Here is a 72089-nt window from a genome sequence, read left to right on the forward strand (position 1 = left end):
AGCTGCCTTTTTTTCCCCCCCCCCCCTCCTCTGGGTGGACAACCAACAAAATTCTATGTTGTTCCATTATTTTTTACTTTAAGTTCCTGTGAACTGTCTCTGGTTTAAAACAAAACAAAAGAGAAAAAAAGGCAAGAAAAAAAAGTTAAAAAGTTCAGTAGACATTCAGCAAGGTTGGTCCAAAAATTATGCCTTTGTGTAACTACCAAGGTTAAGGTCATTTGATCATGAAATCTGCACTGATGTACTTGTCACTGCTTATACATTTGTGGGGTGCCATAAGCTTCAGTGCATCTTATGAGACACATGCAGTACCGTGTTTGGTGTGTTCAGGTGAGTGGAGGTGGAGAAAGATTGAGAGCAAGCACACACCTGGAATCTTGCATAAACAGATGTTGAAGGCCTAAACAGGAGGATCAGGGCTTAAGTTTACATCAGACTTGACAAATATTTTCTGCCCAAGTAGGTCAATGCAATTCGGGTTAAGTCAGTAGTTGTAGCTGTTTACATTCATTTGGCTTAACATTAATCCTGTAGTCTGTTCCTTGTTCCATTGCTGTATTACAAAGAACCTTGAAGTATGCTTTGTGGAGTGCATTACACTGGAGAGCTGACTGTAGTTGGTTTTGTATTCGTTTCTGTTTAACTTGAAAAGCTTCTTGAAATGATCCACTGAGCAGTAGGTTAGGAGTGAATGTTTTTGAGTGAGACGAGTCTAGACTTCTAAAACGTGCAGTGTTTCCAGTAGAGTTTTCCTTAATGCACCAAGTAGTGTGTTACTGTATCCTGAAAACAACCATTTCCCTTCTTCCTAAACTGTTTGGAGTGACAAAATAAATAGCTGTGGAAGAGAAGGCAGTTCAAGTAGCAGCTAATTTTCCAAAGCACTTAAACTTTTTATTGCTGTTAGTAGCAGTTTAGCAGCAAGGCATATGTATAAAAGTTTTAAAAAAATCTTTTGAAAGACTTCATTTTGAAATACCTCTGTGTCCCACAGTTTGTTCTGATTTTTTTTAGTCACCTACTATTACCTCCAGCACACAGTTCATATTTTGGTTTTCTCCAGCTTTTGCCTGGTGAAGCTAACGTTAGAATTTCTCTTTTTCTTTCAGATTGTAAGCAATCATTCTGTTTATTCAAAAGGTCCTGCTGAAATCTTACACTCGGCTCTGCAGTTTGGAATTGAATTTCCTCTTGTGTTGCACTGTTAAAATACTTGGGAGAAAAGGGGAAGCTAAACTAAAAATGGAGTCCTTTTGTTGTAGGAGTTGCTGGGTGGGACAAGGACGGGCAAAACATGATCTCTAGTTCCTTACGGCTGCAGGAGTGCCATGAATTGAGTCTAAACAGAAGTAGGTCTAATGCTTGGTTGGTGACCCAGGAACTTTAAACATCTGCTGATCAGAGTGGTGTTGCTGACTTCTGCCACAAGTAAAATGCAACCGTTAAGTGTTTCAGGCCACTGTGTACATTTGTGGTTAATTCCCTCCTATTGCCAGTAACAGAATATTCCTTTTGGGGGAAATTTAACAGCTGACTCCTATGTCTATATTAATGAGTAGCTCAGTGCTTTATTGTTGTCTCTTCCCTCTCCTCCCCTCCTGGGTAAGGGCGAAGGTTCACCAAGCAATTTTGTATGCCATCTCTGAGTCTAAAGTAGTGTATCACAGTCTTGATTCAGTGTGGTGTTGCGTGCTCCAAGCTGATATCTTTGTGAAAATAGTTCTGAGGAGGAGACTTGCATTAGTTCTGAGGAACAGACTTGAAATATGGCTGATCCCATTTATTATATTATCTATTTTACATCCTTTTAAACAAAGTAAGACTCAAGTTTGTAAGCTCAAATAACTTGCATTTTTAAGGAGTCATCTATGTAGAGTCAGGATGTGTCAGTATTACAAGATACTAAATTTGTAAGATACTTGACATTGCGTGGATTTAGAAAAGGTGAGGTTTTATCTGTCAAAATTAACTGGATACCTTTCTAGCATGGTATTTAATCTGTATTTAAGAGAATGCACAAGTCCTTAGTGACCTAAGGAGTTAACTTGAAGTGCAACTCTATTTGTAAAAATTCTGAAACATGCAAAACTTGGGTCTCTTTGAAAGCTGGCAAAAAAAAAAAAAGCTTGGCAAACCTCGTATCTGGTTACTAACTTCTCAGATAAGAATTTTGCATGTCTTAAAATAGTCAAGAACTAAAATGCACTCAGATTGTCAGCGTTCTTAGATGCATATAGCCAAAGAACACCTGTTAAATTAATGTGACAATATTAAAATTATTTACGATAAATTCCAGTAAAATTGGTTACAAGTTAGGTCAGAAACAGGTCGGAGGTGTTGTGACAGTAGTGTAAATTTTTACAGAAATTCCAAGGTGTGTTGATGCTTCATTTTTATTGTGAATGTAAGAAACTTCAAGATAAAGAGTTCCAACTTATAAAAATAAATTCATGAATAGTATGGAATGAGCAACCGAATTTTTCTTTAATTGTAGTTGGTTTTAATCAGTGAGTGAACTTTTTTTTTATTCAAGACTATTGAAATTTTAACTCTTAAACTACAATTTCTGTTGGCCTTTGTGTTGCAAAGATTCCTAAAGCTAAAGGGAATTGTTGCATTTTGTTAATGTTATGCCCCCTTCCCCTTTCTTCTGAAATTTCTCTACCTCTTGGTCTAATGGGCATCAGAACGCTGCTTGCGCTCTTTGTGAACAGTATGTGTTTCAATTTAGGTATCTGTGAGCTTCACGGGATGCTTTCTGTAAGCTTTGTAGCTACATAGAAAGTTTTATCATCGTATGCTCTGCTTTTTATCTTGGTCCGGGGTCCGCTGTCACAGGGAAATTTTGACTACCTTGCCCTTTTTTTCCAGCTGTGCTAAAACAGTTTGTGAGGTGGTTTCTTTTGTGTGTTTAAAATAGTAGAAAATAAATCTGACTTCACATGTTTATTGCCTCTGTTAGAAGCAAGTAATTTTACTCTCGTAAGGAAAAAGCGTACAAACATAAAAGCATTGGAGGGAAGTAAAATATCACAAGCCACTTCTGCATCACAAGAGATCACTTTTCATGAAAAGATCTATTTTTTTTTAACTTCCTAGGGTGTTTCTTGGTTTTTTTAACAAAAATAACTTTCCATTTGAGTAGCATTTTTGCTTACCTGTAGCTGTAGAGGCCAGAGTTGATTAAAAAAAGCAAATGAAAAGCAAGGTATCTAAAAAGCAAACAATATCACTGTGTCTACTAATGTCACTCTTTTCAGCTGGGGCAGTGTATCGAGAACAAGATGCAACCTTCACCCACACTTCCAACTAGCAACACTGTTCTGCTGCATAAGTGTCCCATTCTTGAGAGGAGGCTTCCTTTTTTTTTTTTTCCTCCTCTACTTCCCACAATGTCATGCTGTGTACCAGACCATTTCTGTTCTTGCCTTTTGAGATTCTGTGTGATAACCGTTCACGAAGATGAAACACTTGGTGGGTGTCATCAGTAGAAAATCTTACGATACTACTGTAAATTTAGCTGTCAGATAATACCAAGAATATAAAATTACAAAATACCTGAAGAAATTCATTCTGTTTTAGTGTAGTGACTGTATTGAAATTAGCAAATGTTATTTACGGGAAACGAATTTTATGTGAACCTAGTAAATACATTTTTTTGATAGAAATGGTAAAGCTTTAGGTTGGAATAGTCTTTTTCCATCCAAACAGTTTGTGTATTTGCCTGCTCACCAGTTAAGCGTAGCTAGTTGGTGAAGTTCTCCATCTGCTGGTACGAGGTGGTGAATGCACACTGCAGGTAGGGCTGGAACTGGTATTTCTGTTCCTTAAATGTAGCAGCTGCATTAGTCTTCAAGAAACTTAGTTCTTAAATTTACTTTTTAGTTAAAATTATTTCCAAACGTGTCTCAAGACAATCATGAATTTACGACGAAGGGCTGGCAAAACCTGTTGTTTTAGTTATGGTAGATTATTTAACTTCATAACTATTGTTTGATTCAGCAGTTCAGTGAACTTTTAGGTTTGAGGCAAGTGCAGACAAGCGAGCAGAGCTGGAATATTTTTACAGATTATTTTTTACTTAAAAAAAAAACCACCCAACCTTCCCTCAAGTTCCACATTTCCTGTCTAATTTGTCCCTTATTTTTTTCGCAAATAGAAAGGGACATTACACACACAGGCCTATTTACTCTGCTGGTGGAACAGTAGAATGTTGAGAAGTGCAGTTTTTCCTGCTTCCACCAAAGATTTTCCTGCTGGTTCATAATTGTGCCTGCTGACTTTTTACCTCCTTCCACTCCAGGATGTCAGTGAGAATTGGTTTTGCTTCAGGCAGAAGAATACAGCTGGAGTGGTGAACAGCCATCATTTCACCAATGATTTTATGAGGGCTCTAGCAGCCCTGAGTGTTCTGCTCCTCCCCCTGTCCCTTACTTTTTAAAGTATGTTTGTAGTTAAGGAGAAGCATTGTGACTGTATCTGTGTGCTTGAAGTTTTAAACCTAGCTGTATATCTTAGCACTGGTACTATATAGTTATTCATCTTTATTACTGACTTGGTGTTCTATGTAAATTAATGCAAGGCAAGGATAAGGAAACACTTCCGTCAGAATTGCAAATGGAAATGAGGCTCCCTTTGTTGGAAGACTGTTTTGTGATGGCTGTCTAGACATGGGAGGGATAAGAACAGTACAACTTTGGTGTTGAGTACTGTAGAAACCTTTTCTTTTTAAAGCAAGAAGAAAATAGCAGGCCAAAACAAATTTCAAAGTCTAATCGTAGTTTTCCCTTATTTAGGATTATGTGCATCTTTATATATGCCCTTTCTGCTCAGAACTGATCTTTAATAGTTTTAGTACTGTTTTTGATTCTGAGCTTGGTGTTCAGAAAAGTGAATTTATTCATTGGACTACAGTCCAGCATCTGAGCCCATTTTTTTTGCATTCTCAAGGATGTGTCAGTGCTGTACTTCAGAATCATTGCAGTTGGCAGTTTAATCCTTCAGGAAAATGGTTCAAACTCTAAAAGTCTTTGTTTAATGTTGCAAGCGGGGGGAGAGGGGGGGACCCCACCAAATTTGAAGTTGCTTGTAGTTTTTCCGAAGTTTCCAGTTGGTTTTATGGAAGGGTTTATTAGTATTGTTTTGATAGAGTAGGAGTAGTACTGATTTGATAGATACTGTTAAACATGTGGAAAAAGATTCATTAGTGTTCTAAGAAGGTGGTTCTTTTACATTATTTAACCATAAAAATTGTGCTGTGGTGATCCCCACAATGTAAACTTAGTGTCGTGGTTTGGCCTGAAACTGGACACCAGCTTCATTCTGAAAACTTAAATGGCCTTGGGCATCTGAATTGTGTTTATGAAATCCTGACTTGCGAATTTGCACAAATAGACATACACAAAACAGGAATTTGCTGAATTGTGTTAGAATATTCTCAAAGGTTACATTCATATTTTTAAAAAGAATGCTTGGTGAAATACGCTGCTTTGAAGAGGCAGGTGGAATTTTTTTAAAAGGTGGTATTCAGCAATGCAATTAAAAAGTCAGGGATGAGTGTGTCTTTGATTTTTATTTGTTTGTTGACTAGGTTACTTAGAAGGTGCACCAAGATTCATGATGGTGCTTTTCTTCTTTGGCTGTCTAAGCTGGCTTTGTAATTAGTATTAACATCTAGCTCACTGTGGGTACTGTATTCATCTAGAAGTGGTGGATTAAACCTTTTTGTTTTCCTTTCTTCCAGTCTTTTGTTGGTATTTTATTGGTAATTCACACAACATTGAAAATGTTAACATCTGGATTTTATGGGTTTAGTGACTAATAATGTAATAACTGCAGATAAAATATGGATCTGAAGGAATTATTTTGAAGTGAATATGGTGTGTAGAATTAATGAAACCTGCTAGTCACTTAAGAGCTAGGAAGCGCTTGAAAACTTCTAGGTACTTAAGGATACTCCTCTAGTGAATATGGCAGGCATTAGGAGGAGCTCAGATACTCAGGGGGGTTTCCTGTGCTGAATCCAGAGCAGAGCAATGTGTGCCCTAGTGCATTAGTATTCTGGTTCAACTCAAAAGTGAACATCTGAGAAGCATCTCTTGGACATCACCACTCACCTGGCTTTTGTCTCCCACTATGGGGTGATTTCAGAGCATGTAAACCCAGCTCATTTCAAACGTAAGTTGGTACGTGCTCCCACTGCTGTTGGACATTCAGTTCTCATGATGGGACTAGAGCTGGTCCAAAGGCAGTTGCTGTCCTTCCCCACATACATGTAATATGGGTGATAGGTTCTTTGCTCTGTCGTGTTTGCAGTGTCTTGTGTAAAACACTGCATTACTTGCTAGTGTGGACAGCCCATGGTGACATACTAAAGCTAAGCTAAACATTGGATTGAGTTAAAATCTGAAGAGCAGAATTTTGATTAAATACTAGCTATCCTGACTCTTAATAGTTCTGCTTCGTGAAGTGATCCAATACTAGCAATATTTCATCACCCTCTTCATAGTTGTTCATTTGCTTCTCTTTTGAAACTCAAGTTATGTAAACATATCTTTTTTCCAGGACTCGGTTGTGATGTGCTTCTGAAAGAAGAACTGAGAATCCATTACATACTTACACTTTTGGGAAAACTCTCCTTCTAATGTATTTTGCAAACTAGTTGAATTATCATCATAGAAATTCAGCATGGGAGGAGCTGTGAGTGCTGGAGAAGACAATGATGACTTAATTGATAATTTGAAAGAAGCTCAGTACATTCGCACTGAGAGTGTGGAGCAAGCCTTCAGAGCAATTGATCGTGGTGATTATTATCTGGAAGGATACAGGGACAATGCTTATAAAGACTTGGCCTGGAAGCATGGAAATATACACTTGTCAGCACCTTGCATTTATTCTGAAGTCATGGAAGCACTGAAGCTTCAGCCTGGATTATCTTTTTTAAATCTGGGTAGTGGAACCGGATACTTGAGTACAATGGTGGGATTAATATTAGGTAACTTGAATGTTTTTATTTTAATATAGTGTTTCTGCATATTTTTAGAAGATTATACAAGCCCTGTAAAACTTCACTTTTACGTCTTTAAAAATGACAGTACTATACTTAACACTGGGTGTTCTGAGACATGTTAAAATATTGTATGTTATCTACAAGGTGTTCAGTGACGCTGCTGTTCAGTGACATTTCATGGAGTTTTGGAAGAGAAAATTGTTCCTGCTTGCCTTTCTGTAATCTAAAATTCTTATTTGAAAGAAAACAGTCCTTTTGCTGCTTAAAATGAAAAGGCATAGAGGAACAATTTTTGAGGACTAAAATTGTAGTCTGCGTTTGCACCATGTTTATGCCCTTTAGGTTACTATTTTGGTCTTCAGTTTATGGAAAGAAAAATCTAAATTTTAAAGGCTAACGACTCTTGAAATTTAGTTGAAAAACAAATCTATCAGCATGCAAGCAATTACGTTAAAATACATTTATTTATTCACTTTATTAGTGGGAAAGTTTTGGGATGTAGACTGATAAGACTGTTTAAGCACTGCAGGTCTGTGGTTTTTTTAAAACTGTTTTAACAGATTAGCACTGTGTTTTTTCTTCTGTTTTCAAATATATTTCCAGTATGGAAAAAAGATGGGATGAAATATTGCTGTCTACATTTAAATTTTAAAACTTACCTTAGAGAGAAAAATGTTTTAATTATCCTCCCTCCCCAATATTTAGAATACAGACCATGTGTATCAACAAATTTTTACAAACTAATTTCATTACATGAAATAACTTCATTTATTTCAGTATGTAGTTTTCATAGATACAATTTTATTGACTGTATTACATGGAGTTTTCATATTTCCTTGGTTGCTGAAACCTTGTTGTGACAGGTAGTACACAGATTTTGCATATATTTATATAGACAACTGAGGTGTGAAGAGTTGGTTTGTTAATTTTCAATTAGTTCAGTTACTTTGCCATCTACTCTTATTTATTAAAGAATAGAAATTATCACTAATAGTATACAACAAAAGTAATTTGTTGGCATCTCTGGCAGTGTTTTTTGTTCCAGTTAATACCAATAAATTCAACAGATTCTACTGTTCTCTTGTGGAAACAGGACTTATGTTCATTCACAGGTAAAAATTAAAAAAAAAAAAAAAAATCTACTCTATTAGAATGTTGCTTTGCCCTTTTCAAGAGTGTTTCTGTTTAAGTGAGTAGATATTTTTAATAAGATTGTAATATTTTATGTTCAGTGTTCTATCTCAGTATTAAAACAATTAGTATTGCTGCATTTTTTTCTCTAAATGTTTGCTCAGGTTAGTGAGTAATGGTATTCATTTATTCCTCTGCCTTGGGGAAAGTTTTGTTATTTCATTACTCTTTCTTAACTATGATCTTTAAAAAAGAAATTGTGGCTTATGTATATTGCACTTGTAGCTGTCTATGTATCTAACCCATTTGTGGTGTCTGTTGGTTGGCTGTTGAATGCTCCTGGATTTGACCTCTCCCTATCAAGCAGAATTCCTATCCTTCAGAATGTTGTATGTGGAGTTGAAGAAATTAAACAGGAAAAGACTTGTCTTCTGCGGAGGGTGAGATTGGCTGACAGCCCCTGAGGAGCACTGTTATGCTGCAGATGTTCCCACAGAGCCAGCTCAGGTGCTGATACTTCTCTAGCAGCCTGGAGCAGTGACTGCGCAGCTACTTACAGAAGCAGACTTTCTATGTTTCGGTAGTGCTGTAGCCAGTCTCCAAAGACTGCTTAGTGTTATAATGTGGTTTGAATGCTAGGCTGAGGCATGGAAGGTATAAATATAATTCGTGTGCTTGTATTTTCGTACTCTGCTCCATTTGATAAAATTACTTTTTACATATAATCTTTCTTTGTTATTTTTTTTTTAACCAGGGAGCAGCTGCTTTAACAAAGAAAAAGAAACAGATGCAGTTTTCTAACAAATAAACCATACATATTTTTAAAAGCTCACACCTTTTTTAAATGGATTTCAGTGTGCACTGCAGTTAATACCAGAGCGCCATGTTTTGTGTTTTTTACAGTAGTTGGGTATCTTTCAATTTGATAATGTAGTGAGTAGTATTTCTGCCATGTTGACAATCTCAAAATGACTAGATTAAATTATCACATAATTTGAAACACTGTAAGTATAGAAACATGCTAAAAAAACCAAACCCACCAATCCATAGAGATTAAATTAACTGTTGCTGATACCATTAAAATGTAAACGTAGTTCAGACTAAGTGGTAGACTTTGGAGAGTAGCAGAGAAGTTGGTTTCACGTTTTTAAAATGCTGACTCTTTGCTTAAATGTACAGCTGTGACTTTCCTGATGAAAGAAGAGAACATCTTTCTCATATTTCTGTTCAGTAGCATGATGTGGTGGTGTCTTGCATTCATAAATTTAATTTCAAGCTGTTGGAGCAACTGACATTTCCAGGTTTTTTCTTTGTTTTTCAAAATTGTGTATTGAAAGGAGTGTATGTTTGAATTTTGGGACAGATGATGTCAATGCATTTTTAATTTACTTCAAATTATGAGGGTAAAGGAATGGCAATTAATTTTTAATTAAAAAAAAAACATGCCTTGGATGCTGCTGCATGCTGTAGAACTGTAACTACACTGGTTAGAAGCTTCATAGCTTATTACCGTACAACGGAACATGAAATAATTAAACAGCTAGGAAGGGATTGCCTATGCTAATGCTTTTCTTAATGTGATAGATAATAAACCAAATTTACAGTAGATATGAATGTCAGCAGGAGGTACATGTTTTCACAAGTTCTAAGAAGATCCCCTGGATGATCTTCCTACCTCTTGCCTGCCATCAGAGAGGTCTTACAAGTGCTGTCTGTGGTAACCTATTGGACTGGTTTTATTTGACCTAGTAGAAAATGTTCTAGACTCTGTTAAGAATTGCAATTATTAATTATCTTAGTGGCATATACTGTTCTCATGTTATTGCAAGAAAAAAACCCCAAACCTTTCTCAGTAACCCTAGGTCTGTTTTGTTAATCAGTGTACTAGAAAAGACAGATTGAATTCTGTTTCATTGGAGTAACATCTTTGAGCAAAGTATTTAGGAGAGACTTAGAATGCAGTAGAGAATATAAATATAAGTTTTGTCTAATCTTACTGATGTTTACTTTCCTTCTTCCCCTTCCCTCTCCCTTTTCCAATTCTGTGCTCCAGTGACTAAAGTCCCTGGGCTATGAGTGCATGTTAAATATAGAATCCCTACAGTAAATGTGACTATCTGATTCGGATTCCTTCCTGATGTGGGTAATCCTCATAATACTGTCTCATAATTTCTTCTTGTTCCTGAAATACAGCATTAACACAGCACACAGATTGACTTGGAAATATAGTTGGATTTGATTGCAGGAAAGCAGTGTTGCAATCGTGATGCGATTGTAATGAGTGAACATAATGTGGTCATTTTCAGTTTTCTAAATAGAAATTAATTATTATATAAGTAAATCAGGAGCAGACTTCTGATTTTGGAACCTGCAAAATAAAAGAGCAAATGTGGCTAAGGGGTATAATATCCGATCTCTGTATTGTCAAAAGTGAAAATTTTGCCATCATAAAACTTTTCAAAATTTAAATACCAAAATATGGAGTAAATTATAATTTGCAATTATTGTATTACAACTAAATACTGTTGAAAAAAGTTGCTCAGACTGACTTAAGTGTAGGCAGATTAATTTTTTTCTGCATGCTTATGAAGAAAATTCATTCTATCAAATGGTTTCGCCACAGTTCTATCCCTGTTCTTTCATTTATCCTTTGGCCTTTTACCTTCCTCTTAAGCAGTGGTAAGGCAGGTGCAAAAAATAACTCTGTCTAGCAGTATTGGGAGACTTCTGTGATTTATGTAATGTTGGTACTTTCACAGATGAAAGGTATAATGCTGTTCCATGCGGTTGTGCTATGCTTGAAAAAAAACCAAACCAGAAACAAAAACCACCCTGCTGTTTTTATTTACAGGACCTTTTGGGATAAATCATGGAATAGAGCTTCATTCAGATGTGGTAGAATATGCCAAGGAAAAATTGGAGAGCTTCATAAAATATAGTGATAGCTTTGATAAGTAAGTATCTAATCTGTCTAGTTCACTTCGCAGCAACGTTTTTTTTTTTTTTTAAACTGAGTGCATCATTGGTTATGAGTTTAGGGAGAGGAGAAGAATGGCATCACACAACCAAAACATAAAATTTCCAGTTTGTGACAACTAGTTCTTGAGGTAAGTTAAGGCTTAAGAAAGCACGCTTTAGAAATGTGTGAGTATTCTTGCTGTGTAGTACTTAACAAAATTGATTTCCCTGCGTTTTGGCTGTGTGTACACATACACACACGTATGTATGTGCATGTACATGCATATATACATATGTACTTACGAGAATGACGTGATATACAGGTGTCTTTGCATGTATAGAGTAATTTGTATCCATTAAGTCAGTTTTTATGTATAATTGGACATCATCTTTCTGTACAGTATTTTTTCTAATCTACCACTGTTGATCTAGACAGTGGTAAATTTATCTGATTGTTTTCATGTTAATTACCTGAAGAGCTGGACTTCGGAGTATTCATCTGTGCTCATACATCACAGACTTCCGTTGATATACTTCAGGGTTACAGGGCCTTGAACCTTATTGGTTCTACCTACTCAATAATTTTGTATTATTAGTTTTAACATGGCCCATAAGAATCTGGATCTTGGGTGCCTCTGTCAAAGGGAAAACAAGGTTCTAGCTAGGGCTGTTCTCTGTAGAGACTTTTTTGCTTACAGGCATAAGTTCTCCAACAGTGATTGTAAGGTACTGTCTGGAAATGTAGAAGAGCTTTTGAATTGCGGGAGTAGCCTAAGAATTGCATGTTCTTTTCTCTTCCCCAGCGGGCAGCAGAGAAAATTCTTCTATCCATTTACCTTTGTTGTAATGTGCTTTATGAACTGCCATGCTCTTGGTTATGTTGGCTGGAGCTCAATCGACTTTATTCCATACCCCAAACTTTGGGAGCTCTGGTCTGACCACAGGCCTTCTCCCTTATGCTCCTAAGTAACGGAAGGCTCTTAATTAGAGTATAAAGTTAAGTTTAAAGTATCATCCTAGTGTTAACCTTCATGTGAATTCAATTCTGTACTTCTGATACTGGCTAGATTATTTTAATACTGTGTTTCCCCATTAGAATAAATTGTGTAAGAGAAAATACTTACGCTTCATTACTACTGTCTTAATTTTCATACAAGTACTTATGTTAGCTGAGGTTAATACATAAAGAAGCCAGAACAAATAATGGATTCAGTCTAGAACTTCATGATGTGCTTTATATAATCTGTCCTTAAAAAACGGGTGTGAAATGTGGTCACTCGTGATCATTACTAATACTACATTAGAGGTTCTATGAAGTTAGATGTACCTGCCAGTTAATCAATTCTTGCGCATACCTGTATTTGTGCGTTCCTGTAGGTCTGTGTCCTCGGAGAATCAAAAAGCTGGTTTTGATAGAAATGTCTTTTCAAACTGGTGATTCTTTTATGTACATAAATTCAGAGAAATTGAATGAAGGGGTAGCAAGGAAAGGCTATAATTTAAACAAAATATGATTAGAATGTTTACGTAAATGAATATCAGAACACTGGGGTTTATACTTCAAAACATGGAAGAAATGGAAAACACAGAAGTTGCTAAACTTGACATAAGTGAATGTCAGTGTTATATGTATATTGTGTTTGAAGGAAATAAGAGATCATATGTAGTAAATGATCAAAGTATTCTTAAAGGAGAAAAGGTATATTTTCTGCTAACTCAGCAAAGATCAGCTCTGGGGACAGTGTTATAAATGCTGTGTGTTATTTACAATAGTAGTTAAACTGATCTTTAGTTATACAGTGTTATTCCAGTGAGGGGGGGGAAAAAGCAGGTTGGTGAACGTGTGATCTAAGCTTTACCATTAATTTGTATATTATTATCTTGGCATATGCTGTTTAACAATCCACCTTTTCCTCACAACAATAAAATACTAAGCAATGGCTATAGAAGCACCTTCCTCATCAACCTAACAAGAATTATACTCCTATGAAAGTGCTTTTTGATAGAAATCTACTTGGTAATAGCTGCACTGCAGCTGCTATGGTACTGATCGGCTGTTTGGATTTTGTGTTTTGTGGGGGGATTTGTAACTTGTCTGCGTAGCTGATTCTGTCTAACTGCTTTCTTTGTCAGTAATCTGTTTTTTAATGCAGTTAATGAAGATGGTGTGTGGATTTTTCTGTGATGAGGTTCTTCTATATTCTTTTTTTAATAGAAGCGAATTTATACAGCATGTCTTGAATTTTAATCTGCCTCTCGAAGTGATGTGCTCTGGGTCAGTCAGTCTGGTTTTGATTCTTGTTTCCGTAACTTTTTCCTGCATCTTCATTTATAAGTGAAAGATACCTACCCCAAATTGTGCGGGCTGTGGCACCTGAACTTATGGTGCTTAGTATTTGGACGAAAGACCACCCAAGAAAAAGGTGTGCGGTGTCTGTCTACTGTTGAACACTGATGTATACTAAGCAGGCATCCTTATGCTTTGAAAGTAGATTATATGTGGCAGATTGGTATGAATGAAGTTAATTGACTGAGTGTACGTGTGTGTGATGGGGAAAAATACCTTACACTTGCCAGCAGCCTCTAATGAGGCATGCAGGGAACAGAAGGATCACAGAGACCACAATCCATTTTCCTGGAGTAATGGAGTTATGTGTATGGGGAATTCTGTAAAACTTCACATTGTCACTTCCTTGCATTCTTTCTTAACTGTGTAATGTTCTTCCGTCTGGTCTGAATATTTGAAGCAATCTCCTTTTTGAAACAAAAATCAGGGGTTTAACCTTATGGGTAGGCACTTGGAGAGCTTCAACCTAGATAGATCCTAAATATACTTTGTGGTGTTCCTTTGCTTGGAGCAGTAGGCCGTTGGCTTTGCGTGGAGCTGGATCGTGATGATTTAGGTGTGTTTTTGTCTGATAAAGCAAGATGGAATATTGCTTTGCCATTTTTACGGGGGAATGATCCAGTGTTGTGTGGTATAATACAACTTTTTTTCTTGAGTGCTGATAAGAACATTGTTGAAATGTAATTAAAACCTTGCTTTTGATTTTTTGATTGGGGTAGGTGCTTGACTAGAGACTGGAAGCAATGTGAAAATAGCATGTCCAGGATTTGAGACTCTCTGTGCCTAAAGAGAGGGTTGTCTACCTCTGGTAGCTGGGCTTCTCTCAGTTTTGGCCTCTGGAACTCTTCATCAGTGGAAAAGCTGTTCAGATACTTGCTTCCGAAAGACAAATAATTGCAGTAATCACTTGTATCCGTATCCATATCCCACCAATCTATAAAAATAGTTTTCCTCTAAATGGGGGTGGAGTTGTTCATCTGAGAAGTAAAATGCTGCCTTGATTTTACTTGACAACCTATGTTTGCCAGTAGAAGTAAAGGAGAAGTGCCGTCTGAAGGTGTCGTCATGGTTAAGGTGCAAAGACTTTAGGTATAGACTAAAGATCTCTGTCTGAGTCTGAAGTACGCATAAGGCTCTCTTTCATTCTTAAAACCTTCAGGGAATGCATGCCAATTAAGGGGAAAAAATCATTCCATGAGAAGGCTCTATCTAAAACACATATGTGCAAGTACCAGGCCCCGCTTCACTTGTTTATTGAAGGGGAATGTGTTGTCTTTTCTGCTCCCAGTCAACTTCTAGACCTAGAATATCCAGCTCGGAGAGAGAGCCACAGGGCAAGGCTAGGTTGCCCATCTTCTAGCACCCTATCAAAAACCAAACCTGGGTAAGCTGGTGAAGTCTCTGCTGTGAAAGAAAATCACCAACCCTTCTCAGGATCAAAAGAAACCACTTCAATGGTAAGTGACAAGAACCCTAGTACTACTTCTGGGATAACTGTTATGGGTGAAACTTCTTCCTGAAGTCCTGTAGTAGGTTGTGTTGGCATTGAAAAATAGTAAGCTTAATCTTCCAACAGAATATTTATTTGTCTTGATTGAAATTCAGGGCTCCTGCTAGGACTCTGAAGGCTCACTTTCTTTTCATTAAAGCAGATTTGAAACTGAAAGTTCCGTGTATACACACAAAGAAAATAAAGCTCCTTTCTGCCTGCGCAGCTGGTTAATGATTGCAGTAAAAATCTAATCAGGAAAAGCAAACTGCCTCCAAAAGTCACTGGTGGCTTTCTCAGTTTAAATCTTACTGATAACTTAGTCTTAAATTTAAATAAATGTCTTATTAGAGGGGAATTACTTGGAGCAGCTTGATGATACTGGATGGTATTTCAGAATTTTTGGAGAGTTTGAGTTGACTGACTAAAGGAAATGAGTGTGGATGGGAAAACAGCATATTAAATTCATAGTGAAATGAGTTTTCTTTCTGTAAGGGCTGTGAGCAGCAAGCTGCGATATGACTGTGGTTAGTAAATAAGGGGATAGGCAGAAGTGTACTGTTAGATGATACCCTGGTATGAATGTAGTAGTTGAGAGGTGTAAAATGTAGCTGGTGTGATGCTAGTTTTAAGAACTAACTAGTTTTTCTCTTAGCAAAAGACAGGTGTAAATAGTTTAAGTGGTTCCTCAGTATTGCCTTTTTTAAAGCATCTTGTAACATGTTTTACTGTTTCTTTCAAACACAAGCCTCTGGATGTTGAAAGTTGTTTTTCCTTCCAATTACCTTATTTTTCTTCCCAGTTTTATTGAACTTGTTACTTTTTAAAGATTCAAGTATGTATACCACTTTAAAAAAAAAAAAAAAAAGGAAGACAATTCATGCCTCCTACTTGCACCTAGTTTCATCTTCGAGACATCAGGATAACATCCTGCATTCATGAGGATTGTGTAGATAGAAGAGCTTAGCCCAAGAAGCATCCTGTACATCTTCAGAGTTGGAAGTAATTAAAGGGTAGGTTTTGTGGGTGGGTGTTACGGTAGGACCAATCAATGAACCCCCTTTAAAAAAACAAAACCAAACCAAAACAAAAAACACCACACCACAAAAACCAAAAACCCACAAAACCTAAAAACCTGCTATTAGGGTAGGTTATTGTAGTGTGTTCTCTTATGGTTTTTTAATTACTGTTTTGTTGTCACACAAATACTAGATTGGTGGATATGGATACAGGAGCAACAAAATTTAATCTTAGTTCTTTGCTATAAATGTTTTTTTAAAATGGATGTTAATTTTATTACAATAGTGATACTTCATTGTGTTGATATCTATGGGGAATCTTAACTTACAAGAACATGGGCAGTAACAGTCTATTACTTGATAAGTTTCTTAAGTTGCTGCAGCAAAGACAGAAATGCACTTGAAATTCTACAGGCTTTTTTTACATTTATCTGGAAGAAAAGTACTATGGCTGTGTTGAGGATGAACTTGAAACGCCCATCCTTGAGGGATAAATTACAAAAATGTAAAAGATGGAAGGGCAGAATCAGGTCAACAGATGTTTTCTGTGCTTGAAACTGCTGGATTGTCTTGGGCTATGGCTAGATGTGATCTGTGTATGCTTAATTTATCCTATGGCAAGTGCTCATTTAAAGAGAAATTTCCTGTTGCTGTGTAATCTATAATGGGAACTCTTTACTTTCTGTTCTGTTGGCTGTTGGTTCTCTTGTAATAAAGATACCAGATTCAACTGAAGAACCTATTGTGATTAAAACTTCACCAGATTGTTGCAGCAATTTATTTTTGCCTTTTTTGATATCTGATGTATAAAATAACCTAAGAGTTTTTTTCATCTTACCTATATAATTCTCTGTAAGACCACCGTGGCCATTTGCTAGAGGTGAAAAAATGGTAAATAACACTTGGCACTTCTGAGTTACATTTCAACTCAGTAACTAAAAAAAAAAAAAAAAAGTTAAATGAAATATTGCCTCATCTTGATAGGTAGTTTATGTGATTGTCAATACTGCATGTTAAAGCAATAGATCATTTATTTTCAGCAATGTCATTAATCTAATAAAAGATAGCTCATTGTAACACAGAATGAAATTTAATATCTGATCTGTTTTGATGTCCCAAAGACAATAGGAATAAAATCATCTTGTTGGGTATAGTGACAATTAGGACTAAAAGAATTTGGGTTTGATTAGGTCAAGTTCCATTGTTAAACGATGTCGTTGATACTACTTTCACACTGTAAGACTAACAAGCTTGTGATACTGTCGGCATTCTTAAAATTGCGTACTCCCTTGTATTTGCAGAACCTTTGTATTTAAGTTTTAGGTCATTTCTTGATCAAATGGAGTCTTTTATACTTCAGTAAAACTGAACTTCGCTTTTTTGAAATTTTTTTGGGCAAGTTAGTAACACAAGTTCTCTAAACTACACTTCAGTCTCTGTTGGAGAGTCATCACAAATCACTGGATTACATAAATACTATATATAAATAAGTGGTACATACATTTATTGGCTCTTTCTGGTTCAGAGGTGCATGTATCGTTTTGTGAAAATAGAATCAGCTGAAGATTCAGGCAGTGGGGAAGGAGTCTTGTTGCATTACTGGTAAGATTTACTTTATGTGGGACTGTGGAGCAGTAAGTTTGACTGCTGTACGGCTTAACCAGGTTTGAAAAGTCCATAGTGCTCTACTAAGTATGAACTCTGTATGCCTTTATTTCTGGTATTTTGTCAGTGTTCATAATACATGAAGCAGTTGGTTCTGTGGGCAGCATGAATGAAGAGGGTTGTCTTTTGAACTTGCATCTTGCCATGACTGGACACCATTTATAACCTTTTCTTCCTATTTTTCCTACCTAGTTTTATTTAGCTTTCTGGGTAACAGGAAGCTACATATGGCAGTTCTTGAACTGCCTATGTTCGAGCGGGCAGCCAGCATACCAGTGCAAGCCAGCAGGGTGTTAGCATTGCATGGTAAGGTGAGCTGAGTAGACCCCCTTGTTTTTCATCTGATAAGGACTAAAGAGATGTGTTCAGGAATTACATGTACCCTAGTCCATACCGTGTTCAGGTTTGCTGTGGGAAAACAGCCTGTCAGGAAACTCCTGCTCTTGACAAATTGGTTTGAAACTACCTGAAGCTGCGTTGGGGAAGAATGTATTTTTTGAAGTAAATGGACTAACAAATAACTGGCTGTTTTGGTCATATGCCTCATGCCTCTACAAAACTGTGCTAATAATGTGGAGCACAGTCCAGCCAATTTAAAGTGCCTATAGACAGAGTTGGTCTCTAGTGCTTAGCCCATCTCATTCTTACAGGTGTAATAAGTTGCTTTTATGTTTTCATTTGCGCTTTGTGTCCCTCTGGTTGCAAGCTCTGGAGCTAAATGAGAAATTCTCTTCAACTTTTACTATATTTGTAAAGACCACTGTGGATTTTCACCCACAGCTCAGGTCTAGAGTATTTTGCGTATGGGGAATGTTTTGTGGATTTTTGTTTTGTTGTGTATTTTTGCTTCCTTGGAGAGTTTGGTTGTTCCTGCTTGTTTTAAGAGAGTGTGACCAGTGGCTTCATGAGCTTAAGGGTGGTTTCTAGTAGCGGATGCAGTTTAGGAGTATCTGGTAGTAAGCTTGCCAGCTTTTAGAGGAACTTTGAGAAGATCAGAAGAAGTTGTGAAAGTTGCCAGGTTAGGCAGGCAGGCTGTCGTCTCTTTTTTTTTTTTTTTTAAATAACCAGAGACTGTCTCAAGAATTAAAACTGCATTTTAGAAAAGTACCATATTCTCTCTTTCCCCGCCTCCCCCACCCCATTTCTCTTGTACTTTTGAAGCCCACAAACCTTCAAATTAAATTGATGTGGTGATGCTTGACTTGAACTGTAGGCAACCTGAAATTAAAACTACAGCATGAGCTGCCTGATTGACCTTCAGTGAATGTAGAAAAATACATGATAGTCCAAGTGCTTATGAAATGAGATCGTTTCTTCAGCAAAGTGATCAGTGCCTTGGGTTTAATTTTCTTCCCAGCATTTAACCTTGCCTAATGTATTTCTAGATCTTTCTGTGTTAATCTGAAATTATTTCAACCACAGTTCAGGCTGGGCTAGCTGCCCAGTTGTGTGCAATAAGGAAGTCATTCCCCACTCCCCCTCCCTCTCCCTCTTTTTAATCTACCAGTGTTGTTTGTAGCTTTCAGTTTTTCCACTGGATTTAGATGAGGAAACAACATTACGGACTGTTGGCCCCATACAGCACATGAGAGCACTGTGCCGTAGTTGGTAAAGGATTCTGGGGTCTGTCTGTAACTAGCCAAAGAAGGAAGCATAGCATTATTTTCAAGATCAAGCATCCCATCTTGGCGGAAAAAAAATATACTTCAAGCAAAGACTTAAGTTTAATAGAATTCTGATTTGTATATGTCAGTGCTGTAGATAGGAAAGTCAGTTAAGTCTTATAGCCAGCATCCCCAAGCAGTGAAAGCTGCCAAGCTTCACTGTAACTGAAGAAATACTGATTTGAATGTTGTCAGGTGTTGTAGTGGGATTTGCTACTGCTAGCCAAGTAAAAAAATACTATTTTCCAGTGACAGTCAGCTGTAAAGTTCATAAAGTGGCTGCATGTATTTGAAGAATTCTTTAGAAAAATTAATTCCTTCCGGATGAAGTTTGAGATGTGCTGGATTGTGATACTGCTGGGTGAAGTTTATGAACTATTTCATGCAACACTAAGGTGTTAGGTTTTACTTAATATTTTTTTTAAATAAACCATAAATCCTTTCCACCAGCAACTGCATAACCTCTCTTCTTAATTTAAAGTGCTTGGGGAAAAGGTAGTTATTCGCTGAAGGAATTTTTACGAAAGGTACTATGGCGTTAACAGCTGAAACAGTAAGGTACTGCAGAGATTTGAAAAATGTCAGAAAATATCAGTGTAATGGAGAATATATGCAGCTTTGGCAATAAAGCTCTGTCCTGTGCATCTTTCCTTCAGTATCTACTGCAGTGATGAGTACTTGCAGTCTTTGCAGCTTCTGTTATAAACTTAGATCCACTTAAAAGCAGGTATATAACTTCCATTTGCTGATGAAAATTAGAACAGATGTTTCTGCGATAATTAACCCTTTTTTCTTTGTTGCTTTGTGTGTGGTCAAAAAAATGAAAGGCTTTTCCATTAAATTCCTTTTTTGGAGGAAAAGTGGGTTGGGCTCAAGGTGGAAAATTGGGAGGTAGAGAAAGATAAGTCTTTTAAAAGCCTAATTTTTGAAAAAATGGAGGGGGGCTATTAGGAAATGAACTGTTTCAGTATTTACTGAACAGTCTGGATATTGCACACTGTGATAAATACACTCTTTTAAAGGCACTTTTACTTTATGGCTTGTAAGGTATCTTTAGACAAATCTATTTGCTTTCAGTTAGGAAGTCTGGTGATGCTTTGAGGCCTTTTCTGTTTTGCGTAATACATAATTATAACGCTTGGTAATTTTTCTTCGGTGGTCCCTGATGTGGCAGGAAAAAAACCCAGGTTATTTTCAAAGTAGTATTGCCATAATACAGACTTCTGAAGTATGTATGCTCATCTTTTTTCATTACATAAGGGAAGATCTGAAAAATATTTTTCTGTCTTTATCTGGACTGGTTTTTCTTAAAAATCCTAATTTGAAATGTGTCCCCTCTTTGTCTTTTTTTTTTCCCCTTAGATTTGAGTTCTGTGAACCTGCCTTTGTGGTTGGTAATTGTTTGGAAATAGCTTCAGACAGTCATCAATATGACCGGATTTACTGTGGAGCTGGAGTCCAGAAAGACCATGAAAACTACATGAAAATTTTATTGAAAGTTGGAGGCATTTTAGTAATGCCTATAGAAGATCAGGTGACTTAGTGTCAATTTCCCCTTTTTTATCTTTTAGTATGAGAAATATATAACTTAAGGAATGCTTTTAAATGTATATTTGACTAAGTTAATATTCAACTAATGATACCTTGATTCAGTGCATTGCTGCAGTTAAGCAGATATTAGTCTTTTTAATGAAGTCTTGAACTTGTAGGAAAGCATCAATATCCTGCTTCCAACAAAGCCTTTGGTAAAACTGTGTCTTCAGTGAAACTAGAGCTCCAGTATTTTTAGTATATTATACCCATTTTAGAACTGCTTTGAAATCTCCCTGCCACACAGATGTTTTCAGGCGGTACTTAAAACCAAAGAAACCACCCTCTAAACCAAGAGAATTTATTTCAGAGAAATATGAAATAGCTGTGATTAGTGGGACATTGTAAGGGGAGGAAGAAGCTGAAGGAAAAAATATGACTTATTTCCAGAAGTTTTCAGTGTTCCTTTTCCATGTTAGATTAAAAGTTTTTCAGATAGGTGTATTATTTTAATAATACTTCGCACTTTTATCACTTTTCATCCTTAGATCTCAAAAGGCTTTACAAAGGTAAGCATTATTCTCCCTGTTTTACTAATAGGGAAATTGAGAAAGACAGATTATGTGATTTAAGTTGATGTCCTCCTAAATGCAGATAATTACTAGAATGCTTGTTGATAAACATGCTAGTTACTTTATCTTCCAAAAGGAATTATCACATTATGTATCTGTGTTTTCAAAATACCAAAGTGATTTAAATATAGCCTGCATGATTCAGTTCCATAAATACTTTTTTTTCAGTATGTATTGGACTAAGATACTGTCAGTTGAAAATGATGGACTCCAACTTAAAATTAGTTATGATTTGAAAGCAAAATTAAAGCTCTGAATATTTTTACCTTATATACAAATGGTTAGGGGGCTAGTGCATGTAAAGTATAAGGAGCAGCTGAAAGATCTGGGTTAATCTAGCCTGCAGAGAAACAGCTAAGGGAACATCTAATTTCTGACTTGGCTTCCTACAGGGGTGGAGAATTTACCTAGTGGACAGGAGTCAAATTCTCACAGGTGCACAGTAAACTGAAAGAAGAATGTTAAAAATCACAGCAAGGGGGAATTCTGTCTGCATACAGGGAAAACAATTTTTTCATAATGAGAGTGGTTGAACACTACAGCAGGTTGCCTAGACAGGTTGGGCAATCTCAGTCCTTGGAGATCTTTTTGACTTAATTGGAAAAGCTTCTGAGTTGCCTGATTTAACTTTGAATTTGGGAAGTTTGGTCTTGTTCAAGCAGGAAGTAGGACTCCAGAGGTTGCTTCCAATCTAAAGTATTCTGCGATCTTTTGGAAAAATCAGAAGAAGCAAAATGTACCTTGGGCCTTAATTTTCCAGCTGCATCTCTTCCCGTTGCCAGAGTCTTTTCAGTACTATAGTGGCTAAGTAATATTTCAAGGAATATGAAAGTCCTTTCTGTTCATAAAACAGCCTTTATAAATTAATTTTGAAGCAAATCAGAATAGCAGTGTGTTTGAACACCAATCTGAATAGTATTGAATATAACAAAACTGTAACCACTGATTGATTTTGTTTTTGTTTTTATGCAGCTAACACAAATCTTGAGAACAGGACAGAACACGTGGGAAAGTAAAAATATCCTTGCTGTTTCATTTGCTCCACTAGTGCAACCAAACAGAAATGACAACGGCAAACATGACACTGTGGGACTGCGTAAGTGTCATTGTTGCTCTCTCCCTTTGACTTGATGGGTTGTTACAGTGCCTGCTGTGGTGTTCTGGAAGTAGGGAGACTATACTATACAGACATAATACGATAGAAGAGGAACATACAGTTTATTAAAGTGGTAGCTCACTGGTATGTTTTTGCGCTCCTGGCATGTCTTCTGTGTTGATAAACAGTTAATATCCTGAATTAAAATGATACAGTGTTTCCAGCTTATTTTTCCAGACTTCTTTTCCTTTTAGGTTCAGCTTCTCTCTTTCTAGCAAGGTATAGATAAAATAGCAAGCTAATACTAGGTCTGTCAGGAGTGCTAACTTTCTGATAGTCTCCCAGAGAAAAATATTTATTCTCTTGCCCCTGAAGTGGAAGGAACAGGTCTAAACTGCAGCTGTGTAACTGTAGGTTATTAATAGCTGAGTGTGCTTGTGTTTATCTGCAACTGATACAGTTATGCCTACCTGTTTTTTAGTTGTCATTGGGGTTGACTTTCTAGGAGCAATGCTTTGAATTAGGTTAGAAAAGGTATTTAGAAAGTCTCTGAAAGTACATCTGTTGCCAAGAGGCTAAGATAGCATGATAAGGGGGAAAAAAGTGGCAGAGAAAGGTGTAGAGTTGAAATTTTCTGTCAGGATAGTCAGGGCTAGGAGTAGAGTAATAAAAAGAGCTTCAGTAACATGTGGGAACTTAAATTGACCCAACAAGGAGCCTAGAAGATAACAGCTTTTCTTTCATGTTTTGTTCTTGTTAACATGTAACAAAAGGGAACTAATCCTCCGGTCCTCCTCACATGTTTCTTGCTTCTGTGCACAGTTTTTTTATTGTGAAACAAGTATAAACCCTTCAGGAGTCCAGGATGTCCTATCAGGTTGCATTGGCTGTAATTACCGATCTGGCTATTAATTTTGAGAGTATGTGTGAGCCTGCCAAGGATAGTTCCTTATTATAGTTACCTTTACTTTTTTTGTTCAAGATATAGGTGATCCTTTCCTTTATGTAATCAGTTCTTCTGAAGAAATAATTTAATTTTGGTTGCTTTAACACTTGCTTTTTGAGACCTCAGAAGTTATTTCCTGAAATGAACTTACTAATACAAGATTATTTTTTCCCTCTGTTCTTCACTTTGGATGTAGTCTGTAATAGATAGGCTGTATCATGACTAACAGTGAAATACAGAGGTGGCTTGTCAAACTTTTTGGTCTTACTATGACTTCATGCAGTCTAATTCCCTAGAAGATAAAGGAGAACTTTCAAGTGTTCTCTATCACCATTCCTGAATTTTCAGAACAAAAATAATGCGGACTAGTAGCATTCAGAACTGAACTCTAGTACAATAAAGGTGTTTCTTATAAGTAGCTTAATATAGTAATTTTAAAATTACCCTTTAGTGAGAAGAGGAAAATAGCACACAAGTATGTTACTAAGTTGGCACTAGTTAAAAGAAAAAAAACACTCGCACACAAAAAATTAGGGGCTTGAAGTTGCACCGTAAAATGAAATGAGTAAGATACGCTTCTTTCCACTGCTTAGTCTGGTTTAGTTTTATCATGAAGCTTAAAAAGTGTGTGTAAAATACAGTGATTTGAAGCTCAAGGAAAAAACCTAATTTCTATTTTATAGTAACATTGTCTATTGGTCTCAAATCCACACACCTGTAAACTGTCATGAAAGATCAGAGTAAGCTAGTAAACATTATCCTTGCATAAACTTTATCCAGAAATTGCAGATGTCACTACTAAGTGAACATGGAGTCTACGCCATACTTTGGATAACCCTTGAATGCCTTTTGACACATATGCAATGTTATGTATAGACTACGGTTATAACTCTCATATGTACAGAGGGCTTAGTAAAATAATCAGTCAGCCCATTTTCTCATGGAAAACTACAGAGGTATTGCTAAAACAATCATTTTACGAACTCGGTTATTGGTTAGGACACAGTGCACTGCTGCCAGACAATTGGAAAGAAGTGGACATTAAACATCCATAAATTGTATTCTGTTCTCCTCCTTTAAAAAAAAATAAAAATCTTTAATGTGAATATTTTGATTATGCTTTTAGGAGATGTCATGGTTTAACTCCAGCCGGCAACCGAGCACCACATAGCTGCGCGCTCACTCCTCCCTCAGTGAGATGGAGGAGAGAGTCGAAAGGGTAAAAGTGAGAAAACTAATTGGTTGAGGTAAAGACAGTCTAATAAGCAAAGCAAGAGCTGCACACACAAGCAAAGCAAAACAAGGAATTCATTCACCACTTCCCACAGGCAGGCAGGTATTCAGCCATCTCCAGGAAAGCAGGGCTCCATCGTGTGTAACGGTTACTTGGGAAGACAAAATGACCTAACTCTGAACATCCCGCACTTCCTTCTCTTTCCCCCAGCTGTATATGCTGAGCATGACATGATATGGAATATCCCTTTGCTCAGCTGGGGTCAGCTGTCCCAGCTGTGTCCCCTCCCAGCTTCTTGTGCACCCCCAGTCTATTTGCTGGTGGGGTGGTGTGAGAAGCAGAAAAGGCCTTGACTCTATGTAAGCACTGTTTAGCCATAACTAAAACATTGCTGTATTATTAACACTTTATTTTCAGCACAAATCCAAAACATAGCCCCATAGCTACCATGCAGAAGATTAACTCTATCCCAGCCAAAACCAGGAGAGAAACTAAGAGGTAGGCAGTAAACATCCAGATTCTCATGTTACTGGTAAATGAGTTAAGATGGCTTATTCAATACCACAGTGGTTACACCTGTGTGGCATATTGCAAGCAAAGACAAACTGCCTTTGGGTAGGCTGTAAGTTGTGTGATAAAGGTCAAGCACCACTAGCATTGATAAAGTAAATACTCTGCCTCTCAACGAAGTTTTGCATTTGAGCAGGATGTTAACATGGTTGCATAGCTTCATGCTTAACTTAGTGTAGGAAGTAAACTTGTTTTGACCCACAGTGTACTACATATACTAAAAACTCTGGTCATGACATCACTGATAATTCACAATGATAGATTTTATTGAAGTCTAATTTTCACTTTTATTTAGTCATAATGAAGGAGAAAAGATGAAACTCCTTAGATTCAGTTAGATTTTACTATATTTTTAGATTTGGTTAGCCTCACATGTAATTTTTAAACATCAAGCAAGATTTGAGATGATCACTAATCAAAACAGAAGAGAGTCATATTTCTTCCTCAGTTTGACTTAAATCCATCAATATTGGTGGAACTTAAGGCTACATCTCTTATTTGAATTCTTCCCTAGGTGTCCTCCTGAGCAGTTCTGTATCCAAACAGATTTTACTTTACCTGCATAGGAAAGTTTTCCGACTGTCTTGCTGTCTTAGTTAGGACTTCCTAGCTATCCTTCCTACCTATTAAGCATTTCTTTAAAAAACAAAACAAACAAACAAAAAAAAACCCCACACAAAATAAAAAACAAACTCCAACAAAAAAAAGTCCAACAGAGCAGGTCTGAAGCTTTCTAAAAACTTGTTTTCTATGCTGTCTCTGTGTGGGTCTGGGATTGCTCAACAGAAGTACAGGAGCTTTACGTCTTGACTTCCTTTAGGTAGTATGAATAGTTATGATCTGGGATATGACTGTGAGGAGCTTACTTTGTCTTTAAAGCTTTTAAATGCTGTTGTCTTCAAAATCAAATAGGATATAGTTAATCATAACTATCACTAAAAATAATACAGCTGTTTTATATTATCTTACAGGTAAGAAAGCTGACAGATTACTGCTTTTACATCTTTTTTTACACAGGATGCAGTGTTTCAAAGTTTTGTTCCATTCTCTTTTGAAGGAAATAATTCTCTTTCCTTCTGATTGTATGCAGTCACTCTTACATATTTCTGTATATGGGATGAATGCCTGCCATTCATTACTTCAACATGACACACCTTGTGCTTGCATTTACTATGATTGGCATACAGTCTGCAATCATGGCTTGTTTAGCCTGATCATATAAATGTGTTTTGAATGATTATGTGAGGTTTTGTTCTTGGATTTTGAGTTGGTTTTATATTAAATGGGGCTTGGTTTTTTTGCTTGGTGTTTTTCTTCTGTTGGCATTAGCTGAAATCAGTATTGCCAGTCATAAACATCCTTTCTCTCTCAAATATGAGTAACTAACATGCAGCTGAAGTCAGTGTAGGGAACAGAAGATTTTGTTTGAAATACATAGCGTTTTTTAAGCAGAATGCAATATTGTAAGTGTATTTATCAAAATTATTTCTTCACTAACTTCACCCTTGCTGCAGTCCCCATTAATTTTATGCTACTTTGTACAGGAACAAAAATGACAAGCGAGGAAGTCGAACAGGCTGCAGTATTGGTTCGTGTCCTTCTTTGTTTTTGTTTTCCTTGGAATTAGTCAGCCATAGCTCATCTAGGGCAGGCATCCACCAGCCCAGCAACACTTAGTCATCACCTGCCTGTCTGTCATGGGAAAATATGTGGCTTTTGGCTTTTTGTTACTTGCTTTTTTTCTGCAGGACCTCAGTAATTTTGATTCCTTTTCTGCTGCAAAGATATGGGTGATTTACCTCGTTGGTCAGCTGTGAAGTTGACATGGCCCTCCCTCATCAGCTGCGTTCAGTAGGAAGTAGGGAAAAGCACAGTGAGTAGAAGAGGGAGGCAGAAGAGACAAACTTGCCTAAACAAATGTGATATAGGGGTAGAAATTCTTTTCCAGCAGCAGGATCTCAAAATAGTGCCAGCAGTACATCCCAAGACTTGCCAAGTGCTAAAAGGTGGCATTTTTTGTTGTATGCTTTCCTAAATATTTTTTAATAATCTGTTCATGCTTTCTACTTCTCTTGCCCATCTGTCAAAAGACCTCTTAATTTCTTGGGCTATGTATGTTCTCTAAAAGATTAATCATATTCCAGAAGCCATTTTCAGCTCAAGTCTGAGTCCTTTAGCTAAGTCTGTGGAATAGGAGAAGTCTTTCACTTGGGAATATGCTACAGGGTTTGTTAAGGTGGCTCTATCTACCTTTGTTTCATTTGCTTATTATATTGATATTGTACTAAAATTTCAATTGCTACTGAACATTAGCCTTTACTGCCTTGCAGCTAATTTTTTTGCTAGAGGGAAATTCCAGCTAGTGAGTATAACTTACTCTCTTTTTCATTTTAGCTCCATGTGCTGTTAGGAATCTCCAGGACCTTGCTCGAATATATATCAGACGTACCCTTAGAAACTTCATAAATGAGGAGATGAAAGCCAAGGGTATTGCTCAGAAGGCTCCTCCAAAACGAAAACGGAGGAGATGTCGTAGACGCAGGATTAATACCTATGTGTTTGTTGGTAATCAGCTCATTCCTCAGCCTCTAGATAGTGAAGAAGATGAAAGAATGGAAGATGATAACAAAGAGGAGGAGGATAAAGATCACAGTGAGGCCTTGAAGCCAGAAGAGCCTCCTCGAAATCTGTTGAGAGAGAAAATTATGAGTCTACCATTACCTGAATCTTTAAAAGCATACTTGACCTATTACAGAGAGAAGTAACTTGTTTTAAGTAGAAATAATGCCTACTGATAGTTCCTTTATTCTTGAAAATGTAGCATTTATTAAGAAGTAGGTGGACAAATTATTATTAGTGTTTCATCAAGACTGAAGTACAGCGATAAATCGTAACTTGTCTCTATCTTTGCTACAAGGAAGACTTGCATTCAACAGTAGAATCCCTTTTTAAAAATTTATTTTTCTTTAAATTTTGAAAATGCTGTTTTAACTCTGATAGAAATATATATTCCATTATGCAGCACTAATCAATATTTTGCATGGTAAGTCTTTTTTGATCCCTAACAGATTTGTATTGATAAAAGGATGAGTGAAATTTTATATATGCTAAATAATTGTTAAACATGTGCATCTGACTGGATGAGCAATTTGTCTGTATTTATTATTATTAGGGGAACATTTTAAACATGCAGACACCCTCTAATGTCAGAATCAGACCCTTTTAAAGTTTATTTTACTATGGCTTTGTTGCAATCATTACTATGTTGGTGTACATGTATTCCAACAACACAAGTGCAATAAATGTATACAGACACTGAATAAGCTGGCTTTAATGAAATACGAGAATGAGTTGTGAAATGTCAGATGACCCTGCGTCTTCTGCGTACATATCTTTTGCCAAAAGATCTTGAGAAAAGTAACAGCTTCTCTCAGAGCCTTAATGAAACATCACATTGAATAAGAAGCAAAACAATGCTTACTTCAGCTCTGCTTATATTTAACTCCACTCTACTCTTTCAGTATTTCTAACTAGAGGCACTTCCTCATTTATGGGAAGTTTAGGAGAGTACATTTTGTTTATTTCTACAGCTCACAGCATTGAGTCAAAATGTTTGGTAACACAAGATTGTAATTTAGATACCAGTCACCTGTATTTACTGCTTTTAAGTAGAGGTAGAATTTCAACGAAGTTTAGTTTGTATTGCTTATTGGGATAGCTATAACAGTAGAAGTTAGAATTCGTTCAGCAAATGCACTTTAGTAAGTGAATTTTATACTTAACATGCATCTCCAAGAAGGTAGACTTGTGCTAGCCTATATTTTGTTTCTGAGCATGGCTCTTAGCACAAAAATATTTATAAAATCATATGCATCTTTTGGAAACCTAAGAGTACCAGTGCAACTGTGGGGACCCACAATAGTGCTGATGTAAATCCTTCTGTGATATTTTTTTTTTCTCTTCTAGTTGTGAAGTTACTTGCAGTTCACATTTTTAACTTTGTTTGCTTTTACCATCTTAATTTCTTCATTCTCTGTTGTAACATAACCATGAGGGAAAACACTGTTTATTAACAACTTGGCATGATATGCATTAAAAGCCACAATCATTGGAAACATCTGCCTGTTGGACCCACTGAAAAACATTCCTCTTGGAATATCCTGCATGATACATTTTTATAATATTGGTAACTCTTTTTGGTGTGTAATAACAGTAAAACAAAATAATCGCCTCTTTCTAAAACAGTAAATGTTCCTAGTCCAGGTATTTATAACCAGCAATATTCATGTGGTCTAACAGTCCAATATTGACTTCAAAATATATAAGCATTTTTTTGCATCTGAGAAGGAAGGTAATTCATAATCCCATGACATTGACTCTTTATGGTGCATTTCATGCTGTAGTCCCTGTTTTTTAAGGTACATCATAGTAATGCTTAAGTGGAACTTCATGAAGGCCTGTTGTACCAGCATGTGGAGTTACTTTCCGCAATATATTTACAGTATAAGTAAACAAAACTATTTGAAATAAGTATTCTGACTTTATTTTTAAAGCAGGAAAAACTAATAAATAGTTTTCCAAAATAATGATACTAATAAAGTAACTGTGATGCTTCAGCTATAAGAATTGAACATAATCTTGTTTTAAATGGATTATTTTAGATGGAGTTGAAATAATCTGAAGTTTGAGATGTTTTTTGGGTCTCCTTCTCTCGAAATCTACATCCATAAGCTCAAGCGTATGAGATTACTAAATATTAAATACTTTAAGGACTTTATACAGGATGCTTTTGGAGAATAAATTTATGTGTTCTGTCACGCCTGCATACTTGGAAAAATGGACAGCGGATGACTTGTCATGATTCTTCAGTATGTAAGTTTTTTTGGAGTCACTGAAAGAGAATGTTTATTCTGTGTTTTATATGTGGATTTATTTTACATTCTTGAATTTATATTTACATAAATAAAAAGGTAGAAATGCAAAATTAATTAAAAAATTCTGTCATCTCAGTTGATGATGGGGACATTGTTGCAATAAAATGGGTTTTTTTGGTGGCTTCTGCTTGCTTGAATTTCTGTGTTTCTGTGCAAGTGTTTTCAGTTATTTGGAAGTTCAGATACCAATTTGTTCATAGGTAGATTAGTAGCTTTTTAATAAAGACTATTCGTGAGTTTAAAAAAATACAGTAATACACCTTCTTGCTAAATTTTGAGTTTTTGCAAAAGTTAGAAGGTAAGATGTTATTCATGACATGGGACAGCTGTTTTTGTCCCAGCACTACTTTTGAAGTACTCATGGAGAGTTAGTTTCTTCAGGAGAGACCAGAAGCTATACTTGAGCTATATACTCAAAACAGTTTAACGGGTTTTTTTTTCTTCCAAATATTGAGGGCGTGTTTACCCTCAACTGCTAGTTGTATCTAGGTCAAAATAAATGAGGAAAACTTTGAGGTAAGAAAAGCAAGGGTGATGAGCAAGTAGTGAGTCACACTTCTTATTGAAACTCCCTCTTGATGGAACCTTATTTTCTTAGTAGTTAGAGGGAAAATACAAGGTGGGTAGGCTGAGCTGACTAGCAGTACTGTAATTGTGGTCACTGTAAGGAAGGATGTGATGAATTGGAACTTCCAGGGGTTTTTATCTTCTTTGGTCTGGAGGAGGACTTGAGACCAGTGCAGTCTTTTCAGAACACCTGGAGTTTTTAATCCCATGTTGTTTAGGAAAAACTGAACAGCTGCCTCCCAAAAACTTGGTGAATTGTTTTCCTTGAAATGAACCTGAACAACTCTGTTCAGCTGAGCACTGTCTCTTGCTTGCTTAGGTGCTGGCAGCTTAGTCTATTTTCTTTTTTTCTTTTCTTCTTTCAAATCCTGTCATTTTTTTCTCTAAACTTATTTTTTTTTTAAATGCATCTTTACCTGTCAGTTTGAAAAAAAAAAAGTAGGGAACATAATCAAATGTGCTATGTTCTGATTAAAGCTGTTTTAACTCATTAGATACTAATCCTTATCAAGGGTGTCTCCTTCCATCATTCATGTAATTGAGTCAAACTGAAGCCTTCTACCTCTGTGTGATTTACTAATCGATTATAAAAGATAAAGGAGTTGTGTGCTATGTTCTTAGAGGTGTATACAGAACTCCACCTTAACAAACTGCTAATTAGACAACACTTGAATCATGTATGAGGTCCTTTCCCTAAACTTGTTTTGAGAAGGTCATTGGACTGTAACTGGAACAGTAAGTCTTTAAAGTTGTGTGTTTCTTGATATCCTTTAGTAAAACTAACGAGTAAAATGTAGATGGCTGGCTTGATAAATGCCTGTCTCTTTGGCTTCTGTAGCTTCACAGTATATATGTTCAGCTAGGATGAGTGTAAGATCTTGTACTTGGGAAAACACAATCCAGGATCCATAATCCAGATCCTGGCAGCACAGGCCAGGATCTACTCAGCTGGGGAGCAGCTCCGTGGAAAGGGACCTGGGTGTCCCGGTGGACAACAAGCTCGATACAAGTGAACAGTGTGCTGCTGCGTTGGAGAAAGCCAACCGGGCTGCATCAACAAGAGCATCACCAGCAGAAATAAAGCAGTCATTACCCGACTCTGCTCAGCGGTTGTCAGGCCACACCTGGAATACTGTGTTTGGTTTTGGTCCCTGCTATGCAAAAAAGGAGTGGATGGTCTGGAAGAGGGTCCAGAGAAGGGCCACAAAGATGATCAAAGGGCTGGGGAGCCTGCCGTATGAGGAACGGCTGAGAGAACTGGGTTTGTTCCTTCCCTAAGAAGGCTTGGAGGAGACCTTATCACCATGTTCTAGTATTTAAAGGGTGGCTACAAAGAAGGTAGAGACTCCCTTTTTACAAGGAATCACATGGGAAAAACAAATGGTTACAAGTTACTTCTGGGAAGATTCCAATTGGAAACAATTTTTTTCACAATGAGAACAAATCAGCTATTGGAATAATCTCCCCAGGGAAGTGGGTGGATTCCCCAACATTGGACAGCTGGACAGGGAGCTGGGACATCTTGTCTAGACTGTCCTTTTGCCAAGAAAGGTTGGACCAGATGATCCTTGAGGTCCCTTCCAACCTGGTATTCTATGATTCTTTGAGTTATGCTCAACCTCCCTTCATTTCCCCCAACTGTTAAATCCACAGAGGGTAACAGAGTTCTGCGCCTCTGCAGTCCTCCTTTATGGGAGGAGTATTCTGTTGATGTTGCTGGTTCCTTCATCCTTTCCCAGCATCATCAGCTTGGGAGTTATTTGTATGTTGGATAGTGTGTTTTTGCATATTCATTGTTTTATAGCTCCAGGTTATATCCAAGCTTTCTGTGTATGATAATCTGCGTATCCAGTTTTGTCAAGCTTTGTGTCTGCATTTTTTTAACTGATCATTATAGAGCTGTGCACAGCTGTGGGATCTCCAGTACTAAGCATGAGCCCCATCTCTTGCCATCCCATGCCAGTACTCAGCGATGGTGCCTCCTGCCCCACTTCTCAGGGCCTCTGCTCTCGCACCAGTGCACTTCTCTGCACTATGGCATTGTGTGAGAATGGTAAATACCTTGTTCTGCTAATAATAATGGCTTGTTATTGCTATCTATATAAAACTAGGCTTGTACCACACAAAGATAAACATGAGTGAAACAGCTTACCTAGAGACACCAGGTCAACCAGAGAGATTGTCACAGTTAAAACTGAGTAAAAGCTATTGACAGGTGAAGGCTCAAGATGCAGCCAGTCCAGAGGCCTTGCGAACTCAGTACAAAGCATATGGCCTGCTGTTGGCAGTGTTGGTACCATATTGCAGGGTTGCACAAGGGTGAAAACAAGCTTTCCTATCTCTCTACTTGACTAAGTGACCATAAAAGCTTTCTGGTTTAGGGTTGGGACAGGAGAAGGGATAAAGGAGGAGTGAGAGGTGGGCAGTTTATTTAGGGAGAAGTGACTGGTAAATAGGAGCAACAGATCAGTTTGTTATGTAAAAAATTAGGAAGAAGTTTTGATTCCTGTTTCAAAATTTCCCAAGTTTCTGCCAGTTCCCAGGTCTCTACAGTCAATATTTTGTATATGTTAGCTTGAAAGGAGATTTTTGCTTGGTGTTTTAACCACTTTAAATACTTTTTTTAATCTTTCAAACTTTAGTTTTGGTCCCAGCTTTCAGTAAGTGGCACAGTGCATATTTGCGCTGTAATCGGTAAGAGTAAACCTGTAGTGCACTATTTTTGTACTGTTTGCTCCACATACTAACAGATTCTGTAACATTGGCTTTCCATAATCTTTTAACAGTAGTGACGCGTTTAGACCAACATTTTACAAAAGTCTATAGTACTTCAATTTTTTAGCTTTTTTTTTTAACTCAACGGGTGGTTTTATTACAAAATAAAACAGTAGCACATCCCTAAAAATGCTCTCTAACCTTGCTGAAGAATTTTATTGAAACCGTTGTGCATAATAAATTACACCAGAAGAGGGCAGTGTTGCCGTACAGGAAACTTAAAGGTTGTGTGCTGACAACTGGTAGAAAAAACAAATAAAATCACATCTACACTGATGTTTTTATAATGAAATATTTCTTTAAGTAAATTGCTTAGATATAGATCTGAAAGAATAATTCTCCAAATCTTTTTATGATTTTTTTCCAAATAATTTTCTGAAATTTCTGTTTTAGGGGTATAGTATATAATACATTTTTTTCTGGGCCATGCTTTAATGTAATCTGAGACCTTTCCAGAGTGGCTGATGTGGTTATAGCCTTCTGTTCATAGAAATTTAAGGTACCGCACTGTAGAAGGGTCTGTAAGGGCTTGACTAGCTGTGTAATTGGGCATTAAATGTCTTCAGCTGACAGAAGTATTTTGGACTTTGTACTAATGCTTACTTGAGATCATGTGTGAGGACTGGACATTTGGGGGTGTGAGGAAAGCATGGTTGTGTAGAACACTGCCAGTGCGTGATATCATCCATACCCATGCGTGACTGTCATAGACCTATGTAATGCAGTAGCTGGCTGCTGCTGTACCTATCTGCTGCACGGTGCTGCTGCTTGTCTCCCAAGTTGGAGAGCAGTTGTGTGTTGCCAAGGCATTGGCTGAAAGGGAGGCAGTAGTTGTGAAGCAAATATGCATTAAATGTTATAAAGCATGTGGTGCTAAATCCTGGCACCAGCAGGACAACATTTCCCAAAAAAAGAGGTGTAACCTGAGGGAGAGGACCTTGGAGCACTGTTTACTGCTCTTCTTCCACGGGCCCCAACAAGAGTTTCGTCTATCCTTGATCCTCCAGCAGCGCCACAAACAGATCCCAGTCCTACCTTCAGTGTTTGCAGTGAGAACCAAGTGAGCTGTCCAAGCCTCCGGATTATGCAGACTGGCAGTTTTGCAGTCCTGAGAGTTTATAGTTTCTGGCAGTTGCTGATTTACTTATGAAAAGTGGGAAAAATATGAAATGGTGGCCAAAAAAGCAAGTGTCATATTTAAAGCATGAGACAAACAGATACAGTCATACTGTTTCCACAGCATGATCTCAGCTTTGCTAATGATGCCAGTGCTGAGATGAACATTGGCAACAATATTACTTGGATGCAGTTTCAACTTCTCTTGAAAAACAAAACACATGTCTAAATGACTATGATAGCAGAGAAGAGGACATGAATGCTGAATATTCAAAGGCCAGAGTGAGGTTTTGCAGGATTGCAAAGGTTGGCAGGCTTGTTAGCTCAAATAGCACAAAGTACACAAAGTGCTACTAAGCAGCTTTCAGACCAGAGTTTGCACACGCTGAGATGTGGGGAAGGGGTAATGAGGCAAGTCTCCTTATGAAAACCTCTAGAACTTTGTTCCACAGCTCCTCTTCTCTACACTGAAGCCACTTCCTAAAATAGAATCATAAAATGGCTTAGGTTGGAAGGGACCTTTAAAGGTCATCTAGTCCAACCCCCCTGCAGTGAGCAGGGACATCTTCAACTAGATCAGGTTGCTCGAAGCCCCGTCCAGCCTGACCTTGAATGTTTCCAGGGATGGGGCAGCAACCACCTCGCTGGGCAACCTGTGCCAGTGTTTCATCACCCTCACTGTGAAAAATTTCTTCCTTCTATCTTGCCTAAATCCACCCTCTTTTAGTTTAAAACCATTGCCCTTGTCCCATCACAACAGGCCTTGCCAAAAAGTCTGACCCTGTCTTTCTTGTAGGGCCTCTTTTGAATACTGGAAGGCTGCAATAAGGTCTCCCGGGAGACTTCTCTTCTCCAGGCTGAACAACCCCAATTCTCTCAGCCTTTCCTCATAGCAGAGGTGTTCCATGACCCCTTCTGTCATTTTTGTGGCCCTCCTCTGGACTCACTCCTATGTCTTTCCTGTGCTGCGGGCTCCAGAGCTGGATGCAGGACTCCAGGTGGGGTCTCACTGTAGCAGAGTAGAGGGGCAGAATCCCCTCCCTTGACCTGCTGGCCACATTTCTTTTGCTGTGTCCCAGGACACGGTTGGCCGCCTGGGCTACAAGCGCACATTGCCAGCTCATGTCCAGCTTTTTGTCCAGCGGTACCACCAAGTTCTTCTCGGCAGGGCTGCTCTCAATCCCTTCATCCCCCAGTCTGTTTTGATACTGGGAGTTGCCCCAACCCAGGTGCAGGACCCTGCACTTGGCCTTGTGGAACCTCATGAGTTTCACATTGGCCCATTCCTTGAGTTTGTCCAGGTCCCTCTGGATGGCATCCCACTTGAGGCACCTAAGATAAAATTTTCTATGTCCATAGCTTCTCAACTCAACTGCAACCTTCGGTTCCCACCTGCCTGCCATGGGGTTTAATATAACTTTGCTATCATCTAAATCCCAACAAGGATCACAGAGCAGGTATTCCCCAGTTCATTTTGTCCTGAAAGCTCAAAACGCTTCTGCTGGATTAGGCCTCAGACCTCAGAGAAGGTGAATGACGCTATTGCAGATGGCAGGGGTACCAAAGATCCAAGGTTTTCAATGGAAGATCCCCTGTGACAGGTAAGAGATCTTACTTCCGTGTAGGGAGGATTTATGGAAGTGAATAACAGCCATCTTTTCTTCTCGTAGGTTTCAATATTTGTGGCTGGTTGAATTCCCATGTTGTCATACTGATGGCTGTGAATCCCATGCTGTTCCCCATAAGTTCTCTCAGATGTGTGACTTCTGCAAAATAGCAGGATACTAGGTCTCACTTACCTATTTAATCCTTCTGGGGGAAAAAAAAGCCCCACTATGGTTTTAGCACCATTAAACAAAATGTTTATTTGCTTGCACAAGGTTTATGTTCAAATTATTATTTTTTTTCCCAAGGATGATAGCTTTTGTAAGTCAATTGCCTTTAATGATGCAGCCTTCCTTTGCTGCTAAGTTGCTTGGAGACTTCAGAATCAATATTAAGAAAAGAGAGATTGAAAGCCTATTGAAAGTGTTTGGTCAGAAACAAGAATGGCAAAAACACCAGCTATGCTGCTTTGACAATTTTTAAACCTCTGTGCCAAAGCTACTTCATAATTAGTTCTTGGGGATACGGCTAAGAGCAGACAATAAGATCATTAACGAAAATAGCTGAACAATAAGCTTCTTGCTGTATTTTCTCTGACATGCTAGAAATAAATATTCCAGAAACTTTACCTCTTTACCCAGAATATAAATTTCTGATGGATTTTACCTGTACTATCAATACGCTAGCAGTTGCAAATATAACTCTAATGTATTTTGATAGAGAGTGGCGGTCTACTCGGGAGTAACTGTGAAAAAGATTAAATCCTGGTTCCATTCAAGTCAACAAGAGCTCTGCTGTCGCTTCCACTGAATACTGTATTTCACCATTCAAAAAAAATTCCCTGTCTCTGAAGAGTTTATAGTACAAGACAGAAAAGATGAAGTATGTAGGAAAGGAATACGGTATGCAAGTAGTGTGTAACCATTTCATGTCACATTAGTTTTTACTTTTTTTTTTTTTTCCTCTAAAGAATTTGTTCAAATTTAAAGCAAGGTCTTTTCTGGTTTGAAGTATGTGAAACGGAGCCTTTATAGGAGCATGAAGGTTTCACTAGGGTATGAGCCGAGCAGAAGAAGCAGAAAGTTGAAAAGGAGGAAAGTTGGAAGGTGAGAGGGAAATGTGAATAACAGGTAGAAGGGATGGACCTGGTTTGCCCTGGGATTCTACTAGTAGGGGTGGGAGTGCAACCAGTGCGCAGCAAGGAAAGAGAAGATGCGAAATGGCATTGATAGTATTGTAGCTTGGAAGAGCAAGCTGCTGATTTTTGTACCCCGCATGGTTGTAAGCTTGCAAAGCCCCAGCGGGACCTGTTGGCTGTGGTAGGTGGTGGCTGGGCTGCTATTGCACAGCATTCTTGACTCCTGACCTAGTCTGACTAAAAGGGATACCAATTCATTCTCCCAGATCTGTCCGAATAACTTGGAGGATGGCAAGAGAACTTACTCAGATGCTTGTGATATTTAACTGACACAAGTCCTTATGTCTAGAGTGGGTTGGTCTCATTCATATTGAAACCCCCTGGTTCTGCAAATTTATCCAGCTCTCTTGCTTTCGGGGTCCAATCAAAAATGTACGTAAGGCCTCAAATTAAAAATCACTAAACAATAGCCCACTGAATGTATGCCCTTGCACTTCTGTGCTAGATCATTGTTTGAAACTCCGCTTTGTCTTTGAATGTTCTAACTTTTGAGCTGTAGATTATTCTGTGTGGAAGATGAAACAAAATGTGATTTTTCTGAGTCTCTTCAACTGAAATTATTTTCATTTTAATGGAATAATTCAGTAAGCATTAGGTCAGAGACAACTAAAAAAAATGTTTTTTGTGAATAGGGTCCTCCCTGGGCAGAGAAGGGACTTGAGTTTCAACCCAGAATCCAATGTGTGTTTAAATATTTTATTTCAAGTAACCTTAAAGGTGCGTAAAGGAACAAAAAGGTGCCACAAGGAACAAACTAAACCCAGAACAAGTCAGGTAGATTTTCTATCCAAAAAGGGGCAAACAAGTGACGGAGAGAGAAGTGTTTGGCTGAGACATCTCTGAATGCAGTTCCCAGAGGGGAGGAAGGGACCTGGAGATGGGAGGGGAGGAGTGGGAACTGAGCAGGGCGGCAGCAGGGCTGTGAAAACTGAGACTTTTGACTGGAAACAGGTAAAAATTAGCAGATAGGCAGAGATCAGGGGCAAAAAACCCCAGGCTGTGACTCCCACCAACCAGGGGGTTGGATGAACTCGCAGCCACAAAGTGCCGATTTGGGCACCAGCTCCTGCTCCCTGTGGGGTCTGGCCAGCCAGGGCTCACCATGACCACCCCATCTCCCACCAGCACAGCACGTTTGCTTCGAGGGAGCAGGGAAAGTATTAGAAAACTGCACCTGTAGCAGTTCAACTACTAAGAAAAGAAAGAGCTGACATTGGCACTTTTTTTAATGAGAAAGGAGCTGCACAGGCATCTATCGGGTGAATGCTTTCAGTCGCAATGGAGATAAACGGTGGGATTCAGTGAAATACCCTGTTCGTAAAACTGCAACATTTTGGATGCACCTTCCGGTCCCACCTTTTCTTCCACATTTCCTTTTAGCTGAATATTCTGCCTGGCCTTTAAATTTCCCTTGTCATCTGGCCCCTGCCTTGGTTTTTGGGCCTCACAGGCATGGAGGGAGGGAGAGTGCTTGATGCAGGGAACCACACATACCTTTAAATCTGCGGTGAAACAAGGGGCTGTCTGGAGGCGGGGGGAGAGGGCTGCTCTAGAATATCTCTTTAGTACGGGGCCCAACAGGAGACTATGAATAAATATAGATGCTCTACACCGTGGTCCAAGGGAACGATATTAATTTCCTCTGAAGATGCCAGTCTATTTTCATCGAAATGCAATAGATGAAAACAAAGAGCCTGTCTCCAAAATTTTCTTCTTAAAACTTTGAAGTGTTGCCTGGCAATAGGAGCACTTATAAACTGTAGGCAACATGTCTCAAAGTTAGGGAATACTACGAAGTGCTAAAGCTAGTGCTAAAACTGTGAGATCTAAGCTGTTCAGTGGATCTAGCCATGAATTTAAAATTCTGACAGCAGATCTGAGAAAACAGCCTTTCTTAGTAATAGAGATGCAAGAAATCTGGAAAGAATTGGAGGCTTGTTCAGTGGTTTATTGGTGACTGTGCATGTCAGTAGCCCATGCCTCAGTTTACCCATCAGGAAAACATGCTTTGTGTCACTGAACCCCTTTGGCAAATGCTTTTACAAGAAGGGCTATTTCACTACAAGAAGCACTTGATTATTTAAATGAGACCTTATGCGTCTGAGCCTAGATCCTGGTGCAGGACAACCCAAGTCAGCAAGGTGCTTTCATCCTAGTTTCTCCTCACTGGGAAGTAATGGGGAAAGACGGCAATGAAAGGCAGAAGGAGAAGGAGCAGAAAAGCGTGAATTTGCCTGGGTTGCAGGCAATGTGATGTAGCTTTTACATTCTGCATCTAAATAGCTTCTTGCTGGTCCCATTCTGAGATTGATGTTATTTCTGAGGATCTTTGGAAGTGGATTGTGTTTGGCAGCTCCCCTTTTGCAAGATACTTTGGCATCAGCAACATTTGCCCCGTTGCCCTGTGGGCACATGCGCAGCTGAGTTGTCCAGCCTGGTTTTCATTACTTTTCAGGTGAGGAGAAGCTCTTCCTCTGCCTCCCTTTTCCCTTTGAAAAGTCTCTGCACTTACTGGCATGCAGACACCTTCCTCAGATGTTACCACAGGGTAATGGCCGTGCTCTGCTGGGTTTCAGGAGAGCTCCGGGGAAGGGCCAAACCATAGGTGATTGCCTGCGTTAGAAGAGTTTGAGTGGCAAGGAGAGATGGGGTTTGGGGCAGTGGGAAGGGGGAAACTGTCTGAGTGCAGAATCTCAAAATATTTGAATTTCTGGAAATATCAAAGGTGAAAGTGCAGCATCTCCAAAGAGCCTAGTGCTGGCAGGACCTCTGAGCAGAATAAAAGACAGCAGCAGGAGGACAGAAGATTGTCTGCTTAAATGAGGAATGATCATTTCTCACACTGTGTGGCTGCATTGCATGGTGCGGGTGTCCTGGCTGAATAAAAAAGCTGCCGGATACTGTGGTAATATAAATAGTAGGAAGTATCTTCATATGCATGGAAGCTGAAGCATGTTGGGTGGCAGGTCCATCCAATGAGGCCACACAGTGCTATCGCTGGTAGAGGAGGCTGAAGGGCATTTGAAGGTTTGGACTTTGCTGGTTCTCCTTGCTGCTAAGCCAGGATACCTTCTTCTGTGCTCCTGAGATGAGCCTCTCGCACCGTGGTTTTTAAAGCAAACTTTAACACTGCACAGCCAGTAACAGCAGGTGTTGTTCAGCTTGGTTACTTCTTCTGTCGTTTAGTTAAGGTTCCCACGTGTAATTTTTGCTCTCCTTATGTTTGTACATCGGAAGGGGATACTTGGAAATGCTTGTTTTGTGGGAGTGTAATACGAACAAGGAACGCTGGCTAATGATTACAGCAGCATGGGATTATCAAATGACTATTATTTCAGAGTATGTGCTTGTCAGTGATTAAGTTTTTGAGCCTGCCACCTCTTTGTGAACTGTTTAAAATAAAAATTAGCTTGATTGTAACTGATTAAAACTGCTGTGGACAAACATGCTCTGTTTGCCTGTCCAGTTCTCTCTGTGTGTCTGGGATGATCTGAGTCAGGAGTTGTGCTACTTAGCCTTCAGGAAAGAGTTATGACAATGTTGAGAACTTTGTAATCATTGTTTGTGTCTTTATAGCCTCGATAGCGATCTGCCTGATGCTTTTTTTTGAGCCTGGGAAGCAAGTGGCAGTTTATTAAATGGGTGAACGACGGATGGCTGGAAATTACAGGGGAATGAAAGAACTTTGGGTTGGACTTGATCACAATTGAATTAATCTTCTCAAATATAGTGTATTACCTGAAGCTGCTAAAGAGTAAGTTTTATAGCCTCAACACTGCGTGTTGTTCCTTCACATTCTCTTTCCTAAAGCTCAGATCAATGAAAATTTCACCCTAGTTCATCCACTTATTTCTTGTAAAGAAAAAAAGAGCAATTTACAGTCACAGCTCTTACCTACAGCTGAATGCTGGGGGCCTTAGTTAAGAAGTTAAGTAATCTGTGGATTATATTGGAATTAATTGATGAATCGCAACACGATTATAAAAAAAACATTGCTATTGTTGTTTGTACTGTTCAAGTCGCTAATCATTCATGAAGGGCCCACATGTCAATCTCGTTGCACAGTCCATGCACCAGTTTACAGTCTGAGGTGGGATCTTGCCGATCACTCCTCCATGCGGGACCTTTGTCTGTGGAAGGCAGTGAGATCCTACATAAATGCTGCCAGCTGGAAAGACATTATATACACAGTGTAGAAGAGAAGAGATGAAAAGTCTGTAGAGAAAATCACTGAAACCGTCCTTTTCCTCAATGGATGCGCTTTATTTTTCTGGTTTATGTGGAGGTGGTGTTACTTGCCAAAATTTTGTTTAGGACCACCAGTACCCAAGTGCAATTTCTTTTGTGTCATCGGTAATGCAAAAAAAACTATAAGTATTTTTTTGTCAAAAGTTGTGTCATTTGGGAAGGCACCAGTCCCCTCCAGGCTGCTGCATGTGGGGAATCTACCATCTACCATAATAATTATCACTCATGCATACCTTCCACAAGCCACAGCCTGATTTTATCTTGGCAATTTTTATCACTGGTGCTGTATAATTAATCAGTGTTTTGCACAGCACTAATATGGGATCTTGAAAGAGAAATAAGACCATGTGCTCCATAGAAGGTGGAATATACATAGAAAATTAAAACCTCTGGGAGCAGAGAGATTTATTTTAAAGTATTTAAATTAATTTAATGGTAACAAAGGTTTGCAATGTATTATAAGCAATGCCTTGAACTCCCACGGTGTACCATTTTTCAGGCATGTGACCCGGAAAAAGATACAAGTGATAAAAGCTCTGCTCTGGAACAGATCTGCTTGCTTACCATAAGAAAAAAAAACTACCCAGCACTGCAAATGTACCCACAAGCACACTAGGGAAAGGTTTGTATGCTGTTATTTGACAATTTTAATAAATAACAATAAATAATCTAAGCTATAACCTATAACCTTATTCTGTCAAAGTGTACAAAACTAGGGCTGTTTAAGCATAAGCCAAATAAACTTAAGCTAAATGCAGAACTATATCTGCTTGAAATCTTATCCTGTGTCTTCAATATTACCCTAGTTATACGTGCATGTGACATACCATTGAAGTCCCTCAGAGAGAATGAATTCCCTTATCAACTTAAAGGGCAAAAAAATGCAAATTTCCTGCTTTTTGAAATGGATCAGTACATTGGGAGATTAAAAAAAAAAAGGTAATGAATATAGTTTTTTTAGATACAAACTGACTAGTTGCTAACGAAGAGTTTAACACGGTCTCAACTGTTTCAACTGAGTGCTGTGCATCATTGCAATATGTGGTGCAATTCTCTGGTGAATTGTATAGGTACATATAAAAACCATAAACAACTAAAAGGAAAGTTGAATAAGTGCAATACTTTGTTGTCATTTGAATATAGGCAATGATTTCTCAGACATAAATTTTAAATACCTATTTAAATATTTTTTTTTCTATTTTAGAATTCCTTTCATAGTTCATAGGATGCATTTCTCTCACTTGAATTGCATCATATATATTTGATCTATTTGTGGCATTTTTTGCTTAGTGTAGAAATGAAGAGTTTGTCTATTCCTGTGAATAAATGAAACAAACCGTGAGAAGAATAAGTTTAGTCAAAAAGATACTTTTCCATCTTGAACAAATAATTTCTGCTTTGTCAAGGGCAAAGCAGGATTTTGCTTGAGATTTGGCAGTTCTCATTCCAGCTGTTAACCTGTGCATTTTATTGGATCAAAAGAAGTTAATTTTTCATTAGTGGGAATGGTGATCAACTTCAGCTCTTCTTTTCATGTCTTGCATGACATGCCTAAGCTGTAATTGAGTGTGTGTGTGTGTGTTTTTTTCATTTTGTTTAGTTGCTCTTTGAACTGGAAACCCTTTCAGTACGGAAAAAAAAGTTGGTTTTTTGCGAGATGCTTATGAAAGCATTCAGTTGTAGAAATGTTGTGAGCTTGGATCCAATTTGATACCTGGTTTCCTGAACAGAGTCTGCATTCTTCATCTGTCCCTCTCCACCTGATGTCAAACCTGCCACTCACTGATAGCCATTCAAGAATAATTTCTTTTTTTTTAGTGTACCAATTATATCTAATTATCAGTCTCCCAGTAACTGGGCAATCTCTCATCACAAGTTTATCTGAACCAACTTTAGAGACAAAGAAAATGTGGATGGTGTCTATCTAGGCTGTAGTCTTCTGATTTGCATTTTTAAGTTTGTTATGAATATTTCTGGTGTCTTACGTCTCAAAAATTGAGAGGAAGAAGTAAAGAAGACATAAGAATTTTATAGTAGAGGTGGCAGATGTTCAGGTTTGAGGTCCTTCAGAAAGATCATATGATGTTCAGATTCCAGCCATTTCTTGATGGAGCCTGGTAACAAAAGTGGCATGTTCCTGTTCATTACATTTGTATCTTGATGTATGGTATCATGTGGCTGCACAAATTTGCTTTAATATTGTCAGTGGCATAGACTGTGGGAGAGATTGTCAGATATATCTCAGGAGCAGCAGGATGCTTTAGCAAATGCATATGGAAACTGGTCATGTTTATGATTAAAACTTCTGTATGTATCTGTTTACATCTCATTCTGTAGTCCTTAGCAGTATGATCTGGCAGATGGGAAGTGTGCTCTCCCCTCCAACACCCTACCTAATTCTAAGAGTTTCTGAAACTATTCATGAGTTCACACTTAAACTTGACAAATTGGTTTTAGAGAACTAATAGAGCATTTTGTAAAACATTCCCCTCTATCTTTTAAAAATGTTTTGTCCTGGGTTTTTTTGGTAAGGAATATGCTACCCTTTACTGTAAGGATAACTAATCTTCAGAATGTTTCTACATAAATACGACCTAACAGATTCCTGCTCTAGTCTTTCCTCATCTATGCTTGCGAAATATTGGGGTGCAAGCAAGACTTTAATCTACTGGTTACATTTCCATTCATCAAAATCTAGTCATGCAGCAAATCATTAGAGGAAATTGAGCTACTGGTAATGCAATGAACCCACTGCCTAAATTAATAACCAGGTTTATAGAAAAGATGCCTGAATTAGTAACTGCAAGTCAAATTTAAACTGTGTCTATATGAATACATTGAAGTTTCCTTAAAGTATACTTCCTACAAGCAAAATATTTCTATGTACCTTTTCCAGCTATTGGATGCTCCTGAGCCTGTGCTAGATTTTTTCCTAAGAATTTCCACAAATTGTGAAGCAAAGCATTAAGGAAAAATAGAGGATTTTTCCAGAACAATTTCCAGCAAACAATTTCATAGAGTCATAGAATCACTGAATCATTAAGGTTGGAAAGGAACTCTAAGATCATAAAGTTCAACCATAAACCCAACGCCACCATGCCCACTAAAACATGCCCCAAAGTGCCTTGTCTACACATTTTTTGAATACCTCCAGTGATGGTGACTCCACCACCTCCCTGGGCAGCCTGTTCCAATGCCTGACCACTCTCTCAGTAGAGAAATTTTTCCTAATATTCCATCTAAACCTCCCCTGGCGCAACTTGAGACCATTTCCTTATGTCCTATTGCTAGTTACTTGGGAAAAGGGAACAACCACCACCTTGCTACAACCTCCTTTCAGGTAGTTGTAGAGGGTGATAAGGTCTCCCCTCAGCCTCCTCTCCTCCAGACTAAACAACCCTAGTTCCCTCAGCCGCTCCTCATAAGACTTGTACTCCAAGACCCCCCATCAGCTTCATTGTCCTTCTCTGGACACGCTCCAGCACCTCAACATCCTTCTTGTAGTGAGGGGCCCAAAACTGAACACAGGATTCAAGGTGCAGCCTCACCAGTGCCGAGTACAGGGGCACGATCACTTCCCTACTCCTGCTGGCCACACTATTCCTGATACAGGCCAGGACGCTGTTGGCCTTCTTGGCCACCTGGGCACACTGCTGGCTCATATTCAGCTGGCTGCCAACCAGCACCCCCAGGTCCCTTTCCGCCGGGCAGCTCTCCAGCCACTCCTCCCCAAGCCTGTAGCGTTGCATGGGGTTGTTGTGATCGAAGTGCAGGACCTGGCACTTGGCCTTATTAAACCTCATACAGTTGACCTCTGCCCATCGATCCAGCCTGTCCAGATCCCTCTGCAGAGCCCTCCTACCCTCCAGCAGATCAACACTCCCACCCAACTTGCTGTCACCTGCCAACTTACTGAGGGAGCACTCGATCCCCTCATGCAGGTCATCAATAAAGATATTGAACAAGACCGGCCCCAGAACCGAGCCCTGGGGAACACCGCTTGTGACCGGCTGCCAGCTGGATTTAACGCCGTTCACCACAACTCTCTGGGCTCAGCCATCCAGCCAGTTCTTTACCCAGCAAAGAGTAAACCTGTCTAAGTCACGAGCCGCCAGTTTCTTCAGGAGAATGCTGTGGGAGATGCTGTCAAAGGTTTTACTAAAGTCCAGGTAAACAACATCCACAGCCTTTCCCTCATCCACTAGGCGGGTCACCTGGTCATAAAAGGAGATCAGATTGGTCAAGCAGGACCTCTGCCTTTCATGAACGTGTGCTGGCTGGACCTGATCCCTTGGCTGTCCTGCACATGCCCTTTGCACACCCTAAAGATGAACCTCTCCATAACCTTCCCTGGTACGGAGGTCAGGCTAACATGTCTGTAGTTCCCAGGATCCTCCTTCCGGCCTTTCTTGTAGATGGGTGTCACACTGGCAAGCCTCCAGTCTTCTGGGACCTCCCCTGTTAAACAGGACTGCTGATAAATGATGGAGACTGGCTTGGGAAGCTCCTCCGCCAGCTCTCTCAGTACTCTTGGGTGGATCCCATCAGGCCCCATAGACTTGTGGGTGTCCAGGTGGCACAGCAGGTCCTTAAATGCTTTGTTCTTGACTATGGGGAGTTTATTGTGCTCTCCATCCCTGTCTTCCAGCTCAGGGAGCTGGATACCCTAAGTATACTTGGTCTGGTTATTAAAGACTGAGGCAAAGAAGGCATTAAGTACCTCAGCCTTGTCCTCATCCTTGGTGACAATGTTCCACCACGCATGCAATAAAAGATGGAGATTCTCCTTGGCTGTCTTTTTGTTATTAATATATTTCCCACTCTCCATTTTACCCTGTTTAGAAAAGTTTCTTGTAAAGGTCTCCATCTCTTTTAGAAGTAATTTTTCACTCTTATTTTCCTTGGCTGACAACTTGTTTTCTTAAAAGAAAAAAAAAAGCCAAAGTTTGTGTAGGAATGTAGGATCAGATGTAGGAGTCATCTTTTCCTCAGTCAGTGAAAGCTGGCTCCTTATTGCTGCCTTTAAAGAGCCCTGTAAAAGAGTCATTTGATTTGCTGCAGTTGTAGCACTAATGAACTGCACACAGGTGATGCCTGGGATGCACAGCCTGTCATTCATGAAGAGCACAGAAAATACTTCCAACATGCTCAGCAATGTCACTGAAAATAATTTAATGACACGTTTCTTTTGCAGTATGCAGCCAGAAAGCTCTCATGTAAAATAGGCAGGAGAGATGGATAGCAGAGGGATCTAAGGGCATTGCAACAGAATGCTTTTAGTGGAGAAAGGAAAATATTTTAGCAAAACTTTCCAATTTAACTGCGCTTGCAGGACAATATATATTGCATTTTTACACACCCTTTCTTTTATGTATACTTGTGTTCCACAAAATTAAACTGAGAACAGATTTTATTGTATAAAATGGAGAGAAGTGCAGTTTATTTTCATTTTTATGTAGTCCACTCGAAATTACTTAAAGAATGTTATTTTCGAGCATAATTCAAAAATTGTCAGTTACCATGCTAGCTGGTAACGATCTATAAACTATAAACTTCTCAGTTTCTGGGTATCAATGTTATGTTGTTATGAATTCACAATTTAATAAATTCCTTTATCAGTACTTTTCTTGGTACTGACTTTGTTACTGGGTAGAGGTGAAGACAGTTTCATGTAATATATAAATGACATAAATGCTCTTGGAATAATTTGTATAGTCTTTTTGAGGTGGGTGGGCTGCTTTTTGGTGTAAGAAGGGGGAAAAAGCTTTGTGCATCTGGCTGTTACCCAGTTTCTAAACATTGATAGAGAGCTTATCCCATCTGTCTGTTACCAGATGTCTTTTGTTTTTAATAATACCGGCCCAGTTGTAGACAAATCCTGTACTAATTGTACTGCCGGTCTGATCCTACAGGAGTTCCCATTTCATGTTTCTCAGTTACCTTCTAGCCTTACCTGATGACTGGGTAGTCATCACCCAATACGGCCAACGGTGAATGGCTGTATATACACACCTCTTCCTCTGCAAAACTGATATAAAGTGGTTTAGTTTAAGGAAGTTTTTTATTGAAATTCATTGAACGGAAGGCACCATGTAGAGGGTGCTGGTGCTGTCTTGGTGGCTACAAACGCATTGGAATGTCGGGGTCGGTACTGGTGCAGGTGTGTTCCTGGGTGGCTGAAGGCCCAGGTTCTGCTGGGGACATTCACCAGCGGAATTCACCAGTGAGTCCATGGGGCAAACCTTCCTCTAAGGCTCAACAAAATGCTAAAGGAGAAGCTATTTTGAGAATTACCTTGTCATAAAGGGATGGAATTGGATAGTAGTTGTGAATGGATCATAGTCTTGTGGGAGTTTTTTTAAACATAATATAAGCATTTGAATTTTTTGTATTTAAAGGCAAGATTTCTAAGCATACGAAGCAAGTGTCAGTAGAGGTTTTTTAACAGTTTACAAGGAATAGTGTTAAGTTCTCTGTCAATAATGGAAAAAGAGATGACTATAAAACTATTAGAAGTTTGCTTAAATTCCCAATGGGTTCACTAGCTTATAAAATATTTCTAGCATTTTTTTTCTTTTTTGTGAATAATAATGGGAAAAAAAATCACATACAAATTTTCCTAGTTTCACACCTTTCATTTAATGGGAGGAAATCAAAACAGATTTACTGTAAGTACCAATCTTATTAGTGTATGCTACTGTAATGGTGTTAATGCCTGATAATTCATTCCATCTTCGAGTAACAGTGCAGCTTACAGTCTGAGATAATAACTAGCATGTTCACAGATCATAGGCAAGTTTGGGTAGGGCATGTGGCAATTTCATCCAAATTAAATTTTTTTCTGTTTTTTTTTCTTTTTCGTTTCTAATGTGACAATTTTCTAGACAGTTTCTCCTGACAGGTTGGAATTTCTAATGATTTCCATGCTTACTATTTCATATTTGTTTGTGTCTTAACCTTTATTGGTAAGTAAGTCTGGAAGGAAATACTTGGTTAAATAAATTTCACACAGTGAAAAGTGGGACTGGAAGGTACAGAAAAAGCAAATGAAGCACACGCAGAGGACACCATGGGTTCTGTTCCTTTGATTTCTGTAAAGGGGTAAACCCCAAAGACCACCGTATCAGTGCTGGCATGTGCAAAATTGCCTGGTATTCCAGAGCTTTTTTTTTTCAACATATACTGCCTTATTTCATTAAAAGTGAGGAATATTTTCTTACTGACTCTGCTATGCTTCTGTTGGTTTTCAGCAAGGCCAAATGCAACATGCCTTTGCTGTTCTTCTTTTTATTTACTCCTTGTGACATTTTTGATCTTTCTGGAGCCCGATGCAGATAGGGGAAAGAATTGCTTTTCCTTTCAACTTGAATTTTTTAAAAAATTGATAGGACTCTGATGTAGCAGCTAGTTTGGTAAATCAGTTTTCTTGCATAACCTTATGCAAGAGATACAGTCTCCTAATAGTGTTTAAAAATTACTGCTTATTCTCCCAAAATAAAAAAAACACAAAACCAAGATTAAAAAAAAACACTTACAGGATGCAGGCCTGTTCTGTTGAGTCAAATGGAAACTTTGTTAGAGACTATCAGAAGTCATACTGGATCCCAAATAAAAATATATGAAAACTTTAACCTGTTCTACATAAAATATAGTCCCATTAATAAAAATGATGTTTTAAAATAAAATATTAACATTCTCCAAGGAACTCTTACATCTTCCTCTTTTTATTTAATCTGTTGACAGCAGCCATGATTAACATATCTCACACTACTAAAATGTAAGGTCCAGAAGAGAAAAGTAATGTGTGCGTCACCACAGCAGACACTGTCTCCAGAGATTTGGCCAGCAAAAGTTCAGGTCCCTCACAGACAACCCTTGATTGATTGAGCTATGGCAGCTTGAACAGAACAATGTGGACATCTCTATGCCTCAGGCTCACCTGCTGATGGCCCAGCAAAGCCCCTTTCTGACTGTTAGCCCTAAATACCAGTCTAGGAATGGGGGTAGCTGAGATGTAGCTGGTCACCTCTGGCAATGAGCCAGATGTCTGCCAGGGGTCTGAAGAAGATAGTCTTAAATCACTGGAATAAGAGTCACCAGAGGAACTGCCAGAGCCTGAGTACCTCTGAGCAGAAGCTTTATGTCAACAAATAACACTATCCAGAAATGAAGTGTTCCACTTGCTGGTTCCTACATGGCATTTGAATCTTAGCTGCTGGTACCAGCATAATTCCTACGGAACTACATCTGTCCAACTTTGCTGGTAATTAGTTGGAGGCAGCATGCTATCATATTAAATAGTAGAAAGAATAATTGGATTACTTCAGCCAGATTTGCTTTGCGTGTAGCCAGTGATATGGAAACAGAGTCCATTATTCTTTTTTATTTTAAATTATCTGACTGATTTGGAACTGCATTGCAATTTAAACTGCAGAAGAGCAAGGTATGCTGCATTTATCCAATTTAAATACAATTTTTGCTTCTCTCCAGGCGTATTTTAATATACTTTGTGACATGCACTTTGTGCAATTTCAATTGCTTTTCCTTTCTTGGGAGTATTTCTGCTATTTTACAAAGGCTGCTAATGGTAATTCTTGTTCCTTTTTATTCATGAAATTCAACTTCACATAGAAGAGCACAGCTTATCCCCTGGCTTACTTGAATTGTCTCATTACATCTATGGTCTCAAGTAGCATTAGCAACATTAGTCCATATGGTAGTTCTTTGCAATGTTGCAGAGACCTAAAAATGCATATTATGCAGATTACCTGGCTGAAAAGAATTTGATTTTTCAAATTCTTTTTCTTTCTGCTCGTTAGGGTGGCAAATGGGAAACTTAGCTCCGTATCCCTACAGAACACATCTTCATAGCATTTGCTAAGCTTATTTTTCTGTCTCTGCTTAGCTGTTACTGTCAGTGTGAGAAATCTAGTGGTTCTTCACACCACTCGAAAGGCTTACACTTATGTAACCTATCAATTCCCTTAATCAATAAAAAGGTGGGGAAAGAAAATATAAGCGGTCTAGAAATGATACCTAAAAAAAAAATACAATTTCTATTAGGTTATTATTATGTGAGAATATGAGAACACAGCTTTTAATATATTTTCAAATTCTTAATGAAGTGACTAGTCTTGGTTTGTATTGTTAAAAGAAGCTTCCAAGTAAAGGCTAAAAAAAGTGTCATTAACTACATTTTAAAATTCTGTGTTGCTGATCACATTGCACATGTTTTTTAGGTGATAATGGCAAAGGAAGAAGAATTTGGAGCCTTTCTTTCATTGTTGCAGATTCTCCTTGGATAGAACTGAAACCGTGGGTGAACCAGCATGCATCATCCTGCTGGGTGCCAGAAAAAAACAAAAGGAAAAAACAACCTGAATGAAAGAATGAGGTGTTAACAACAACAACGATGACAATAAAAAGGTTTCCAGGATTGCTTTCCTTTTATTTAACTGGACAAGAGAGATTTGAATGAGCTAATATGAATAAGATTTTTTAAAAAAGAAAACAAATGACAACAACAACAAAACCAGCAAAAAACCCACCCCAAACACCAAAGCACAGGAGGGTGAGATTTACAGAGCTTCAGAAGGAGGTAGAAAACGTGGAAGATTTTGACAGTGAGATGAAGTTTGTTGAAGATATAATCTTATGGTACTGGGAGACAACAATATAAATAGAAGTCCAGCAAATCTGCTGTGGTAGACTCCTGCTGTGATATCCAGACTTAAGGCTTGACAAAGCAAGCTATTCAATTTTGGTAAGAAAAGCAGGTTAGGCTAAACTGAAGCATTTATATACTGGAGACATGATAGCGAATTTGAAGAACTAAAGTCTAGAAGCAGAAAGGCGTGAAGAGGTTATAATCAGAGCCCAGAAAAATAGTTTGTGGTTGCATGTGACAAATTTATTTCAGAAATGACTACAGCAAAAGAGGGAAAATGCAGTCTGAACAGTTTATCAGTTGATTGAATACAGTGTGTGTCTGTATTTTTCTTGGTTTATGTTCATATAATTGTACTTGCTGTGACTGATGCCACTGGTGCATCAGCACTAGAACTATCTCCCAAGTTACTTGCACTTTGCTGTGTCCTTTTAAACACAGGAGGGGAAAACAGCTTTTTTAGAGATGCAGAAAATATGTTTTTATGTATTCAGTGATGGTTTAGAGTTGCTGAATCTGAAATAAATAGATACATATCCTGCAAAAGGAATACAGGCCAGTCAGTCTCACCTCTGTGCCTGACAAGATGGTGGAGCAGATCCTCCTGAAAACTATGCTAAGGCACATGGAAAATAAGGATGTGATGGGTGACAGCCAACAGGACTTCACTAAGGGCAAATTGTGTCTGACAAATTTGATGGCCTTCTACAACGGGGTTATAGCGCTGGTGGATAAGGAACTGACGTCATCTACCTGGACTTGTGCAAAGCATTTGACACTGTCCCACACAACATCCTTCTCTCTAAATGGGAGACACATGGATTTGATGGATGGACTGCTGTGTGGATGAGGAATTGGTTGGATGGTTGCATCCAGAGGGTGGTGGTCAACGACTTGGTGTCTAAGTGGAAACCAGTGACAAGTGGAGTTCCTCAGGGGTCAGTGTTGGGACTGGTGCTTTGTTGGTGACATGGAAAGTGGGAATGATTGCACCTTCAGCGAGTAGGCTGATGACACCAAGCTGTGCAGTGCTGTTAACACACTGGAGAGAGGGGATGTCATCCAGAGGGACATTTACAGGTTTCAGAGGTGGTCTTGTGTGAACCTCATGAGGTCAACAAGGCCAGGTACAACGTCCTGCACATGGACCACAGCAATCCTAAGTGCAAATACAGGCCAGGAAGAGAATGGATTACGAGCAGCCCTGAGGGGAAGGACTTGGGGGTGTTGGTTGATGAGAAGCTCGTCACGACCTGACAATGCGCACTTGCAGCCCAGAAAGCCAACAGTATCCTAGCCTGCATCAAAAGAATTGTGGCCAGCAGGTCAAGGGAAGTAATTATCCCCCACTGTTCTGCTCTTATGAGACCCAACCTGGAGTACTGTCTTCAGATCTGGGGACCCTACATCTGTCTCTCTTCCCACACCTCTCGAGTGGATGGACTGCAAAACAGGGACTGGAGGAGAAAAGTCTCTCCCGCTGTCAAAGAAGAAGTTCGAGACCACCTGAGGAACCTGAACATACACAAGTCTATGAGACCTGTCGAGATGCGTCCCAGAGTCCTGAGGGAATTGGTTGATGTAATTGCCAAGACACTCTCCATGATGTTTGAGAAGTCCTGGCAGTAAGGGGAAGTCCCTGGAGACTGGAAAAAGGGAAACATTGCACCCATTTTTCAAAATGGTGGAAAGGAGGGCCCTGGGAACTACTGACCCCTCAGCCTCACCTCTGTGCCTTGGAAGATCATGGAGCAGATCCTCCTAGAAGCTCTCCTAAGGCACATGGAGGACAGGGAGGCGATTTGAGACAGCCAACACAGCTTCAGCAAGGGCAAGTCCTCAGCTTACTGGTCTTCTAATGATGGACTGATGACATCAGTGGACAAGGTGAGAGCTACCATTCTCGTCTATCTGGACTTCTGTAAGACCTTTGACACGGTCTCCCACAACATCCTTCTCTCTATGTTGCAGAGATATGGATTTGATGTGTGGACTGTTGTGTGGATGAGGAATTGGTTGGATGGTTGCATCCAGAGGGTAGTGGTCAATGGCTCAACGTCCAGATGGAGATTGGTGACGAGTGGTGTCCCTCAGGGGTCCGTATTAGGACAAGAACGCTTTAATATCTTCATCAACAACATACACAGTGGAATCGAGTGCACCTTCAGCAAGTTTGCAGATGACACCAAGCTCAGTGGTGCAGATGACACACCTGGGGGGTGGGATACCATCCAGAGGGACCTGGACAAGCTTGAGGAATGGGCCTGTATGAAACTCATGAGGTTCCACAAGGCCCAGTGCAAGGTTCTGCACCTGGGTCAGGGAAATCCCCAGGATCAGTACAGGCTGGGGGATGAAGGGATTGAGAGCAGCCCTGCTGAGAAGGACTGAGGGATACTCGTGGGTGAAAAGCTGGACATGAGCCAGCAATGTGCACTTGCAGCCCACAAGGCCAACTGTATCCCAGGCTGCATCCAAAGCAGCATGGCCAGCAGGCTGAGGGAGGTGATTCTGCCCTTCTACTCCGCTCTGGTGAGACCCCACCTGGAGTCCTGTGTCCAGCTCTGGATCCCTCAGCACAGGAAAGACATGGACCTGTTGGAGTGGGTCCAAAGGAGGGCCACAAAAATGATCAAAGAGATCATGGAACGCCTCTCCTGTGAGGACAGGCTGAGAGAGTTGGGGTTGTTCAGCCTGGAGAAGAGAAGGCTCTGGAGAGACCTTATTGCAGTTTTTCAGTACCTAAAGGGGGGCCAGAAGAAAGCTTTCTCTCGGAGTGAAGGAGATAGAAAGATAGGAATTAGATTTGTTAACTGTCCAACAGGCTTGACAGTGAAATTTCACGAATTGCATTAATTTAAGATACTTGCCAGTGGCCATTTGCATTCTGTCTTAGTAATCAAGGTTGAAACGAGATCTTTGTTTGGGAAATCTAATTGTCATTATACCAAGGCTCTGGGCAGTGAGACTTCCTTGACATTTATGTATTACCTCCTCTGATACAAAGTAACGTGTTATTCCACATCATTGACAAATTTCTGTCTTGAATTTCATGCTCTCTATTTTCTCCCCAAAACCCCCAAGTGTCTAAATCTGTGTAGCACTGTTTAAAAGAGTGCAATCACCTACAATTGTCCCACCTACAATTAGCATGGTAATTTTTTACTGTAGTGTGGAATTGAATTGATTGAAGTTGCAAAATCTTATAATATTGTAAAAGGGAAGGGAAGAAACACTGTCTAAAATAGCCTCACTTCTAAACAGAAATTATTGCAGTACTTCTCAGAATACATTAGTACTTCTTTAATTCTTTGTCTCTGTGTTTGTATTTGAAACGTCAGATGTAGGATGGAGTATTGAGAGAGTTTAGGAATAATTTGTTACCATCTCCGTCTTTTTAATGTAGATGTTTATTTTTATCTTGTGTAAGTTTCAATTTTCTGGCCTCTTTTTTTTTGTTTTTTTTCTGGGCCAGACGGATACTCTGTATTAGATAATGGGGTTTTGTTTTTATGCATTGAAGTGCTTTAAAGTTTGTTTATAAAAGTACTAGGGGCACAGCCTTTCCTTGTCTCATATACCCAAGAACCCTCCCCTCCGCCTGCTCATTTAGAGCAACATAAGTGCATGCTGCTACACCGAGGCACAGGCGAGCTCCCACCAGCAGTAATTGTTGACCTACCACAGTTCCAGCCAGTGAGCAATAGATGGTACTTTGCTGCGCAGCAACAGCGCAGAGAAATTGCAGAACCCACTGAGAATTTGTTTTCAACATGCAAACCCAGCTGATGGCCTTCAACTGTAACAGATGTCAGAGAGTGACAGGCACCCTGGGGCACTGTTAAAGTACTGCTGGAACTTCACTGGGGAAAAAAGAACCCTATCAAATTACTAAGTGCATTCTAACAAATCACATGAAAGTGGAGAAAAAGCTTGAGCAAAAGAAAATTACTACTTTCATTTTCCTTCTTATCTTCCGCTCCGACACAGTATGGGTGCTGCCTTATGCAATGCTATCAACTACTCTACTAATGAGCAGTTTAGCTGGATGGAACAACGAAGCTTTCACAGTACTGGCCAAGGGGCTGTGTTGCAGGAGAAATTGGAGAGATTAGGAAGGACCTGTACTCCTAGGAATGCATTAGCTAACTTTTTTACTTCTGCATATGCAGATTCATAAGTGTGAATATTTGCTAACATTTTATCCTTAGATGACTATGTGAATTCAATCCAATCCCATGCAGAGGAGGAAATTAAATTAAACATAGCAATTCTTTTCCCCCTTCTTGTGTTGCTCTTGCATTTGTACAATGTTTAGCCCAGCTCTTTTGCTTACATGCAATGCCTTCATTCTTGGAGATACTAATTCAGAGTCAGGACTAGGCTGGATAGCGTGTTTTTAATTTGTTGATAGCTTTGGCCATCACTGTGTGGTCATGATCAGCAGAATTGATCAGACTGAACACGCATATAACTACAAAACTACACATACATGGGGTCCATTTATTCCTACAAAAATAGTTCAGTTCAAGTTTCAAGTTCAGTGAGCCAGAAAGTATATTAATACTTAGAGAAATTCTGTCTCCAAAAGCAAAATAAAAAGGTAGCTCTCTGTTTGTACTTTTTTCCTGGATCTTGAAATGTATTATTACCATTTCACCAAATGTAAAGAGGAAATATTATAAAAATGTTACTGAGGTTCTCTCCAAGTTCTCTTATCTTTGAAATACAAAGTCCCTAATGTTGCTTATACTTGTGCACACTCTGTGTACACTTCTCACACATGAAAGGTCTCATTAGAGAAAATAGAACTAGCGTAGTGCTTCAAAGGAATACTATACTTCTGACAGCAAAATAAAAAATACATCTAGGAAGATGGTGCAGTCCTCTACATTTGCACCCTACTGTAACCTGGGGACCAAGAAGGAGCTCATCTCCCAAAAGCAGCTTTCCCAAAGGTGGTTTAAAATAGAGTTACATGCTACACAGCTGATCCTTGTGGCTAGGTTTAGGACACTCAGAGCTCACCATTGTTCTGGGTTTGGAGTAATCTTTCCTCTGAGCAAAACGAAGAGCATTTCTAGTGCAACACAAATTTTGTGTCTGTGGTGGGTCTGGGGAGAGCATATACTCACTACACTCCTGGACTGGGCATGGCTGGCACCTGTTTGCTCTGCACAAAATATTCAGAAGCTCTGCAGAAACAGAAGCAAAACATACAGCTGGCCTGAATTTTGCAGAGGAAGATTCCTATGTGCTTGGAAGAATAAGAACAGATAATATTGAGAGCAGCCCTGCCAAGAAGGACTTGGTGGGACTGGTGGATGAAAAGCTGGACACGAGCCGTCAATGTGCACTCGCAGCCCAGAAGGCCAACCGTATCCTGGGCTGCATCAAAAGGAGCGTGGCCAGCAGGTTGAGGGAGGTGATTCTGCCCCTCTACTCCGCTCTGGTGAGACCCCACCTGGAGTCCTGCGTCCAGCTCTGGAGCCCTCAGCACAGGAAAGACATGGACCTGTTGGAGTGGGTCCAAAGGAGGGCCACAAAAATGATCAAAGAGATCATGGAACGCCTCTCCTGTGAGGACAGGCTGAGAGAGTTGGGGTTGTTCAGCCTGAAGGAGAGAAGGCTCCAGGGAGACCTTATTGCAGCCTTCAGTACTTCAAGGGACCCTACAAAAGACAGGGACAGATTTTTTAGCAGGACCTGTTGCGATAGGACAAGGGATAATGGTTTTAAACTAAAAGAGGGTAGATTTTGACTAGATATAAGGAAGAAGTTTTTGACAATGAGGGTGGTGAAACACTGGCTCAGGTTGCCCAGAGAGGTGGTAGATGCCCCATCCCCAGAAACATTCAAGATCAAGTTGGACGGGTCTCTGAGCAACCTGATCTAGTTGAAGATGTCCCTGCTCATGCCAGGGGTTTGGGCTAGATGACCTTTAAGGTCTCTTCTAACCCAAAGATTCTATGATTCTACGGTAATGTGGTATAAATGCCAGCAGTATCTGGAGTCCTTCACCAGGAGGAATATGATGTTCATGTTATTGGTTTCCTCTCCCATGATCCACTTGGGATCCACCATTTGTATGTTTTCTAAGATTTCTATGTTGTTCTTTTTCTTCATTGCTCTGCAGCTCCAGGTTATATCCAGATTTACTATATATGGTACTCTTGCATATATTAGATGTTATTTCTTTGTTTTCTCTGTTACCTCAAAGACCTGTTCTGTCCAGCTCAAGGTCATCTTGTTTTGTTTGTTTTGGCTTTGTTTTTTAACTGACAATTATAGAGAGCTGTGCACAGCTGTGGGGTCTCCAGTACCAAACACTGGACCTATGTCTTAGCATCCTATGTCAGTATTCATCTACGCCACCTCCTGCATCCCCACTTCTTAGGCTTTCTGCTCTCATACCAGGACTGCATTTCTCTGCACTACGGCATTGTGTGAGAATCATAAATATCTCGTTCTGCCAACAATAACTGCTTGTTATTGCTATCTGTATAAAACTAGGTTTGTGTCATGCAACCATACAACAAACATGAGTAAAACAAGTTAGCTGTAGACATCAAGTCAGCTGCAGAGACTGCTGTCACAGCTAAACCGAGCAAAGCAAAGTTACGGGCAGGCGAAGGGAAGCTCAGATGTAGCGAGCCCAGAGGCCTTGCAATCTTGGTACAAGAATGTGATTTGTTATTAGTAGTGGCAATATTCTGTTACAGGGCTACACAATAGGAAAAGTAAAAAGTGCTTTTGAATACATGTAGACATTTCTAATATGGTGCTTAAGTTTCCCAGAAATTCTCCTTGTCATCAGGCCCATCTTGAACATTTGGGTTGCTTAAAAAATACCTTTTATTTAGATGCAAAAATGTCCTTTTCCCAAAGAATAACTTCAGTTTACAATATGTAGCAGGAACACTGCAATCCTATTTAGATGTTTTAGCTCAAGGAAATGTGTCCTGTTTGTATTTTAACACCCTCCAGCCTCCTCACCCCCCTCTGATAAACTTTAGCTTTTAAGATTCTCCAGCTGTGCCTCTAGCAGTAATTGGGGTCATTAGTCTTTGCCTCTGCAGGCTAATTACCAGCACAATCCAAATGTCATCCCCTAAAGAAATGGAGCCTGAACAGGTTAAAGGCTGCAGCCACACGCAGGTAGAAATAAAGGGGAAGAGAAAAGATAAGTCAAGACTCTTTTCTGCGCTTGTTTGCATTTCATCCTCTATCTTAGACAACAAGTTGTACTTGCTTCTAGAGGCACTGTTTACTTTAACAGTTTCCTAAATCTTAATTGTGAGGCAAGCACAAAAGAGATGTTTGTGTCAACTATATTCATACTTAAATCGTGTGCCTCTTAAGTATAGGTCTTAACTAGAAATCAAGTATTTTTTTTTTATCAAGTATTTATATTTTAGTCTAAAGGGCACTACATTCAAATTCTAGTATCTAGTAATTTGGATTGGAAGAGACCTTTAAAGGCCATCTAGTCCAACCGCCCAGCAATGACCAGGGACAGCTTCAAATACATCAGGTTGCTCAGAGCCCCGTCCTGGCCTTGAATGTTTCCAGGGATGGGGCATCCACCACCTCTCTGGACAACCCGGGCCACTGTTTCACCACCCTCAGTGTGAAAAATTTCTTCCTTAGATCTAGTGTGAATATCTATATCTACCCTCTTTTAGTTTAAAACTATCACCCCTATCACTGTCCTATCGCAACAGGCCCTGCTAAAAAGTCTGTCCCCATCTTCCTTTATAAGCCCCCTTTAGGTACTGAAGGCTGCAATAAGGTCTCCCTGGAACCTTCTCTTCTCCAGGCTGAACAACCCCAACTCTCTCAGCCTGTCCTCATAGGAGAGAGATTCCATGATCCCTTTGATCATTTTTGTGGCCCTCCTCTGGACCCACTCCAACAGGTCCATGCCTTTCTTGTGCTGAGGACTCCAGAGCTGGATGCAGGACGCCAGGTGGAGTCTTACCACAGCAGAATAGAGGGGCAGAATCCCCTCCCTCAACAAGCTGGCCACGCTGCTTTGGATGCAACCCAGGATATGGTTGGCCTTGTGGGCTGCGAGCACACTGCCGGCTCGTGTCCAGCTTTTCATCCACCAGTATCCCGAAGTCCTTCTGGCAGGGCTGCTCTCAAATATTTGACCAATGTTAAAATTTTAATCATTGGCTGGAAAAGCCACAAGAATGGCTAATGCACTGTAGTATTAACTCTTCATCTTAAAGTCAAATTTTTATGTCAGTCTATGAGGTCTTGTATGTAAAAATCTAATTAAAGAGAGAGAAATGTAAAGTGTATCTTTCTTATACAGAAAAGATTCTAATTTGACCTTGAAGTATAACATGAACATTAAAATTTTATAGATAAATTCTTGAAGTCATACTAATAAATATCAAGCATCAGTTTAAAAGCTTTGCTTTGGCAAGTATACTCTATTTGTGACCTGGGAAAAAGTGTATGCTGAAGTCCATTCCTCTGATGAATGGAGGAAAAATATGTTTTCACCCAGATCCAGAATTTTTCTCTAAATTGTTGGTTGTGGTTAGCATACTAGGTACTTAGTAACAGGGTAAATCAAGGGTTCTGCCATTTTCTAAAAGCAATTCTGAGGAACAGTTCACCATATCACCTCATGTTTCAGATAACTTACAGTCATGCTGATAAGTCAAAATGACTCTATGAGGAAAAAATGCAAATTAGTGGGTCTCTAGGGCAAGATTGCAGCTATATTTGCATTTGTTTAATAAGAGCATGAGACAGGAATGTGCACTATGCAATATGTTTTCCCTAGATAAGTATGCAGGGCTCTACTCCATAGTTGTTACTGGGGACTGAACTTTAGGGCAAGCTTTTGGTCACTGAAGAATGTATTTAGTGAAGCTGCTTTAGGACCCTTGGCTGTTTTCTGCATCTGATCATTCAGAGCTACAATTTTTGGGGTATGGGTAGGTCTTGTATTGCTCTGTAGGGGAAGGAATATGGAAAACGGGTCCTGCTTTTATGCAGAGTATCTGAGCTTTTCTTTATGTGCTATGTGTGCAATAAGAGAGCTGGGAGTTAACTTTAAGCCTGGTGTTTAGGCTTGCAAGTAAATGCTTTGCAAGAGTGCGTTCTCAGTAAATGAGGAAGCAGTTGTGCCCACCTAACCACTTCTCCATTTGCCTTTACAGCCCTCTTCCAAGTTTTGGATATCTTAAATCTGTACAATTTTGAACATCCTTCAGGCCACCTCTGGAGGAAAATGTCAAATTTTGTGAATAGAGTAGTTAGTCCGTTATATGGGAGATGTGACAAACCCCATCTGCTGAAAACCAGAGCCAGGAATGTATGGAGACTTGCAATCATTTGCAGCTCATGTGGCATAGTCACAACTTGACCTACGCCAGTTCCTTTGTTACAGCTGAAGCAAACTGATCTCCTTTGTGATATAGAGAAAATCTAGTGTATAACAGAATGTATAGATTGTATGGATAGGAAAGACCTATTTAAGTCCCATCACTGCTCATAATATAGGTAGCTGAATGGTAAGGCCTTTTTGCTGTAAACTTCCTCTAGAAAATGGCTTCTCAGCAGAGAAAATGTTTCATTTATGACTTGGCCTATAGTTGAAGAAGAAGAAAAAAAATGAGCATGGAAAAATCACTAAGGGGCAAGAAGGGGACAGGAGATCTGTAAGCAGAAGACATGAAGTGAAATATGTGGCTTATTGAGAACAAGGGCTTCAAGTGTTCCTACTGCTGCAGATCATGGGTCTAGGGGTAAAACTTAAGGGAGCAGTTTCAGGGTCCAAGAATTCCTGAGAAACCAAGAATGTTTTTCAAAGGTGAGGACTACAATCCATATGCCTGTCCTTTCTGTGTTGGGTGGAAAGATGGCAGCAGGTTGAGGGGACTCTATGAGCCTCTCTGCCAGTTAGGGGAGGACATTTTTCCCCAGATGTAAGAACTGAAAAGTGGAACTGATTTAAAATTTTCTGCTGGAATGATATGCAAGAATACATATTTCCCCAAATTGAAATTTTCTTTGAAAAAATTGACTCCCCCCCCCCAAGAGAATTGAAATGGAGATTTCCCAGCCTTGTATTGCAGCTGCACTGCAGAGGAAAGAGAATACTTTGACTCCATGACCCTTCTGTGGCTTGGCTGGGGAAAAAAGCAGGAAGTGTGGGAGTTACTCAAAGGCACTTAGGGAAAAAGACTTTTCAATCTCCCTCCTCAAGAAAATAAAATGGAAATGACACAGATATTTCAAGGTTAGTCAGCTAGAGAGCTTGGAGTTGTGTGTTGCTGCTGCAACATAGGTGTTTCTGAGAAATCCTGTATGTATGCAGTATGTTCTGCAGTTCTGATTTTTGCTGCCCTTGACTCCTTTTGAAAAAACACAGAGTTTCATTTTAGAACAAGCTGAGATCAAAACTTGACATGTTGTTTTATGAAAAATTATATTTTGCTAATGTTTTAATATCTAACATAATTTATTGCATTTTTTCATAAACTAATTCATCTGCATAAAAAAACTGACAGAAAACTTACTTATTTGGTATTGTACTGTACATGCTTAGAAGTATTTCACTTTTCTTGGTAACAAATTATGAAAGGGCATTTTGAAAGCTAGTTGAAATTGTCTGGAAATCCTTTTTCTCTGTGAAGAAAGTGGAGGTCTGTGTTTAGTTTTCTTTTCATCCCCTCTTCAGTTTTATTAAGTTTAAGTTTGATATTTGTTTTTTCTGGACAGATTCCTTATCATAATTGTAAACTTGAGAAGTGCCAAAACCGATGCTGCTGTTCTTCCAATTCAGATAAAAGTTTCCTGTTCAGACATCTCTTTTTATTAGTGTGGACAGATTGTGCTACAAATGGTTCATTACCTACAGAGACTTCAACAGTTTTTAACAAAACAAATAATTTTATTCACAGGCAAGCCGAAAGATTGTTCAACAGAAATAATAAAAATCTTTTATCTAACTCACTTGAACAGACTGTAACTGGCTGTTGGGCTGGAGTTCTGAATGAAATTGCAAACTGAATGTAAATTGTGAGCATAAACACCATTATGCATTTTTTCCAGTTCATCTCTCTTGCCTGTTGCTCTTTCTGATTTATTGTACGGCTCTGTCAAGAGGAGAAAGAAATTAGACACCAATAAAGGTATAAGACACGTGTATGTCTGTCTGTGCATGTTCTTGTGAAATACTGGATCTCTAGGTTCTTAAGAAGATATTAATGTCAAAATTCCTTGCCACATCCTCATGTGGCTACACACCACCAAAACAAGAGACTTTCTGAGAATAAGAAAGTTTTTTCTGTCACTTTTGCTTTCCAGCATTTAAAGGTATGGCTTTCAAGAATAAAATATTCTATTATGGCTTTGCCAAGAGAGCTACTGCTAAATCCACCTCACTGACTGCTCCAGGATTCCTCTTTGGTGGAGGACAGAAAGGTAGAAAATTCACAAACTGGTTTCTATATTGGCCTTTCTAATGCGCTGTAGAAAAACGGTGTGTCAGCAGCATGTTCTTAAGCTTTGGCAATCCCTGCTTGACATAAAGCATTTTTGAAATGACTTTAACTTAAACTGGAGCCTGGCTGCAGTTTTGGTGGTAGCATAAAGCCACTGTTTTGCCTCTCTTCCTCTGTGCTGGTTAGTTCAAAGTATTGTGTGTGTTATCTTACCACAGTCTGTATATGTGGACTTCAGTGAGTAACACTCCTATTTACTAGTGAAGACTGAAAGGACCAAATCCTAAATTAGTGAATGGTGATGGTCAGAATTTGATTAATGGACTGAAATGTCTATGTTGTACCAACTCCTCTTTAGCCAGCAGTACAGAAATGCTTGGCTAGCAGCCAAACACCAACCCAGCTGCGCTCTCACTTTCCTCCCTCAGCAAGACAAGGGGAGAAAATAAGAAGAACAGGAACAAGAAACCTTCTGGATTGAGGTAAAGACAGGAAGGTTGCTTACCAGTTACTGTCACAGGCAAAACAGAGTCAACATGGGGAAAATTATTTTGTCAATTAAAATAAAAATGTAATTACTACTTTGGGTAGTGGTAAATAAAAGGACAAACATTAAAACAAGACCTGTTCTTCCCCCCGTCACAGGCTCAACTTCACTCCTTCACACCCCAAGTAGTGCAGCAGGGGGTTAGGCAATGGGGGGTTGGGGTCAGTCCATAGCAGTTCCCCTCTTCCCTCTTTCCTCCCCACGCTTTTCCCCTGCTCCAGTGTAGGGTTCCCATGGGCTGCAGTCCTTCAGGAATATCCATCAGCTCCATTGTGGGTCCTCCAAGAGCTGCAGGGGAACCCCTTCTCCGGTGCCTGGAGCACCTCCTCCCCTCCTCCTTCTCTGCCCTCAGTGCCTGCAGGGCTGTTTCGCTCACGTTTTTCTCACTCCTCTCTCACAGATGCTGTGCAGCATTTTTTACCCTGTCTTAAATATGCTGCCACAGAGCAGCCACCAGCGTCGCCGACGGGCTCAGCAGTGCCCTGTGGCGGGTCCGTTAGAGCCGTCCGGAAGTGGCCGTGTCAGGTATGGGGCAGCCCCCGGGCCGTCCTCGCAGGAGCCCCCCCTGCAGCCCCCGCTGCCAGCGGCCGGGTGCCTGCACCCGGGGCAAGAACAGCACAGAACACATCTGGGATGCATTGGAATGATCTCCAGATGCTGGGTGGCTCTTCTGCCAGGGTGTCGGGAACATGTCAGGCCCTCCCCTGCTGATGCAGTCTGGGCTTCTCCTTGAGATAAAATTTAGCTGGTTTTGTCCAGCTATTAGAAGAAAGTGATAATGGCCTTTCTAATGCAGCTCATTTCTTGAGGAGGTTGCATTTTTTTTCTTGGAAGCTTATAGACTAAGATCTTTTGGATGTATGAAGAGGTTTGTCAATAAAAGAAGTTGGAAATTTAACAAGGATAAAAAATATCAGATCCATTATTTTCTCTGTTCCATTCTAAAATGTATGAAAAACATTACTTTGAGGACTTTGTTTTTTCATCCTTTAAAAGGCCATAAAACCAACAAGCAGATCCGTACTACTGCTCTGTAACTAAAATTCTGTTTTCATTCTTCCATTAGTGTTTTATGAAAAAGCCACAAAATACGACATCTTTCCCCTTCAGTTCATTTTAAGGTCCTCTTTGGTGTATTAATGGCAATGGTTTAAACGTAATTTTACTCATGTCTTTCATTTCAGAAGTAATTGTTTATAAGTAACCATTAATAAGAGGGTATTTCTGGTGAATGTGGTTGCTCCTTAAGTAGGTCTTCCCAAGATGCCTCTACTGAAAACATGTTATTGATCACTGAAGTTAAATTAGGAAAATTTATCAAGACTTCTGGAAGCTGTTCTCTGTTTAAGGCACACATGCTTTCTTAAATGCCCAGTGTTCCTGGGCAAAATGTATGTGGGTTTTTTTTAAAGCTCTCAGCATGTAACTTACTCTTAGATATTATTGACAGAGCTTTATTCTTCTGTTGATATCTTCTTGTTGCTTATGAAATTTCTGGGTGTTTGAATCCTTAGTGTTGCGCTTGTGGGCAAGCTGTGCTTTTACTCTTTTCCTTGCAGAGGGGTGGAAGAGCCTTCTCATTGCAGAGAGATGTGTATACAAGTATAAGCCCTGTGAACCCTGTGAAGAGAAGTCATAGACTTACTTTTTTAAGGAACGTGGAAGAGAATGTGTTTATCAAAAAGAAAATGATTTTGGGATGGCAGATAATCTTTTCTTCTCCCATAGCTTGTATAACCTTACTTCAGGAAACACCATATTTTTGTGGAAACAGGAACATCTACTACTTCAGAAGGAAGAAAAAGACCAGCATGGCTTTTAAACTTCCTCTATTCTTTACCTAACTATGTATGACAAACTCAAGCTCCAGAAAATTTTAGTACAATTAATTTTCATAACAAACATTCATCTCATATGAAGGAAAAGGTGTAATCTTCATTTAATGTTCTTTATAAATATGTTACATTTTGGGAAAATGTTATTTTAGACTATGCTAAAAGACTTTCTAAACACACACAAGAGAAATGAGATAAAGACAGCCTACACAAAACTATGAGACAAAACTGATACATGATAGGACACCGTATAAACTTTTTAAGGTAAGCTCTGCATGCTAGCCTCCTGTTGCAGCTGACAGAAGTAAAAACCCTCCTAGTCTGCAATTCTGACCTATTTTTAGTTGTCTGCTTTAGGATGAGATGAATCACATGCTAGAGGGCATGTATTCACAACAGGGACTGCAGAGGAAGTTTTGAGTGACTAGCTCAGATTTAAATGACTGTGCTGTAAGATTGGGAAGAGAAATCCTGTTCCTCTTACCTTATATCTTCTTGGTGCTTAATGGGAACATTTGACAGGTAGGTGATTCTGTGGGTAGCTGTTGAAAACACCACATGTTGAGCCATAAATGCCTTGATTCTGTTATCAGTAATATTTAACAAACTGTAAATGGAGATTGGTAGCTTACAGAGAATACATATGTTCCTGACAAGTCACCTTCAGGGGAATGATCTTACTTACAGCCTTGGTAAGAGAAATAGTTTAATGATACACTTCTGCTTGACTGATTTAATATCCTTGCTTTAAAAGAATGAGTATCATGCTCATCTTCTAGAGGCTGTTGCTCAGATCCCATTTTACATTCTTACACAGCACTTGTAAGTACCACATATTTATCTGCAGAAAATCCATGTAAGAAATGAAAAAGCTATTTTTCCACTTTCTAGAAATGGGAATCTTGAGCACAGACAGACTTTGCCATTGACCAAGACCCACAGCAACTCTATCCCAGATGAGGAGACTTGAGTGCATCTCTCCCAGGCCCTTGGCTTTAATTAGATCAACCCTTTTTCTCTACAGTAGGTGTTGATAGGAAAGCTCATCCGTATCAAGTACAAGTATGTGATGCTCATAAAAAACCCGTGTTCCTCCTGTCAGGAATTTGATTGTATTTACCACAGATGAAAGACTGTGCTGATGAAGTTGCACTTCTTGTTTTGGACTCAGTTTACCGCTGTGTAAAACTATGCCACGCATATAGAAACATACTTTGCTTCAGAAGGAGCTCACGCATCCCTAACATGGCACTGAACTGTGAAATGAGTCCTAAAAGTAGCAGCAGGGTAATCCTTAATATTTGTCTTCTCGAGGAGTCTGTATTTATAGAAGAGGTTGGTTTCCTCTGGTCGTAAAGAGACCTTTTAAATTTCACACACAGAATCACACAGTCAAGTCTCCTGCTTGACCAATCTGATTTCCTTCTATGACCAGGTGACCTGCCTAGTGGATGAGGGAAAGGCTGTGGATGTTGTTTACCTGGACTTTAGCAAATCCTTTGACAGCATCTCCCACAGCATTCTCCTGAAGAAACTGGCGGCTCGTGGCTTAGACAGGTTTACTCTTCACTGGGTAAAGAACTGGCTGGATGGCTGAGCCCAGAGAGTTGTGGTGAATGGCGTTAAATTCGGCTGGTGGCCGGTCACAAGCGGTGTTCCCCAGGGCTCAGTTCTGGGGCCAGTCTTGTTCAGTATCTTTATTGATGATCTGCATGAGGGGATCGAGTGCTCCCTCAGTAAGTTTGCAGATGACACCAAGTTGTGTGGGAGTGTTGATCTGCTGGAGGGCAGGAACGCTCTGCAGAGGGATCTGGACAGGCTGGATCGATGGGCAGAGGTCAACTGTATGAGGTTTAATAAGGCCAAGTGCCGGGTCCTGCACTTCGATCACAACAACCCCATGCAACGCTACAGGCTTGGGGAGGAGTGGCTGGAGAGCTGCCTGGCAGAAAAGCACCTGGGGGTGCTGGTTGACAGCCGGCTGAACATGAGCCAGCAGTGTGCCCAGGTGGCCAAGAAGGCCAACAGCGTCCTGGCCTGTATCAGGAATAGTGTGGCCAGCAGGAGTAGGGAAGTGATTGTGCCCCTGTACTCGGCACTGGTGAGGCCACACCTTGAATCCTGTGTTCAGTTTTGGGCCCCTCACTACAAGAAGGATGTTGAGGTGCTGGAGCGTGTCCAGAGAAGGGCAACGAAGCTGGTGAGGGGTCTGGAGCACAAGTCTTATGAGGAGCATCTGATGGAACTGGGGTTGTTTAGTCTGGAGAAAAGGAGGCTGAGGGGAGACCTTATCACTCTCTACAAGTACCTGAAAGGGGGTTGTGGCGATGAGGGTGTTGGTCTCTTCTCCCAAGTAACTAGTGATAGGATGAGAGGAAATTGCCTCAAGTTGCACCAGGGGAGGTTTAGATTGGATATTAGGAAAAATTTTTTCACCGAGAGGATGGTCAAGCGTTGGAACAGGCTGCCCAGGGAGGTGGTGGAGTTGCCAACTCTGGAAGTGTTCAAAAAATGTGTGGATGTGGCGCTTCAGGACATGGTTTAGGGGACATGGTGGCGCTGGATTAATGGTTGGACTTGTTGATCTTGAAGGTCCTTTCCAATCTCAGTAATTCTGTGTGATTCCTCAGGTTGTAAAGAGACCTTTCAAATTTAATAGGTTAAGCCAAAACCCAACCCTACTAACCAGTAGCTTCCTGCATGGGTAGGTAACTTGAGAAAAACACACAGCTATGTTACTAGTCTGTGTGTGTGTGTTTGTATGTATGTGTACATATATGTATATATATACACATGTAGGACTTGGGACAATATTGGAGCTTTCCTGTTTTTAGTCTAGTGTCATGACCCGAAAGGAGCTGTTTAGAACAACGTTTAGGATGAAGGTCCCCTCTCTCCATTGGGTCTAATCCTCCTGCCCAATAAACCATCCTCTGGGTCAAGGATCAGGGTTCCTGGTGATATTAGTAGTTAAGAAAACTCCAGGTCCCCAATATCCTCTAGCATCATCTTTGCTCAACAGAATGCATCTCCCCCAGTAAAGGAGACTCTCCAGATGTACTTGGTTTCAGTTTCTCAGAGGCCCCGAGAGTATTTTTCCTGTATTTTGGCCAAGTCCATAGGGGAAAAGGGGGTGGTACGTTGTGGTATGTTGCTGGGCACTCCCCTGACCAATATCAACAATTTCAGTTTTGATCAAGGGTCTCATTACCACTTTCTCATCTCTAGGATAAAAGACATTCCTTTGGAGTCCTTGCAAAATCCTTCCTTAATTTTTCTAACTCAGTCGCTGTAAATGGAACTTTAGTAATAACTTGGGGACGATTGTCATTTTTCACCTCGTACACGTACTCAGTTTTAACCAGAGGATACATATAAGGAGGATTTTTTACTGCCTCTTTTGCTCTCTGTAAGTCCCCCTTGAGGGTAGATTTGTCTGATTCCCCTCTCTTCTAACTTCGACTCCACCTCTCCACACCAGTCACTTTCTCTCCACAATTCTTCTCTCAATGTTACCTTTAGTAAAACATTCCAATTTCTTTCCTCCTCTAACAACTGTTTGGTCTCTTTTAACTGCTCTCATAGCAATTCAACTGCCATTTTCAAAGAGTCGATCACGGCATCATCTTGACGCAGTCTCCGCCTTCTATCTTCCACGGCCACTGCCAAACTTGCTCCCAAAACTGCACAAATTATAATCTTCCCTTCCCGGGCCTAACTTTAGCAATATTTTGCAATATCATGATCCCATCCACTATACTCTGTGGTTGAAACCAATGATTTTTCACCCATTCTTGCCCTTGGAGAGATGGGCGAGCATGTTACATTCCCGAAAAGTCATCCAGTTTATCTAAATCCCCGTCCAATGCTTTTGTGGGGATATCATCAAGAACATCTACAGATGTGCGAGCACTCATTTTACCAAAGAGGGGTTATTCGTCCTGAGAGGGCCTCACTGTAAATTCTCTATCACAGTTCCCCCCCGGTTGCTCTCAGGAGGCCACACCTGTACAATTTACCAGAGAGACTCGCCTTCATGCATATGCAACAGGCAATGGCACATCTGCAGGCTTTGGTGCCTCTTCCCACTGCGCCGGCACCGTATCTCTGCTCTGCAGGATCCCATATCTCGTTCTTCTTTGGGGTTTACTCCATACTAAGACACGTTCAAGCCGTTGTACCAAGAAAGGTGTGGATTCCTCAGAACCACGGAATGTTTAAGACAGAAACTGCATATCAGTCTGCCACATCTAGCTGGCGTGGGCACGGGTAGTGTGTTAGCCGAGAGACCTGGATCAGCGCAGGCTGCAGGACTTGCTGGAGCAGAGGAGAAGGCTTTTGGATCTCTGACACGCTCTCAGTTCTGTGGCTGGATCTGTACAGGTGTTTGAGTAAATCAGGTTACATCTGGCTTGTCAGTGCTGTGCTACATCTCAAGAGTAAAAGTGCTTTGGACTGGTGCATGATAAGGGTGGATAAAGTTGTCTGACAGCACATGGTAATACATTATGAATCTGAATTTTTCTCTGATACACAATTACGGTTGCAGTCTTACAGCATCTCTCTGAGTTGTTATGCATGAAGCTGTTTTTACAGGCAAATGGGAGGTTAAATCCCATTTAAAATTTACAAATTCTTTGTAAAGAACAAAGGCCTGTTTATGTGATTACAGTCAAATACTAAATATTACCATCCTTCCAAGCAAGGAGTGAGAATTTGTGAGCAGGAGGCAAAGACGTGCACAGAGTTGGGCTTGTCGAAAGGTATCATCTCAGACATTATGAAGAACCAGCTGCTGAAGGGTGGTGATCTGGCAGTAGGTGCCTACACAGAGGCATGGAAAAGCATATTGCTACTGTTTAACAGAATGACCAGAGCAGGAATGGCTTAACACGGAAGAAATTGGGGTATTTTCCTCTTCACCATAACTTTGAAATTTTTTTCAGGAGCAAGCAGAACTTCTTGTAATGACAAATGTGAATGTCCTAATCTTGCCTCTACTGAAATGGCACATAACTATAGTTTTTCCCAGGGCAGCAATGTGAGCCCTAAGAGTAGACATTTGCTGGGCGTGCACTGTGCGAGGGCAAGACAAAAACTGTCCTTTGAGCCCAAGCCTCTGTGTGGAAAATCCCTTTCTAAATCTGTGAAAGAAGCATATACCAGCTGGAACACTCATCCCCTTGGAAAATGTGCCATTTTTTTAGCTTATGTTTTTACATTAGATATGTGAGATGCAAGACAGAGCCTCTGCTTAAGATTTTTTCCACTTTCCAGACCCTTTCTTTAACTTCTAGACTGTAATTTAGACCAGACTGGAAGCTGCCCCTCTCAGGCTCTCCTCCCTTACAGAACTGCTTTACCGTCTGTAGAGGTGTGTATTGTCTGGCTACCTCAGCGTGGGACCCTGGCATCTCCGACACGCATCCTGACTGCTCCATCTCTTTTACTCTAGCCCTGTGAATGACTGAGTGTTTTATAAAAGGCAGAACCCTTCACCTGAGAGCCTGAGGGGGATGTGCCTCAGACAAGTACTGCTGCATGTGTTTCTGAGCACAGTCAAGTGCCCAACTCCTTTTCTTCCTCTCTTCCAAACTGGCCAGTAAAAAGATAACTTACTGAAAGTTCAATGTAAAAACTCACGTATTTCCTCAAAAGTTGCTGTACCCATGCGAAAATTGTTTCCAGGGGAAAAGAAAGAAAGAAAAAAATAAAATCCCAGCCAGCTCTAATTCTTATGCACACAAGCAGTTCCATTAGTTTCACGAGGATGACTTGTGAGTAAGATCTACTCCCACAATTAACAGTCTTGCAGAATTGAGTTTTAAATCAACCTTTTTTTTCTTTTCCAACAGCCAGACACCCTGAGGAGTGAGAAAACAGAGCCTCTGAGGGCAAATTGATAGGATAGATTTCTGCACTAGAAACAAATACTTTAATTTGTGTTTGTAGCAAAAACACTGTGCTGCCTGATGCAAAACAGCTATAGTTCATTAATGTTATAGTCTATCACTAACAGTCTCCACAAAACAAAGATCAGGTTTCCTTTTAATTTCATAGTGTTTCCAGGCTATAGTTCTCTCTCTTTTCTTTTTTTTTTTCCTTTCCTAATAACTATTAGTACTAGAATTTATTGCCAAAATTAAAACAAGGTAAATTCTGTAAACCATGAGTTTATGCAGTTTTCTTGTCATGAGTTCAGTTTGCTGGTGCTAATATATGAAAAATAGAATGTAATAAATATAGTATGTTTTGGGACATAAAATCTTAATTTTTTTTTCAACATTTTTTTCTGTTTATTCTTTTGAGTTTCAGGCAGAGCCTCAGGAAATACCTGGATGAGTCTGGGTTCTGTTTTCCATTCTGAGCTTTATGGGTAATATCATAATTGTCCTATTCTCTTTGATTTTATTTTTTTACGAAATATTGTTGTGACAGTGGGAGCAGATAATCACACAGCCCTCCGCACACAGAGGTAAAACATGCTGTGTCTGGTTTAATTCCTGTCCTGAAACCAGGCTGAGGAGCTGAAAAACTTGGGTAGATGACAGCTAATAAACTTAAAGTTGAGGAGGAAATCTGAAAAGGAGTGGGAAACGACAGGAATCCTAAATGTGTGTTTGGATGACTTGAACAGATCATCCTGCGAGACAGTATCTCACTGGTAATTGCTTGAAGTTTTGCACCTGGGCATCATAACCTGCCACACTGAAACTGGAGCCCTGAAATCCTGGATCACAAGGGAGTGCTCGGATAGCTGCCCTTGGAGGGATTGCTCTTTTTCTGCTCAAAGTATAATCAGCTGCTAGGAAGTTGTGGTCAGTATTCATCCT

The 72089-nt window shown here is 39.6% G+C and overlaps 1 protein-coding gene across 1 annotated transcript; it reads left to right on the plus strand.

Moving 5' to 3' along the window:
* Nucleotides 1-6690: 6690 nt before the first annotated feature.
* Nucleotides 6691-28058, plus strand: PCMTD1 (protein-L-isoaspartate (D-aspartate) O-methyltransferase domain containing 1; the record flags this gene model as incomplete). Its single annotated transcript, XM_082014847.1, has 5 exons — nucleotides 6691-6997; nucleotides 10995-11097; nucleotides 20648-20819; nucleotides 22420-22543; nucleotides 27688-28058. The coding sequence occupies 5 exons, from the start codon at nucleotides 6691-6693 to the stop codon at nucleotides 28056-28058; spliced, it is 1077 nt and encodes a 358-aa protein (XP_081870973.1).
* Nucleotides 28059-72089: the final 44031 nt, after the last annotated feature.

The sequence above is a fragment of the Phaethon aethereus genome, assembly GCF_964289735.1.
Source record: "Phaethon aethereus genome assembly, chromosome: 2".
NCBI classification, from domain to species: Eukaryota; Metazoa; Chordata; class Aves; order Phaethontiformes; family Phaethontidae; genus Phaethon; species Phaethon aethereus.